We start from the raw sequence: 71,721 nt of genomic DNA, 5'->3' as shown, positions 1-71,721 counted from the left end.
AACATCTGCGCAACGGTTTTTGCTCATCGCGCTAATTCTGTTTTTTTGTTGGTCTACGATCGGCTAGCGCACCCATTTTGTTGTAGTAGTGCCATTGCTTGTTGGACAGGACACTCGGCACTCTTCATTCTTCATTCTTCATTCGAAACTAATGAATGTCCAGTCGAGGATTTCTACCTTGTTATCAAAAAGAGAATTGGGTAAAGCAAACTCCCTCCATGTACAAGCAAGCTATGAGCTCAGTCAAGAAGAACCGGGTTGCGCTGCTTGATGCTCCAATCAAAAACAAATCAATGAACCCATGCCGGTACAACAGAATATGCATTAGAAAGATCAATCCCTCCCCTACGACAAAACTTCCATGCACTTGGATAGGCCTTCCATAGCAACGGAGAACAATAGTGGAGAAATAGGGCACCCTAGCCTAATTTCCACCATAGACTCAAAAAAACCTGTAAAAGCCTTGCACTTGTGAAGTTAAAGGTAACCTGTATCTCCCTTCCTCTTGTTTGATTATTTTTTGAATGGCCGCCCCAATCAATAGGACGATCCGAACCGTTCCCGCCTTTCAATTACTTCTAGGTTTCTCAACAAAGCGTCCAAGATTCCTCTTTCTATGGTGTTGTTACAAGATACAAAAGGCTGGACGTGTTAGGCATGAAGCCTCTGCAGCTCGTTCCATGTGATGTGAATGCACCGCCAGTCCCCATTCGAGATAAGAATTGGTTACTTTGTATTTGTCTCACCCGTTCCCACTCACTGCCCAGTCCCTGCCTCCCTTTCCTTCCCTTCCCTTCCCTTCCCTTCTTATCTGTTCCATTTTACACTTCTCAATCAATTCCTTTCCATAGTTTCATTCTAACATACAAGACAAAAATGTCTCACCCTTTTCCTCAGAAGAAAAGGGTGGAGAGCATTATCATGGATCAAAGAATCTTGCAAATGTCATCATCATTAGCCACACCCCATACAGATTCATTTAGAAACTAAGCCAAACAGAGTAGTTGCCAAGAAATGGTGCTGTTCTATTTCCTTCTTCTAACAACTACTATTCAGAAGAAAGAGGAAAGCAAATAACTTCTGCAAAAAACTTCTTCTAAGAAGATATAGAAGAAAGCTGGTAGCCTGATCAAGGGCATCCAGATCCCATATACAAAAGAACTAGGTTGAAACAACTACATGATACATAAAATTTTGAAATTTTATAGGATACTCTATCACAATACAGTTGATACAAGCCAAAAGAAAAATGTTCTACAATGTCAATATTATTTGTTGGATTCATTTACAACAAAGTAAAATATTCCCTGGAGACCATAATAAAGAACTATTAAATTTTGGAATACACAAGAAAACTCTTTGCAAGCATTCATATGATTCTAAAGGTTGTTTCTAAAGATTAGTATATGATAATATAATGGTTGTGGTTTCCTGATACATAGGTCCTGGGAATATTTGTACCAACCTCCTTCAACTGTCAAGATCATGAAAAACAGAGTTAGCTTCAAGCTGATTGCATATTTCTCAAGAGTACCTTTCACAATTCCCCCAAATTCATTTTTATCTATTTTCTTACTGTTTTTTCCTCCTTCTACATCAGCAAACACCTGATCATAAAGAAGCAATACTGAAACCATTAGAAAAGTTCGTTGCTGTTCTCTGCACAGATTGCTTCAATAAGACCTCTCTACCGTGTAAGAGAGAGAGAGAGAGAATGAAGCTCTAAAATTATTTCCTCTGATTGAGAATGGAGGTATGGATGAAGAAGAAGAAGCGAGAGAAGGAACGTAAGAGGAGATCAAAGCACTGAACAAGAATCAACACAACGAAGCACATCAGGCTTCAAACGGAAATGGAACCAAGGATAGATAAGATTGAGAAAAAAGGTGAATCGAACCAAACTCACACCTGAAGGAGAAATAATTTTCAGCAATCCAAAGCTCAGTTCCTGTCGCAGATGCTTGGGACTGTGTCAAGGTAGGAGAGATCAGATTATGTCTAGAGTGAATAGACTCCCATTCTAAGTTTGTTGAGTGCGATGAGAGAAGATCTTACGGAAAAATTCGGTGTAGAATTTACCAAGACATTAGAGTTATCCAACGGAAACAGGTCAGAGATTAATGGCCACCAGAAACGAAACGCCAACTAGGTTATGAAACAGAGTACAATCTACAAAGTAATGAACTACTGACAATGGAACAAAAATGAAAAGAAAGGAGGAATCTGCAGGAGGGATTTCCGGGTATTCAAGGACTGAAATCTGTGAAGTGAGATTGGATTGAAGGAGATGCTTGAGGACCATATTGGATACACAGTCTCTCCTAGAGGAAACCAAAGAGCTCTGACCATTAGGATTTTGGGTTTTCTTGTTTAATATAGTGACAGAAGCCGATGCAACTTGTTAGAATCAGTGAAAGTATCTGGACGAAAAAAAGCTGGATGATAAATACTCACTTCTCCAAATGCTTGAACAAAGTTGCAATAGTGGTAGATGGAGATATAGCCCATGGAAGCTCTGCAGCATCCAATAGATCGAATATGTTAAATGCTTGATTGGAATTGTGCCAATATGGGCTTCTAATATCATCTGTTTCCTTTTTCATCGCCCAATAGGGGATCTTCACGCTCAGTCAAACCTTGAAAATGGAAGGCCACTTGGACCCGAATTCCAGATCCATGTAGGTTCCTTGGGCATCATCATATCAATGTTCACATTGAATATATGGGTCTCAATCTATGATCGGAGAGTTGTCACATGAACGTGGCATCACCCTTCTCCAAATGATCAGAATTGGGATGTTGTTTTCGATCATGTCTTGTCCATGGTGGTTATTGGCATTGTTGAGGAGAAGAGGAGGGCTTTGGTTATCAACCACGCCCAGCCAATGTTGGTCTTTTGGCTCTCCTTATGGGCTTCTACGAAGCCTTCAATATAATCGGACAGATTGAATTTTATTACAAGCAATTCCCTGAACACATGAAAAACAATGTCAATTTGCTTGTCTGATGCGCCATTGTAGGGGCAAATTACCTAAGCAGCTTACTTGTGGTGATTGTGTACCACAAAACCAAAAAACACGGTCATGATTTGTTGGACAACGATATCAATGTTGGGAGGATTGATTACTTTTACTTCCTTATAGCAGCTTTGGGTGTCTTAAATTTAATCTACTTTCTGATATGTGCACATGGATACCATTACATGGGTAGTACTACTACTAGTGTGCAAGTTGCAGGAGAAGATGGGCATGCGGATAGTGAATTAAACTCGACCAAGCACTTGAGTTGCTAGAGTAGATAAGTAGGTTAGATTAATATGTGTAGTGTACTATGCTCCTCCTCTGAGCTTTAATGTATGTAGGAATCAGAGAAGAGAATAATATGTCATAATTGTAACAAATAGGAAGAAAAAAAGAGAACCTTGGAAAGATAGGGCATCTGATGTCTCTTGCACACTAGTAATAGTACTAACCTTGCAATGGTATCCATGTGCGCATAGAACACTCAGAGCTGTCATAAGGAAGTTGACGTAATCAATCCTCACAGCATTGATATTGTTGTCCAACCAATCATGGATGTGCTTTTTGGTTTTTTGGTGCACAATAACCACAAGTAAGCTGCTTAGGTAATTCACCCCCTCCAATGGTGCATGAGAGAAGCGAATTGGCGATGCTTTTAATGTATTCGAGGAATTCCTTGTAATAAAACTCGATCTGTCCAATTATATTGAAGGCCTTGTAGAAGCCCATAAGGAGAACCAAAAACCGACATTGGCTGGGTGTGACTGATGGCCAAAGCCCTGTCCTAAACAATGCCAGGAACCACCACGGACAGGACAGGATCGAGAACAGCATCCCAATTCCGATCCTCTGGAGAAGGGTGATGCCACCTTCATGTTTGGTGATTCTTTGAAGTGATGTGAGGACCATCCAATCATAGATTGGGACCCATACACCCAATGTGAACATTGATATGATGTTCATGGAGCCTATGGGGATCTGGAATTTGGGTCCAAAGTAGCGGTCTATTTTCATGTCTTAACAGAGCATGAAGATCCCCTCTTAGGTGATGGAACGGAAGCAAATGATATTAGAAGCCCATATCGAATGATTCCAATCAAGCATTTAACCTCTTCAATTTGTTGGACGATACATGTTGAGCATTATTTGTTAACAATATCTTCAAACAAACCTTGCAAATATTTCTACCTAAAAAAAAAACCTTGCAAATAGAGGAATACTTAGCATTCGCATATCTAAAATACAATCTAACGAACGCAAAAGGAAGCTGGGGATCCTCACCATTGATTGAAATGAATACCCGAACCCATCAACAAGTTTTAATTTTCTTGAAAACAAATCCAGAAAGGATGTAAAGGATTTAAGAAATAATGATAATTAGCATAAAACTCGTGGGAGAAACAAGGGGAAAGGAGATAAATCAGATAGTTTACATTCAAAGAATGAATATTGCTTCGGAAGAGATAGAGAAACAAGGGGAACGGAGATAAATCGGATAGTTTACATTCAAAGAATGAATATTGCTTCGGAAGAGATAGAGAAACTGGGGGGTAACCGCATCAGCCAATGTACAAAGAATAACACATAAGAATGCAGGGTTTGGGCTGACACAGAGAGCAGAGAGGAGACAACAGATCGTTCGAAGGAAAACCTCATAGATTTTATGGCTCAAAGCGATGTGAAGAACCGGCTTCCCCCCAATGTGAATCTTATAGGAGATAGAACCGGAGTGAGAGAAGGAGAAGAAATTTTATCGGGTGGTCAAAGACATGAGAGAGGGAGTCCGAGGGTTTCAGATCGAGGAAGACGAGAGAGAGAGAGAGGTGTACTTATCTGAGGAAAGATGACGGTGTCACCAGCTACTGCTCTCAAGAAGACTACAGTGACTCTTGCTCCGCTCATTTTAACATTTACTCAAAGGTTTATAGCCCTTCTTATGGTCTCCGCACTGTCATGTCGAGGTGGGTCAAAGAGAGGCATGAGACCAATGAACTGCCATGGACCTCTAGGGCTTTCTTTCCTTCCCTCTGGAACTTCCTGTACATCAAATGAAAACAGAGACCATACAGCCTGAAAAAAAGAACGAGTAGAATACATATAAAATAAACAGTAGGAGAGAGACAATAGAGCAGATTATGACCTGATATGCTAATGCAAGTGATCATAATCGATGCTTAGCTAACATATTGATCACAGCATGAACTCTTCATTCAATATCTGGCTTTTTGTGTACAAGATTCAGAATCTGGGAACCATATCGCTCACAGGAATGAAGATAAACATCCAATAAACTAGGAAAGAACTCGGGAAAGTTGTTACCTGCTCTGGTGCACCTTTGCTGAACCGATGCATTTTACCTTCATTGTCCATATATGTCAACGCTGTTCGCTTATCTGTCAGGTTATATGGAAGGAAATGGACCCCTTGAATGCCAGCCTGTTCCTATGGATGATAAAAACAAAGACATCAATACTAAGCAGAACTGATCAACATTGATATCCAAAGAAAATCCATAATCGATAATTACCTCCTTGAGGTCAGCAAGCATCTATTGCATCCTGGTTTTCAACCCTGGAGCTCAGGCCGCCATCAGAACAACAGTATCTGCATCAATTCCTTTCGTGAAGATCTGCGTAAATGTGATTCAGGTTTAGACCATTGTTCTCAAGGCATCACCTATGTGGCTACTACAATGGACTCCTTGGTGCTCAAGGCCTCTGGTCCCTTGAGTATCAAGGTGCCTAAACACAGGAAAGATGAACTAAATGACTACAAAATATGAAGAACCATAAAATATCTACCTAAATAAATATCAAATATATAACCAACTATCAATATGGTCTGGATGTAAAATACAGTACTCGCCTTGTGGAAGAATTCCAGGTGAAGAACTTGCAGTTGGTCTGGTCCAACCTTGAACCTGTTTTCGGGTTCAGAACCAACCATGTGGTTCAGTTCTGGTTCAAATCATGGGCTGGTGTTTAGAAGTTGATTTCCTTTATTTTATTGTTTAAGTTGTTTGGACAGACTGGAATACCTCTTATAAATTCCAGATTTGTTTTGAAGTCTACCTCTGTTATTATTCAGTTTAGAATTCCACCCTTTTAATTCTGCGATAGGGAGAAGTTTCCTTTTTCATTTGGTCTTTATTTCTTCTATCGAATAAGTCTTTGAGTCAGTTAGAGATTCTCCAAACATAGCCTGCGGCTGGAGAGTCCTGGTTAATCTGTTTGTTCTTTGTCTTTTCCTGTTTTGAGTCTTATTTGAATTCTGATTTAGAGTCTATAAAGGATCTGGGGGATTCCAGATTGGTCTAGGTGGATTCCTGAATATTCTTCTAAATGCAATCGATCAGGTCAGATCAAACTCCAATTTTCTTATCTGAGATCTCTATTCTTGTTAATAACTTTCTGTTTTTAGGTTCAATTGTTAAATTAATCCTTAGCAAATCTCCGCAGGAACTTGATGTCAATTTAATTTGTCTGCTGAATTCAGATTCTGTTTTGCTCTCAATTTTTCAATTGAATTTCAGTATCCGACCTGTAGTAAAACACTTCTAAAATCTGGGTTTCAGTCTTGATATTTCAAATCTATTTCAGATTGCTGTTAATGAGTTTTCACTATTGTTTATGATTCAACCAGTTCAATATTTGCTTGCTGTTTTGACCCTCAAGTTCCCTGCTATCAAATTTTCTCCGCTTTTCTGGATTTCAAAATCCAATTCTCAATCTTGTTGACAGTCCTTGGAACTGTTAATAGGTTTTCAATATTGTTTATGATTCAACCAGTTCAATATTTTCTGTTTTGACCCTCAAGTTCCCTGCTATCAATTTTTCTCCGTTTTTCTGGATTTCAAAATCCAACTCTCAATCTTGTTGACAGTCCTTGGAACAAAGTGCAATGAGACAGTAGAAAAATACTGGCAGAGCTACTTTGCATCTTGCAAGATATTTGCAGCTGAGATAGGGGACGGCTATGAATCCAACTCTCTATATGACTCTTCAGTTCCTGAAAATCTGACCGTTGGATCTTTAACAAGTAAGAGTCTAGAATTGATAGATGTTATGAGGAGAAGAAAGATTAACATAGCCTGTATTCAAGAGACTGGATGGAAGGGTAAAAAAGCTAAAGAGTTTGGACGACTTTAAACTTTGGTATACGGGGGATAAAAGTAATAGAAATGGAGGGGGCATAGTAGTGGCTAAAGATTTAAAGAATGATGTAGTGGATGTTAAAAGACTCGAAGATACGATTATATCTAGCTTGTGTTGGAGGAAGAGGTTGTCAATATAATTAGCCCATACGCACCTCAAATAGGGTTGGATGAAAGTAGTAAGTTACAATTTTGGGAACACATGGATGGATTAGTGCAAGGTTTTCGTCAAGGAGAAAAGATTATTATAGGGGGTGATTTAAATGGACATGTTGGGAAAGATCATAGAGGCTGTGAAGGTATAGATTATCAATTCCCAGACGGTACTTCCGGTGCTGAATGGGATACATAACAATAGTCTCCACTATCACTCCAACAGAAATTGAACAAATGCAGAAGTTTCCAATTGCAGTCAAAACCTAACAAATAGACATATTGACTGACAAACCCAGCAATATAGATAGGTATATCGAGTTGGTGGGAACTACATAGAGTCGCATGCTAACATATGTAATTGGTGGGAACTACATAGAGTCGCAAGCTAACATATGCTTACCTTTTGGAAATGGCCAACTTGGTTTGTACTGTGCGCGAGGTGAGCAGCCTTTCCAAAGAAAGTATGCACAGCAGTGGCAATGACCACAGCCTCAATCTCTCCCTGCTTGCACGTCGAACCAGAATAAACACCATCACCTGGGCCTTTACTCACGGGTAGGGATTCCCCTATCAGGGCAGACTGCAAATGAAACAGGACGAGATTTGAAAGGAAGACTGATTTGATCCATTCGTAATGACGCTGAAGACAAGAAAACAATGGTTCTACTTCTAGTCCCGTCAAACCAGAATAAGCACCATCATCTGGGCCTTCACTCACGGGTAGGGATTCCCCTATCAGGGCAGACTGCAAGACTGATTTGACCCACTCGTTAATGACTCTGAAGACAAGAAAACAACGAATCTACTTCTAGTCACCTGACCAATTCTTAATGCATCTCCGTCAAGGAGACGAGTATCTGCTTGACTTATATCCCCAAGCTTAAAACTGATTATGCCGCCTGGGACAAGAACAGAAGCATCCTCCTTGCTCCACTTTCCATCTCGAAGGACCTGTATTTTAGATAAAGAGTAAACCAACTTCGAGACAAGATGTGTGCTCTAGCCCAAAATTGAAATCAGTAAACTGGAAACCCTGCACAACCAACAGCACAAAACAGAACGAGATCAGAGTGGAACTGCTAGCAAAGAAACATGTCACTTCTATTTACTACCTTAGCCTCAGGAGCGAGCCGTGCCATGAGAGCAGCAGCAGCGATGCCAGCATTGTTCTCGATGAAACTGATAGTCAATTATAACAAGCAAAGTGATGATAATGACAAGTCCTGCCAGTCAGGAGGTTTTCCCTGCTTAGCCCCCCAAAAAAAATGCCCTGAATTCCAACAGCCTAACGAAGTGAACTATCAAAGCCCCACCCCCTAAAAACCCCAACCCATAAAGAGCACAGAAAGGGAAAACGAGTGCTAACTCCTCCATTAGCAAGGGCAATAGCCATAATCGCAGCCGCTTCCATAACCCATGACAAAGGGTTCCACATAAACCCTAAGAACTTCAAGAACTAAACTATTATAAAAAAAAAGTTAAAAAAAAAAAAAACATCAAGAACTTACTACTCTCCTGAAAAACAAAACAAAATCACAAATACAGTCCAAGGAAAAAAAAACTTTTGCTAGAAAAAAAAATAGCACAAGAAGGGCATGTGTAAAAAAAGACAGAACGGGACCTTTTCTCCTCAAGCTTGCTGTGAAAATGGCTAATCTCTCCCGAGTCCTGAGCAGCCTCAGTGGTGAGACCATCCCTGCTACATCCCAAATTCTGAAAAATCTCATCTAACGGTGTGTTTTCCTGCACTCAATAAATACAAAGACATCAAGATATCATCCAAACACAATATCCAACCATCAAATCAAAGGAACCAAGAGATAACAGTTCAGAAAAAGTACCAAATCTACAGCCTCCTTCAACACAGCTTCCAAAAGAAACACCGAACTCAGAACCGAAACCGAAAGAAACCATCAAAATTTGCCGCCACTATAACAAGAGAAACAAAAAGAACAAGATCAAATGACTCACCGGTCACCAATGGTCCTATGTCAAGCTCAAAGAGGATTCGTCGGCTAAACCACATCGGAAGAAGAAGAAGCAAAAGTGGATAGGCGGCAACAACAACAACAACAACGTTAGTACAAGTATTTAGTAACAGAGGGTAACGGCATTAACAGTAAGGACCCAAGGCACACTGAATCTCTCTCTCTCTCTGTCTCGTAACTCTGCATTTAATTGGGCCTATCTAATCTTATATTTCCCTTAACTAAATTATGAGATTACCCAAGAATTCCCCCTTTATTACTCAAACTCCCTTACTCACATTTTCTTTTCTGATTCCTCCTGCAAAGAAAAATTCCATCTCTCTTTCTCCCTCCCCTTATACTGGGCATATATCTCCCTCTCTCTCTCCCTTGCCAATCGACTTGAATGTAAGGATTTCTTCTTGCTTTGCATCTGGCTCAACCAAATACCAAGCCAATGTTCTACTACTCTGATGGTGATAACCCGGAACCCAGGAAATCCAAAATTGAGCTTACAACAGATGGCCAACTTGTGCTTACCAACCCCGAAGTCCAAGAGTCATGGAAGGCTGAAATCAATTCTAGTGATGTCGCTTACGCTGCCATGCTCAACAATGGTAACTTCGCGCAAGTAAGGATCTAGATTGAGACCCACTGAGATGTCAGAAGAGAGAACAACTCTGGTTTTCAGGTTTACTGATAAGTTGGATTAGAGCAACAACTCCATTGAATATGGATTTTGGCATTACATAACGCACCTGTTGTTCTGTTGATCTTGTAAGCCTGTCTAGAAGTCATCACGTCCTTCCTCCGCTGCCAACACTAGTGATCGGGGGATCACGATCGGCTCCAGGGAGCCCAGCGCCCAGGGCGTGTTTAGGAGGCATCCAATGGTTGAGCTGTGTCGCACACATCTTGACGCATGCCTAGGGATGTATGCAGCACATCCCAACTGCTGGATGCATCCTGGGCGTGCTGGGCTCCCTGGAGACGAACCAAATTCGATGATCGGTACTGTTTTTGCCACCCACCTAAAAATTGTTGGCATTTTGTATAAGGGCTGATGTTCTCTATGCCTTGTCTACGCCCAGACACATGGGCCTGCCATCCAGGGGGTAGGGTGGTCATTTTGCCTACCCCATGTGTCTGGGCGCAGCCTGCCCCAGGCACAAAGAACATCTGGCCTCTGTATAAATATTCTGAAATTTTACTATCATATTGTTAGTTTCTAACGTTGCAATATTATTGATGAATTACCGTTGCTCTACTTATGTATCTGTGGTGGTCAACACTCCATCTCCGTCATTCTATAAATCAAATAGCTAATGATCTTCAAGTTTTTTGAAGATTCAACAAGTTCTAGGGAATTAGGAAATGAGAATCATGATACTACAACAATTGAGAGAATCGTATTTGCATGTGGATAAATGTCTGGTTATGGATATGAAAGGATAGTCGAAAATCCGAATTTGATTCACATCCATATATGTTTTGGCGTTTAGGAGTATCCATATTCGGTCATGAAATATTTGAATTCGATCACATCCAATCCGTTTGTATCTATATTCTCTAATCCAAATTTTCTCAATGTGATTTTATATTTTTCATTCTTAATTATTTTGAAAATTAAAGATGAAGGAAAAAGAACACTACTCGACCATGTAGCGTATGCTAATGTCACCTATGTCTATCTCTCTCCTACCATAGTGGGGGGAAAATATGTCATTTCAAAGGAGGGAAGAGAGAGATAGACATGGGGGCTTTAGCATAAGCTATGTAACCTAACAACATTCTTTCTCCCAATTGAATGTTGCCATGAATTTGGTTACACATTTTTGCCATGTCACCATCATATACATCCATGAAGCTTGCACATTCTCACAACATTTTTTATGGAACACAAATGAGATAATGAACATTAACTAAGACTCTAGAATCTAAAGTGCCATACCCACTTTATAGTTCAACGAGAATAAGCTTATTTTAGTGTCCAACTAATTCCATCACATAGCAAAATGACTTGATAATTGTGATCCTTGCATGGACTGTGGACAGTTTGGATAGGCCACTTGTTAAGTTTCGTACTCACATTACTCAAATTCTACCAACCATATACTACCCCATGTATTTAGCATGCATCTCCATACGAGTCCATACACGAATAATTATTACCTCCAATTTGCGGGCATGTCCAATTCCTCTAATAGGGGGGAGTGGACCCCATCTCTGGACAGTGTTTTTGGGCAGGGGTAGGGTGGTTATTTATTCCCCCATGTGACGAATTGAAAGAATTGGAGGAAGCAGTGAATTTGAGGGGATAACGATTCGTCAATACACGCCTAGCCGCCTACAGTCCTTTGATCACTATTATGCATTCACCAACTATCGTTGATTTTCAATGCTCTATTTTGCAATTGGACCAACTCTTTGCAGGTTAAAAATCTAAAACTTCTCCTGTTAGTAGCATATTTAAGGGTCTAATTGTCTACAAAATTCAGTCCTGATCTAACGCGGCACATGATATATTTTTAGACAAACCAATTAAGTCTATTTAGGCAGTTGGACCAGAAATACTTTCCCCAATATTTAGTTATAGTATTACTAGTTTTAATAATGGAAATTTTTTCTTCCAACTTATTATTATAGACTATTTTTCTCACAAATCTCTTTCTCTCTCTTCTAAAAATGAATAAAAAAAAATTAGGTCAAATGTTCTCTATGTCGGGGTGCTGGATGCTCCCAGCCACATGGGGGTGGGCGAAATGACCGCCCCAACCCCTAAATGACTAAAATGACCACCCCATGTGTCTACACGCAACCTGCATTCCCAAATAAAGAACAATCACCCAAAAATTTATGATCTAATAGCATAGGATAGGCAGACTCTCTCACTCTTTCTCCTATCTAATTCTATTGAACTAAGGGTGCCCATTAGTCGATTCAGTTTGGTTTGAGCTGGGCTAAATCGATTTTCAATCTTTTACTTTTCGTCATAAATAATATAAGGGAGAAAGAATACTATCAGCTTGTGCGCAGCATGCGCCCCTTGTGCCTAGACACAGAGTTGTGCAGAATGACTGTCACACCCCCATAGAAAGGCATAAATTCCTAAAGGCCCAGTGGTCATTTTGTATGACCCTGTGTCTGGGCATAGGGGTCGTGCACTATTCAAGAAGTAGCGCTCTCTTTTCCATAATACAATTAATTTTGAAGATGTTAATTTATGTCGTCAGTGGGTTGATATATTGAGTCATATATGATAGTTTTGGATTTCTGCCGGATGGTCCCATTTCTAATCCTTTTTTGTTTTTGTAACAGTTTTAATTGTGCTACTAACGGGTTTGGTTGGACATGTACACATAAGAAAAGCAATGGGAAGCTTTTTTTTGGGATATTTTATTGGGTTTCCATTGGTTTGATCTCGGTGTTTTTTTAATTGGGTTTCGTTTGTTTTTTCGATTTTCGATTGGTGCATCCGATCGGTTTGATTTGGTTTTGATTTTTATCGATTTTGCTTAAGCCTCAATCCGAAATCAAATCGTAAGGGTTTGATTTGATCTGGACTAGACTTCGGGTTGAACTTTGACACCCCTAAATGAATTGCCTTGGAATAAAATCCTCTGCAGTGCGGCTCTGAGAGCTCGACATATTGAAGAAGCTTCATCCAATGATGCAAGCTCGATGTAAGGTAGTTCTTTTTTTTCCTTTCTTTGTGAGCTCGACACTGTTGAATGTCACAACTTTCACGTGTCAAGTTCTCAGGTCCGCATTGCATTGCAATATTAGGGCATTGCAGAGGATATATATTTTTCAATTGCCTTTGCTCTCCCCATTGGCTGATTCCTGACCCTGCTAGCTCAAAAAACACTGTCGTATCGAAAAACAAAAAAGGAAAAGATTATATGAACTGATGACCTCATTGCCCTCGATGTATAGTGCTTTTTGGTGTGCTTCCCTATATCGTTGCTTGTTAAGAGAATTGTCCCCCAACCCCAAAGGCCAAAGGCCCAAGGCCCCCTCAGTCCCTCCCTGTCCCTCAAAAAAAGGGAGAATGAATACCATCCGGTTGTGTGCTTTGACGTGTATGTGCGCCCAAACACAATTGAATACGAAATGACAGGCACACCCCTAACTTTACATGGGGGCAAGACAGTCTGGGCACAGGTAGAGCATGACTGTGTGGCGTTCCTTTTCCCAAAAAAATATAAATAAAAGTTGGGAAGCAGTTTCTGTACAGGAGTGTGGCCTACGCCAGCACTCCCATGAGTCTCTCTCTGCTCACTATGTGAAAAGACATCTCTGCCAAACAACGAGGAGAGAGACACATGGGAGTGCTGGCGTAGGCCACACTCCCGGACAGAGAACTTTTTCCCATAAAAGTTTCTTGCGGGGAGTGTATTGCCCAAGGCCAGACGGGGCAAAATGACCACTTGACCCCAATGAAAGGTGGAAATCCCACAAAAAAAAAAAGGATTTTTGTCAAATACCCCCTAAAAAATGCCCATTTGTCCAAATGCCCCCTAGAACTTTTCTAATTGTAAACTTCCCCTTATTTTCAACAAATTATCGCATTTTGATTCAATCCATTAGTTTGAGATGTCAGAAGTTAGTTTTAAGGGATTTAATGACTAAAATGCCCTTGTGATAAAATCAATAAAACAAAACGAATAAAGTGACCAAATTGCCCTCGTCTTCCTCAAATATTTAGGTTTGAAATTGAAAATTGAAAATTGAAAAAATCCTAAGGACGCGTTTGGTTGAAGGATTCTTAGGAATCGGATTCGACAGAATCCGGATTCCGTAATTTTTCATGTGTTTAGTTTCTCGGAATCCGATTCTGTGTTGGATTCTTAGAATCCATGAAAACCCACTTTTTAGTGTAAATTTGGGAATCCACAAGGGGCGAATTCCAAATCGAGTCCAGGATTCTTGGCCTTCATATATAAGGCATGGATTCTTGTGGATTCAAAACATGGGGATTGAAACGATTGGTAGGGTCTGGTCTTCAGCCGTCATCTTCTCCGAAGAACCGAAGACGAAGACAGTGAGAAACGAATCACGACTGAAAATAAGGTTTTCTGCAACTCTCTTTCTCTCTGTAATCTGCAACGAAGGTTATGCACGACTGAAACTCCATTTTCTGCAACTCTCTTTCTCTCTCTGGTCTGCAACGAAGGATCTGCACGACTGAAACTCGTTTTCTCGTTTTCTGCAACTCCAAGAAGGAAGAGAAGGTTCTTCTTCACAACACACACTCTCTCTCTCTCTCTCATTGTTTCTCTGTTTCTCTGGCTGAACATTATTTCTCTCTTTCTCTGTCTTCAGCCATCTCGAAACGAAGACGAATCTTCAATAGAGGGTCATTTTGAAAATCCTGTTGAGAAAGAAAGAGGTAATTGTGCCTGAACTCTCTCTCTCTCTCTCATATTACAGTTCTACCCATTTGATCCCGATTTCTCAAACCTTGTTTTGGATAATTGTGCCTGCACAATCTGATGCCCTATTTGTTTTAGGGAACATTATTTATTTATTTTTGAAATGAGAAAAAATGTTGTTGAGGCTTCCTTGTACTTTGTTCACTATATACATTGAAATTTGGTCCTCTTGTGACTGGTCTAAGTTATTTTGTTTCTTACTCTTTTGATTATCTGGATCCCTCTTCTACCGAGGTGGAGAACCTTGAGTATGTGGAAATGCTTGTATATTGTTGTGAAATGGTGCTTAAGGAATGTTGCAGCTTTTGAAAATGTCACTAGGGGTGGTGGCATGCTTTATAAAATGAATGGGAAATTCTAAAGAAGTTTCTTTGTTTGAAATCAGTCTGGTGAAAAACATGAAGGCCAGAAAATAAGGTTTATATCTTCGCTTCATTCTTCTTGCATGTTCTGCTCATTAATCTTCTTCTGCTTGGCTGGTCCTTGAAATTGATGATTAGATATGAGTTTTCTAATCCTTCCAAAGTTCTTCCATCTTGGAGCTAATTGTGATACACTCTTGGGAATCAATATTTTGATCTTCATCTTTGTTTCTTTGTTATTATAATTTGAGCCATATTTTGTTATGTACATCTGGTGTTTGGTTAATCAATCTGGATTTGAGGAATTGGGATCGATTTTGTGGGAGAAGAGAGGTTGTGACTTGTGAGTGATGATGATGATGATGAAGGATATAATTTCCCATTTCAATGTTTTGGGTGAAGTAAATTGGTGGTTAGTTGTTAAGTGAAGACAGGGCTCTTAAATTACAATTACAGTGCAGGAGAGTAAGTGCATATTAGCTGTTTTCCTTCCTTGGGAAATATACCAATTCATGTTAAGGACTACGGATGCTGTTGTGTTGCTTTCAAGCATATGGTTCATGGTTGACAGCTAAAGATAACATTGTAATGTCTTCTGTTTGAATCATTTCCCAATAACTCATAGCTCAGGGAAGTAGGTGAGCTTAGCAAGATAGTTTGTTTCATTGTTAAGAATTGAAAATGCTATAGCTGCAGCACATGCAAGTATGGTCAGATCGTAATAAACAGTTCAATACCTTGAAGGATATTTTACACCCAGTTATAAGGTCAACATGGAGTTCTAATCGACTATTATGTCTTAGAAGTCTTTTGCTTCACTGGAACTTGAAAGCATAAGAAGCTCAAACCATGCTTTCCCTCTACTTTTTCAGAGATCTCCTGGCAAGCATCAATTACCACACACTCCCTCCTTAAAGGTTGAGGTTCAGGTGGGGTGGATACCCTCCCTCTAATTTTTGAACAACTCCTAAAAGAGGAACTCAATGAGAATTGATCAGACCGGCTGATCTGGTTTTAATTCAGTATTCCTATTCTGCCCTTACACATTACTTACTATTCTGTGTATCTGAATACTGAGTCAATTTACTTGTTCTAACAATCTATTTTTGCTGATTTTTATGACCACTGATCAGAATTGATTGCTCGTATTGTTTCTGTACTCTGATTTCTATTTTGAGTAGTGAATTTACTGTTTTTTACCCCTCTCCTAGCTCCACTAGGAGTAGCTCTTAATTTCTGATCTGACCCTTGGACTGAGTTGAGATTTTCAGCATGTATTCTGTCTCCAAATTACTGAACTTGATTTTAGTTTCAGCTTGATCTATCAATCTGATTTTGTTCTATTTGATTTCTACTAAATCTTGATTTTATTCTGTGTCTCCAAATTACTGCTTTCACTCTGCACTCTACTACTGTCTCATTCCCCTATTATCACATCTATTGTCTTCTTCTAATTCACTGGGGAAGCTGAAAGTCAGAAACTCCACCTTACCAGTAAGTTTTTAGCCTTTTCTTTTCATGCTAAAGAGTATAAGATGGGTCTTTAACCAATATAATTTGCTGGTTCTCCATGAACCTCCAAGTTGACTTCTTGTGTGACAAAAATCCATTTGTTACTACATCCCCATAAACTCACTCACTGTTTTGAACCAAGAAAATAAATGAGTTTGCTAATAAGATTTGGTGATCCTGCCCCTCCAGCCTTCTCATCTCTTTCTGCTGGCAGCCTTTGTTGTTGTGTGAAAGAAAATGAAGACGTCCTACCTTGCACTGCGTGTCCTGCTGGTGCTGCTTCTAGCTGAAGCCCAGGTCTCAATGGCTATCACTTGCAAGCCAACAGAGCTGGCATCGTGTGCTTCTACAATCATGTCTGCAACTCCTCCCTCTAAGCTATGTTGCAGTAAAATTAAGGAGCAGAAGCCATGTCTGTGCAAGTATCTCAAGGACCCTAACCTCAAAAAATTCGTCAGCTCCCCCAATGCTAGGAAGGTTGCCAACACATGTGGCACCCCATTCCCCAAATGCTAGAGCTAAATGGTTGGTTTGGCTCCAACCTTCATCCTCCTCCATATCTATCTCAGGTTGAGCTATTAAAGGATTAGCTAGCTACTATCATAACAGGGGTGATTATCTCAAATCCCTGATGTATAGTTCTATAAATTAGTACTTAATTTTAAAGACTACCCAGTGGTGGCAATCAATTCAAGATCAGGGTAATAAGAAGTGTTTTGTTACTTTATTTGAGTATTGTATTTTGCTGTAGTGAAGGTGGGTCTGTCATTTAAGTATATAAAAAACTGAAGAGTGTGATTGATTGAATCAGTTCTCCATTATGACTTGTGTTAATGAGTCAGGAACTAAATGATACCTGATCATTGTAAGGAATTAATGCTTGGACTGGCATGGCCTAGACAACAAAAGTGTGATTGGAATAGGAAACTATATTATGTCTTAAAGTCCAATTAAGTTTGCATTTATAATTGATTTTGTGTTTCGTGTAAGCTGTATTAAGAGAAAACAGCCCAAAAATGCATATTTGTTCATTTATTATAATTTTTTGTAATCTCATACGTGGATTTGGGACTATGATTTGTGATACTGCTCAATTGTTTTTCCCTTTTAATGTGAATGGCTGCTCTCTCTTCATTTCTGGACTTACTAGACCAATGGTTCTTGTGATCTGGGGGCTTCAATTCAGAATTGGAGAATTAACTTGCCAAGGCTTTGAATGAGTATGGTGGAAGCATAGGATTTGTTTTTGGTTAGTCTTTTTTTTTGTTTTAGTTATTTGTAAATTTCAAGCTCCACTTGATGGGTTTTTAGCTCAAATTGGTAGAGCACTTGGAACATGTGCATGTTCCAGGGATGGTGGTTCGAATCCACCAAAGCCCTTTTTATTCAACTGTTCATAGCATAGTCAGTTATGACACTAATCTACACAAGAATCCAAATTTAATGACATCTTTGAAATTTCATAAATAATTTATATATACGTACTTAAATTAAATGGATATAGATTTTTTTACCATAGGTAGAGATCTTTGTTGTTTGAAAATGCCCGTATTATAAGTTTTGCTTTGTTGAAGTAACATAACACTAATTAGTGTTAATTTTGTAATTTTTAGATTTATCCGGATTCCACCCGATAGAACTAGGGCAACCAAACAGTTTTTCAGTTGAATTCCACCTGATAGATTTTGGGTAACCAAACAAGTTTTTTATTAGAATCCAAATTCGCATGAACCAGATTTTTAAAAACCCAATCCAATTTAAGAATCCGACTCCTACAACACCTTCAACCAAACGCGTCCTAAACGATTCCAAACCTCTCTGAAAATGTCCATTTGTCCAAAGGAATTACTTTTCGATAATTTTTTAGGGTTTTGTAGACGAGTTAGAATCTTTCACTCTCTGGACCTCAGCAGGCTGATCGCTAGAGGCCCCTGACCTCCTCCTTTAGTCACACAGTAACTTCTGGGCTCCTGCAATTCCCTGCAAAAATATCTTGCTATTGCCTGTAACTTATCACGCATAAAGTGCAGAGGTTAACAAGCATTCAGACAACCCGAATCAGCTGCCCGTTGCCCTTACAATATCCAGAATCCAAAACCCTTGATCCTAGCCAACCACTGAACATTATTAGTGACCATCTGAACCCCTGAATTTCTCTTCCAGAATCCAAACCTTGCAAATCCAAATTCTAGATAATCCAAGACAGCTGTTTTCTTCCCTCTGCCAAACCCCTAATCCCACCTCAAGTGCAGTTGTTGAAAATCCAAACCCTGTTAGTGCAATAACACCAAGAAGACTCGCATTCACTCTCCAATTCCAGAAATTGGATTGAAAAATAAAAAAGAAGATAAATCAATGGGAAAGAAGGGACGGGAACAGAGAAAGAAAGAGAAGTTCGGATACCAAATTCAAGAATCTCAGAATCCGAGTACCCAATATGGAATCTCCAAAAGCCCAGATCCTCAAATCAGACGAAATTGATTAAAGGGGAAAACATACTTAAAAGAAATCAAATTTTCCGAACAAGAAACTCCTCCAAGTAAAAGAGGGAAAAAGAGCGGAAGCAGAGGTGGGAAAGAAAAATACCCCAACCTAAGAGCGTCGCGTATCAGGCTAGAATCCAGAAGTAAGCAAAGGAAACGAACAAAATCCAAACCTTCGAAGCAGGAATTCTGGCCAAGACGAACTTCCAACGGCGTGTCGAGATCAAGAACCTTTGATTCTTTTGTGTTCTCAATTGGCTAAAGCCATTAAAGGAGCTATATTCTATTTTCTGGAAAATCGAGATGGAAAGGAGAGACAAAGAGAGGAGAAATACCAGAAATAACAAAGAAAAAAATTTATCGAAAAATAATTCCTTTCTGTTTTGGAGGTTTGATTTTCAGTCTGAAAGGGTCATGTCGATCAATACGCCCTCCACTGCAACTTCAACTTTGGAGGCTGCAACTTCAATGTTGGAGGTTTGATTTTAGGGTTCATCTTCTCCAAATGATTTAGGGTTTGATTTTCGGTTTCACACCGTAAACCATTTGGAGAAGATGAAGGTATTTTGGTCATTTTATTTTTAAATTCTGGTATTTTTTATTAGAAAGGCATTTTGGTCATTAGATATCTTGAAATTAACACTTAACTTTTTAAATTAACGGCAAAAGACCAAAGTGCTACGAAGTTTTGAAAATAGCGGAAATTTGAAACTATAAAAGTTTTAAGGGGACATTTGGATAAATTGGCATTTTCAAGGGGCATTTGACAAAAACCCAAAAAAACAAGTTGCCATTAAAGTTTTTTTTTTTTTTTGGGGTGAATTGCCATTAAAGTTGCCCTTTCAATTAAGAGTGTTCCGTAACTTGGTCCGTCTCGACTCACTTTCTCCCCCCAAAATCTCAGTCCCCCGCCGCTTCATCACTCCGCCACTTCCATCGCCATTTCCTAATCTCCATGGCTGTGTAAATGTGAGAGTTCCAACTCCCAATCTTGCTGAGGCCCTAACACATACTCTCTTTCCTTTCCCGCGCTGTCACTACTAAAGGGAAGAGCCGAAGATATCCAGGAAAAACGAGGAAGGGAGAAGCGTTGGTACCAGCAACAATGGCGGCCACGGCGGCCTCAGAAGTGTCAGAAGGTCCAGTTCTTAGTCTCATGAGCAAGCGTCTTCGTAACCTTAAAAAGAAATACAACCGAATCCTTCAAATGGAAGAGAGTATCGCTCAGGGCAAAGCCCTCAACAAGGAGCAAGAGGAAGTCCTCCGCTCTAAGCCTGCCGTCACCGTTCTCATCGAGGAGTACGAGAAGCTTAGGCAGCCTCTCTCCACCGCTCTTCAAGAGGAGCTCAATCTCGCACTCCAACACCTTCAGGTATCTGCTGCTCCCCCCGTCTTTGACGATACATCTAAGGATATTAAAGACAGCAAGGACGAGAGCGAAGAACCCCATAAATCAAGCGAAGACCGCGATGATGCCGACGTAGAGGATCTGTTGAAGCTTCTCTACTTCGGTTGCTTGTTTGATGTGAAGCCACAGAGTGATTTCACGTCAACAATGCTTACCAGGACTCACGAGCGTGGCTGCTGCTTGACCTACGATTACGTGACCGACGATGCCACTGATCTTCTTGGGGAAAGGGACTTGGATTTGATTTCTATGCTTGGTAGTCTCGTGATTTCCCGGCCTCTTCATTCCAGCCTCTCTCACAAGAACGCTCTACGTAGCTGCGTCGAGCATGCCAAGCATTGGCTCGCCAATTCGGACCAGCCCATTGAATCGGGAGCGACAGTTACCTGTATCTATCATTTCTTTTAAGCTTCTGTGATTTTTTTTTCTTCTTTTGGGTCACTAATTTCTCAGCTTACTGAATTGCTGTATGAGAGATATATGGCTAATCGAAAATGTAATTTGTAGATGATGGATTGAGGGAGCGGCTAAACAAGATTCTGGCATCGGATTATTTCACGACGACTCCTGAGATGAAGGCTGCGGTTGAAGTGGTTGCTGCTGCGGGAAAGTATGCGCCCTGCCAGGTGCAGTTGCATGACTCCTCGGTGTCGCTGGTTCCTGTCCAGGTGGAAAATGCATACGCACATTACGAGCAGAAGGTGAAACTCTTTCCCTTCTCCCTTGCATATTAGGGTTTTTAAGATATTTTCCCTTCCCAAGGCTGATTCTTTTATGTTTTTGGACTTGCTGTAATCTTTGATTAGTCAATCTAGTTCCTTGTAATGGCAAAAGTTAAAACATTAAACTCTATGAATTGACTTGGTCTTTGCTATCTGATTGTCCTCTTATTCATGGACCTGTTTTGTTATCTGTGGGCCTCATCCAAAATCCTGTTTGCATGCTTTTCCTTTCTGCTTTCAATGCCCTTCTTCTCTTTTTTGTCAAGCCGAAACCTAAGTGCATGCTTCCCTTTGCATGCCATGTCAAAATTCTACCACCGTGCTCTCTCCTTGATTATGATTTCAATAACATGAAATGACATTAGTCAATTATTGTTGAATCTGATGATCTTCTGAATAGCTGATTGTTTTGGGTGTTGTTATGCTGAATGGCTTCTCATTTGAGTAGGCTAGTCAAAGGCATAGATTTGACAAATCTGCTGAAGTTCTTTGAATAGGCATCTGCTGATAAACTCCACTTCTCATCTGTGTGGAAAACAATCAAGCCCTATATTTGCTATGCTGAACTGTTGATCTTGTTGATTAGAAACACTGGACTCTGTTACCAATGCTGTTTGTTACTCAGAGTTCCAGTCTTCTGGTCAATCAATCTCCTATTCCCTGTATGTTTTTCAAGGATCTGGATAGAGTTGTGTCTAACTTGTCAATCATACTAGTTGTTAGTTTAGCAGTTGTTCTTCACTGTGCAGTTTCGCTATCCCATTCATGTACCTTATTTTGCCTGTGTCTGTTATTTCCTGTTAATTGGCCTACCTGCAGAACTTTTTCACACCAGAAGTGATAATCATATCATGAATCATCGCATCAGAGATGATATCCTTGTTACTTTCAATGGCCATAATATTTATTTAGAACTCAATATTTATTGTTACGGTTGGTATCATGTAGTTAATAAGTTCATACTCTGATTTTATCTCCTCGGGAGAGGATCTTAATTGTTCTGATGGGTGTACTTCTGTAGTTTCTTGGTTCCTTATTCCGTTTCTATGCTCTCACCCTATTCATGCTTGACACGTTGCTTTACTCTTATTCCATAAGATATCATAGTGGACTGTGTATTCTTTTTCAAGCTGTTTTGTTGCTTTATCTTGGAGCAATGATACTGTTGATCTAGAGAATATGTCTACTTTGCATTGGGGATTACCTCTTTCAATATTATAAAGAAATCAGGGGGTTGTGCACATTATTCAAGTTTACATGAGATTGTGCAAAGATTCCAAGCTTTGATTTTGCTCACTATCTTAGTTGGGTAGGGGGTAGGTTAGTAGTTTTAGGAAATCTACTACCTTGGGTTAAATTCCAGTTTAGAATGATTTGATCCATGTAATCTGGGGCACTGATATGGTTATCACAAGTTTGTTTGGGAAAAAATAAAAATAAAAATGTTATATGGTAGGTTGGAACCAAAATTTGCAGCATCTATCTCAATTTTTAATAGCTGTTCTTACTAATTTTTCTCAGATTGCCTATCAACTGTAGCTTTGTTTAGAAGCTTGTGTTGTTTAGATAGTGCAGAGAATCTTCTACTTAGGGATCATGCTAGTACATTATTTGTGGGCAGTGGGATTTAGCTTATTGAAAGATACCTTTTTTTTTTGGTGTGCAATATGGTCTGTTAAAAAAAAAGGTTGGGATGCAGTTGTGCCTGTGAAAAGCGATGAGCTGAGGAGATTTCTATTTTTGGTGTAGAAATTATCAAGAAACCTGTTAATAGAAAAAAAATTGTTGTAGTCTAATAGTGTTATCGGAAGTAAGTGCAAGGTGATGTGTTGCCTGACTATGGAGGTAGAACTTGGAATGTGACATTTTGTCTGGGGTCTGATTTGGTAAGCTGAAAGATGGATGCAGTCATTTGTTCCAAATGTATTTGCTGTGAAATTATTAGATATCTGTTGATTCCTATCATGCAAATGCAAAAGAAAAGGATACATTTTTTATTTTTTTATTTATATTTGTTGGCTATTTTGCATGGGTTTGTGTGGACAAGTGCCTAAGATTCTGATACCGAGTACTGTTAAATCTTAGAACGTGGGAACTTGGATCATATGGATCCACCAACTACGTATAGCCGTATAGGTTCGGGGACATTTCCCAGGTGACAATTATAAACAATTTCCAAGGAAGCTAGTTGGTTAATAATCTAAATACATTTATTATTTCTATAAAAAAGGGAACTTGCCACAATCATAGCATGCAAGTAATACGTACACAACCTGTAACAAGTCAGAACAACAATAACCAGTACCTGCGCAAGTCAATGGAAGAAAGAGAAGAGAAAGGGAGGAAGAAAGAATAAGGGAGAACCGCTGATTTTAGAATCAGTGTAACCCTAATTGACAGCCTCAATTAATATATTTATAATGGGAAAAAGAATGTTAACTGGTCGCGTGGTTCCTGCGCCTAAACACATGACCGTGCGAAATTACCGCTCAGCCCCCAGTGAATTAAAACATCCCATTCAATCAAATGCAGCTTCTTTTACTAGCTGATGAGACTTCTATTCAGCTATGGTTGATCCATCTAGACTCTTGGTGATCTCAATCCTGACTGTTCCCTATCAAGCTACTCTTAAACTATTCCCATGACATGGCCCTCCCTTTTAGTGGACCGTCATATGTAGCCTATTTGAGGTGGGAGGGTGGGTGGGTTTCTCCAATAGTATTCATCATCATCAACAACAACATAGCCTTATCCCAACTAAATGGGGTTGGCCACATGGATCCTCGCTCTCCAATTCTTTCTATTCAATGTCATACTTGGTACGAGGCCTAAGCTATGCATATCTTTCCTCATCACTTCTCCAATGGTTAATTTAGGCCTGCCCCTGGCTCTTTTGGTACCTTCAATCTGAATTAGATCACTCCTTCAAACTGGAGCATCCCAAGGCCTTTGTTGATCATGGCCGTGCCACCGCAAACAACTCTCACTTAATTTATCATGAATTGGGGCTACTCCCAATTATCCTTCCTAGTCTTGCCACACATCCATCTCAATATCCTTGTCTCCGCTACACTTAGTTTGTCTATATTGCTCTTCTTAACTGCCCAACATTCCACACCATATATCATAGTCCGTCGAATGATAGTCCTATAAATTTTCCTTTAAGCTTTAAAGGGATTCACTGATCACACAACACCTCGGATGCACCTCTCCACTTTATCCATCCTATTTTATTCCCTTGGGTAACATCATCCTTTATATCCCTTTCTTTGCTTACGATTGAGCCCACATATCTAAAATAGTCATTCACTTGGTGGAATCCCCCTCTCATCCAAATTCACCACTTCATTTACTGTCCTAGTGTGGCTAAACATACACACTGAATATTCCGTCTTTGTTCTACTTAATTGAAGACCTTTTGATTCCAATGTTGATATCCATAACTCCAACTTGGCGTTAATCCCTGCTCTTGTCTCATCCACTAAAATAATATCATCAGCAAAAAGCTATCCCAAGGAACTTCATCTTGTATGCCTCTCATTAAATCATCTATGATTAGTGCAAACAAAAGGGCTTAAGTAGATTGTTGATGTAACCCCATTGGAATTGGGAATTCGCTACCTTGACCCTCCCACAATACTAATGCTAGTCACCACACCATCATACATATCTCTAATAATGTCCACTTATTTACGTGACACCCTTCTCTTCTCTAGGATAGGCCAGATTAATTCTCTAGGGACTCTGTCGTAAGCTTTTTCTAGATCAACAAAGACTAAACAGACATCCTTCCTGCTCTCTAAAAATCTTTCCATGAGTCTCCTAAGGAAGAAAATAGCTTTCATCGTGGATTTTCGTTGCATAAAACCAAATTGGTTCTCTGAAATAGTAATTTCCTTTCTCAGCTGGGTTTTAATAACCCTCTCCCATAACTTCATTGTATGACCCATTAGTTCTATTGCAGCACTTAATATCCCCCTTAACTTTGTAGATCGGCACCACAATGCTTCTCTTCCATTCATTTGACATTTTCTTTGTGCTCATAATCTTCTTAAACAGCTTGGTGACCCAAGATAAACCACAAATTCCTTGGGGCCTTGCCGACTATCATCTTTCTTAGTGCTTCTTTTTCTTCAGACACCCTAATTTTTGCGTATATATCTACGCCATGTGGTGTCAAGATGAGTTGTGCCTTTCGGATTCCTATTACTTGAGGGATCTTCATTAAGTAGGTTGTAGAAATACATACGTTTTTCATCTCTCCTTAATCCTCATCCCTTGTTAGTACTTTACCATCATCATCTTTAATATGTCTAGGTCTATCATTTTAGCTATCTTATAGATAGTTTTTTCCCTTATCCTTTTATGTTCAGATTATTATAAAGATCCTCATATTTCTTTGCTTTGCTTTGCTTTCCCAACAATCCTCTTGCTTCGTTTCTGGAAAATTTATGCCTCTTTAATCTTCTACCTTTTTAGTCATTTACCAAGACTTATAATTAGCTTTCTTAGGTTTAATGGCCGACTGAACCTCGTCACCTCACCACCACGTTTCCCTAGGGGCATTACCTTTTGATTCCCCTAGTACCTCCTTAGCAACTTTCTTAGTGCAGGCTGTCATCTCGTTCCGCATCGTATTAGTGTCTCCCTCGGAGTCCCACTTTCCTACAGTATTCATCCAGAACATAAATTCCAAAGAGATTTTCAGAACTTTCAGGGTTTTGTTCCATTCTCTTGGGTAGCCAGAATGGAAGCAACACAGAATAAGATGCAAACGTAAATTCTTACAAAATAGGAAATAGTAGAGAAGAAATAGAAGATGTAGGAAATGGTGTAGAAATAGGAATAATAGAGAAGTGGTAGAGATGAAGCGGAACAGGAGAAAAGTAAGCATATTGTTTTTTCAAGATAGTTCCAACAGAGTTGGCTTTTTCAGACAATTTTCAGCAATATATTGCCCACATGGAAGATCAGATTGGTATGAAAATGAAACCAAGACTACGTGTTGACTTGAACAGCATGTCTACCGAATTTGAGCCTTATCAGAATCAGAGTTTTCAGTTTCATCTTGTTCTTGTGGCAGAGTGGTCATAGGAGGGTCATGGCTGGCTAAGGTGTGGAGATATGAAGTGAGAACATTTGCATTCTCAATGGCACCAATGGAGGAGGTTGAGCTAGAGGTAGAGGGGAGAGTGGTTGGAGGAATGTAAGGTTGTAAGGGAGGTGGCCTAGTGGAGTGTTATGGATGATATGGGTGATGCTGAGGTGGCTGAGTCTTGCGAGTTGCAAGGTTCCGCTTACCACATGGATGTTGTGCCAGAGTGGCTTCTGGCCTTTAACGTACTGGAAACTTTTATTTTTTAATAAAAAAGATGTCTGAAACTTCAATTCTGAGCCAGCTCAAAGTCCTCAGCTTGAAGCCATTATATAAAGCCTTAGTCTTAATCGGTTCCTCTCCACTATTGTTCAGGTTATTCCTCCTATGGCCTCAGGACTTCACATATTTTATTTTTTTAATGAATAATAATTTTATTCATTCAAAGAATGGTCGCCAGTGCAGAAATGAACAAGGATCTGACTACTGAATAAATACTGAATTAAAAAAAAGACTAAAAAGTGAAAAAAAAGAACATGCAAAATGGACTTCCTACTTGTTCATTCTCCTTTGTTGAGGCTCAACATAAGGATCATCTCTTGTAGCTCCATCTCTTGCTGAGTTATTGCATGTGGTGGTAGCTGATCTACGACATTACTGTAACGAAATTGTCCTGTGGTTGTACAAGTATCTACCCCTCCTTGTCAAATGTCAAGTAAGCCCTTGGTTCTGAGAAGGCATCCGTCCAATCATTGTAACTAAATCTCCCTCAATAGTCAAGTGGTGACCTTGTACAGATGAAGACTACATGGCCCTCTGTTCTGTATGGTTTTTTGTTGTGATTGTTTTCGTCCTTCTAGTGTTAGTTTATCAAAGTATGGTGAATGAGTGCTGATTGGAAATTTGGAATGATCCTACTGCTCCTGTAAGTTTTAAGGTACCACTCCTTGCAGTGAGCGGCCACTTCTGGTTAAGCACACATTCAATGGGATCCATTAATTTTGGCATTTCCTCTCTCAACAATGTCTCGACCCTTCAGTTGAATTATTTTTTTATTCATTTACGTTAGGCGTGGTACTTGTTATTGGCTAACTATTACTGGTACAGGTGTATGATTTTTTTATATTGAAGCATAAATCTAATTGCCATACATTCAAATTCATTAATGGTTTTCTTGTTCTTAATACATGGAATGATTACCCAACTTGCAAGACATTCAAATTCTTTAAGGGTTTCCTAGTTCTAAATGCATAGAATGATTTACCCTTTGAAAGTTGGTCATTATATGACCCAATAACCATAACTAGTAGTTCACATACATAATAAGCCCTTGCTTAATCATTGATTTCTTAATGGAATGATTACCCAACTTGCAAGACATTCAAATTCTTTAATGGTTTCCTAGTTCTAAATGCATAGAATGATTTACCCCGTGAAAGTTGGTCATTTTATGACCCAATAACCATAACTAGTAGTTCACATACATGTGAGCCCTTGCTTAATCATTGATTTCTAGTCTTGAGTCTCAACCCTTTATTTTTCCCTTTTTTTTGGGATGGGGGTTGTTGTTTGTTACTTGATAAGGAATTTGTAGATGCTATTAACCAAAGAGCGGAAAAGTTCTATAACTGACAAACCAGATACAGAGCACTGGAGGACTGGAAAATTAGAATCCTGACCAGGCTGTGATTTCTCATGCAGCAATGTGCTCTATTTGGTAGCATTCTAGAGAATACTGGTCTAGTAACTTTGATAGAGAGTTATCTGATGTTGGCCTACTTTGGATCAAAATGTTAAAACTGGAGGCTGGCATTTAGCCTGTTTTAAGTAGTTTAAAATATCTCGAGGTGCCTCCATACTGTGGCAAAACTGTCCGGACCCTTACATGTGGCACATCTAGAATGCTGTTTCAGAACCCCAGTCTTTGCTCCAATCGAGTTCGCCCATGTCTCTTGGATTTTTGAATCTACTTGGATCCAATTTGCTTTCCTTAACATGACCAATTTGGTATATACTGAACTAATGGAACCATGATGTTTCCTTTCATTTAATTCCACCATCTACTTCAGATTATGAATTATAAATGAACTGCACCCATGTTCAACTGATGCATGGTACATGCATGCTTGTGTGTCTTCTGTCAATTGTTGCTTGAATGGTTGGACAATGATTTAGTCTAGCCTAACCGAGTTAGGACAACCAGTTGATCTCAACAGCTTCTTTTCATCATAATCCTTTTGGCTTCCTTTCCTGCTGTAGTAATCCTTTTACCTTCTTTCCATTGTTCTTTATTCATCCAACAGAGATAAACATCTCATGTCATTGACAATGGATGAGGTGATGCTACAAATCAACACATAGGAAACCTTAATTATAGTTGTTATTTTTCTTGCTGTACTTCCTAGTTGCAGGAAGATTTGACAACAATTATGACTGTAAGTAGATTTTAATGGTGAAATGGGATTTTAATAGCTAACTGGCCAAGGCTTAGTTGCATGTATCTGAACTGTCTTAGACAACTCACTGAGCTTGTGTCAGCTGTTGTTACTACTCTTATGTTGCTCAAATGTATTCATTTTTATTCTATCTTACGTACTGTGCTACTATCCATATCTACCTTCTTATTTCAGTGTATAAAATTTGCCTCTAGTTTTATGATATGCTTCAATCACACAATACCCCAGAAGTTCCTTCCTAATCAATCCACCTACTCTAGTTTAATGAGCAGTGACTTTTTCAATTCCTTCTCCTCATGAGTGAATCATGAAACAGAAATGGTCAAGATATCTGTTCTTCATTAAATATTACTATTCTTATAAAAGATAATTACATAAAGGGTTTTTCTCATTGACACCTCGAGAGGTGTTAAATGCATCTTAGCCTCTTTTATTTGGCCCTAGATTTTAATGAAAGCCTAACCTTAAAAGAGGGGTAAGCCAGAATAATCAAATTTGCCAGATCTCTGTTATGGAGATCTGCAACTCTGGCATCAGAGGCCCGAACCATGGCGATGAGACTGCAGAAGATCAACAAGAATGGTTTGAGGCCATACCAACGTCATCGTCCTTGACGACAAGGGAATGCAAAGCCCCAGTGAACTGGTTCTTTTAAAGTCTTAAATCGTATAGAATTTTGAGCTGGTTGAAGTTGGGAGGTACAGTTCCTTCAACCCCAAGTTGACGAATAATCAGACCAGTGGACATGGGCCATGGTCTTGTCGCTGATGCAGTGGATGAAGGTTAGTGACAATAGAGTTGCGTGGGGTCATTGAGTTGAAGTCCAGGAATCAAGGCCTTTCAAGGCTCTATCAATCATTGCTGAAAGGAATGGCAGACCTAAGAACTGAGATGCAGTGGATGAAGGTTAGTGACAATAGAGATGCGTGGGGTCATTGAGTTGAAGTCTAGGAATCAAGGCATTTCAAGGCTCCTATCCATCATTGCTGAAAGGAATGGCGGACCTAAGAACTGAGATGCAATGTTGGACTCAGATGATCAGAGGAAGGAAAGATTCTTTAGGTCCTTGTTTCTGGGCAAAAATGGGAGTAGCCTCAATTGAGAGAATGAAGTTGTGTTTCAGCTCAGCACTGGTTGCAAATGAAAAAGAATCTTTGATTCGTTGCAGCAGAAAAGAGTGAGGACCGATTTGGGATCGAAAGGGATGTAGGTTACATGTTATCTTTTGTTTCTTACTTGTTCTGTATTTCTATGTGGCATTTGCTTTCTCCCACCCTGTGTTTGTTTAATGGTTTCCGTGAAGTGGAAAGACACTTTTCAAATTGTCTAAATTAGAAGAAAATGGAACCAATACCACTGAAATGTGTAGATCCTTTTTTCTCTCATTCACGATGTTGGTTCTTGTTTCTTTGATGTTTTCCTTCAACCTGGTTAATTGCATTTTAAAGGTCACACATACAAAATAATGATAAACCCAACTAGGATGGTGGAGGTGATAAGGAGATCCTGGCCTGAGATGGGAGGCATCGTCATGTCGCTGATGTAGTGAATGGAGAGGTCCAGGTGGGTGAGAAACATGCAGAGCGCCTTGAGCATCAGACTCTCGCTATCCACACCGTGTATGAACTCGTATCCCTTTCAGGCAGCAACTCCTTTGATCCTTTCCACACCGTGTATCTGATGGGATCTTTTCAGTTTTGCCAAATGACCGATTTACCTCTAATGTTTTGATTATTCATTGAATAACTAAAGGTTAAAAAAGTTGGGTTACATTAGTCAAAGTTCACCTATAGAGGTGTAAATCATACAGGCCCTTACATAAATTCTTGTTTTCCTGGCTGAGAAAACAGTAAATTTCTGAAAAATATATGCCCAAACTATAAAATATGAAAGGCTAATAATATTGTCTGTTTCTAAAAGCAAAGATGTGCAAGAGCAAATGTTGTTCATCAAGGACTTCCATCAGTTATTTGTGATTGATTCTGTCTTTCCATGTTTCTATCGGGGCAAAAACTTTTTCCATTAAGATCCTTACTATGTTTAAATCTTTGTCGGCCTTTAATTATTTTCTTTCTGAAGAAAGGGAAAACTGACTTCCATATTAATCTATATTCAACCTTTTCTGGCAGGATGAAGAGCTGGCAAACTTTCGAGGACAGGAACCTGATGCTGATCAATCGAGTCCTGTTGAGGAACTTTCTGAGGTGGTACTTTAATTGCTAAATGGAGGATCTTTATCACTTGGGAGGATGGGATACAGTACCATATTTCTGATGGAAATTTGGAAATTTTTTTGCTTAACAGGATGTAGCCGAGGTGCCAAATACTGCAGAAGTGACATCAGCTCAACAGGAGCAAAAGGCACAGGCAGAATGGGATGATCAGAGCGAGAGAAATATGGAATCAAAGGAGCAACAGTACATCCCTCGAAGGGCATATCAGAATCAGCGAGGTGGCCGTGGTGGTGGTGGTGGTGGTGGTGGCAGTGGCAGTGGCCGCAGGGGTTATGCTAATGGCCGTGGGGGTCGAAGTGGCAGAGGTGGTGGGGGATACCAGAATGGTCGGAACCAATTCTACGAACAGCCGGGGAATTATAATTCTAAAAACTATAACAGCAGGGGAAGGGGTTCTGGTGGGCACAATTACAACAATTATGGATCGGCAACTCATGGCAGTTACACCCAGGCTGATGTTGAGCTGGGTTCATGATTTAGCTTTTAGGTCATTTTAGCTTGTCCTGCTTTCTGGCTTTGTAGGGATTGACAGGTTTTTCATCTGAAAGAAACCGAGGATTATATTGATGGGGTACTGTGGATGAATGCTCCCTCTTGTAGTTCAGTCAAGGAGGTTTAATGTGTTTTACCAAAAAAAAAAAGGAGGTTTAATGTGGAGAAGACTTGGCAAGACCCTTTCATTAACAAACTAGAACTGACATCGATTTGATTGTCTACAAGGTAACTAACCTGAAGATCCGAAGTTGGAACTGAAAATTCATGAAATTTGATGCATTTCTGAGCTATTCTGCATGTGTTTGTTTAGCCTTTATGTAGTCCGACTTAAATTTCTACCCAAAAATTGAAAATGAGTACTCCGACTTAAATTGGTTCTTGATGTTTGAAGCTCATTTAAGGTGTAGCCAACCATAAGAACTTGGTGATGCTTGCCACCAGCTCTTTCTCCTGCCAATTTGTTTTACCAATTGGAATTACGTGACAGATTATGGCTCATGGTATCCACTTGAGTCTGGCTTCTGTACATTCTTTTGTCCAAGTAACTCTTTTATTTTTGGTAAAAACTTTTGTCCTAGTAACTGACAACAATAAAAAACGCTTTGGAGAAAATTTTTCTTCAATGAGCTTCAAGTCTATAAATCTCTTTACCCCGTATTTTTGTTTAATTAAAGATATATTTTATCGAATTTTATCCTTTCCTGTTGTGCTGGAAAGCATTGTATGGCGTTGCAGAGGTCATGTGAAATAACAGGTCCACGTGATGCACATGGCCTCTGCAGCTATGATGCATTACAGCATAACGATTCTACTTTATCAGCATGTGTGTGTGTGAACGAGCCCATGCCCAAGGTACTCGTTTATTTCACTTGGCCAACCCCTTTGTCAAATAAAGGGTTGTGCTTTGTGACTAGTGGAGAAACAGACATGGGCAGATGGATCCAAATTATTCAAATAGTGGGGGAGGATAGAGAATTTGGATTAGCCACCTGTGCATTTCCTTTGCAAACCCTTACGTCAAAAACTGCTCCATGGGCCCACATAAAAAGTCCACCCACCCCTTTCCCTTTTGAGATTTGAAATTCGCCACCGTCACCACCTTTCCCACATCACACTAATGTGCGGGCATCCATCGGCCGGGATTCAAACTAGTTGTGCTTTTGCGTATTCAGATTCGTATTGGATTTCGGTGCACAAGGGTTGTTGCTCCTCCATTTGCAGATGAGATCTTGGAAACAGTGAGCGAAATCAGGGTTTTGGGTGAAGAAGAAAATCGAAATATGCTCTATCCTCCATTTGGATCAAACGGACCATTTTGCACACTCTATTGGACTTCTTCTGAGAGATTCTACGGCCAAGACAGGGAAGCCTCGTACACCTCCTTCCCTGTTCACACCTTCCCCTCCCCTCGCCTCCCCTTCCCACATCTCTCTGTTAACTCACTCGGTAACCATATTAAATTAGAACCAACTAATGGCATTCGAACAAACACAAGAAAAAGTAAATTGAAGGAAGAGGGATTCTCCTTAAAGGTGGCAGATCAATTTGCAGATTTTCTCAAAAGATTCAAATCAAAGGTAATTTACTATAGAAACTCACAGAAAGTAAAAGGAAGAACAAGATATGCCCATGCAATTTGGTTAACTTCTTCTTGAGCGAGTTAGAAGAGATGCGGGGCTGGAGAGGATGGTGTGAACAGGAAAGGAGGTGTACGGCGGTTATGCCATCAAGGAAGCGATAGAAGTGGAGTCGAAGGGGAAATTATCACCTCAATTTGCCTGCCTGTCAATTTCCCCAATTCCTCTAATATCTAATAGCGGGGAGGTGGATCCCACCTTGGCAATTCCCATTTCCAACCCCTATTAGATGGAATTGAGGAAACTAAGGAGCAGACAAATTGAGGGGATAAAAATCTGCAGTACTTGTAAGCATAAGATCGATACTTAACACATTAGATTCATTCCAAACTATATAATACATGATCTACACAAAATAGTGTAAAAGTGAAAGTAATACATGCACAGAAATATTTGAAATCAGAAACTACTGCATGCGGCAAAATGAAACCCTATCTATCCATAATATCCATTTCAAGTTGAATGAAGAAAGTTGTTTAACCAAACTAACTAATATAATATATAGTGAGTGTTTGGGAGGGAGGAGTACTAGTAGTACTACTTACTGCTATTAATTAATTAATTAAATTAAATTAAATTAAATTAAAGGTGATTTTAACGAAAGGAATTCATGAATTCATTCAATTCATTTCCATTCTCTACTACTAATAACCCTGGCACCAACCCGATCAAGTTTCTGAATTGTTGCAGAAGCCTTCAAACCTCCTCCTCCTCCTTCATGGTTGTGGTTGTGGAAAGCTTCCACCATTCGATATTTAATCTCTTGACCCTTCTCCATATCATCAGTGACTGCAACAATAACATTAGGCCCAACCAACTTACACCCGAATGCTCCTTCTTCCAATGCTACTTTCATCACCTTTGCAAGACCAGGAATTTTTGATTTACTCATCTCCTCCATCTCCTCCATAGACTTCTCCAGATAATCATCAACATCACTGACCCTCTTGTTTTTAATTATTCTACACCCCATTCCCATTGCTTCCCCCTCCTCGGCCGCCGCTGCTGCTGCTGCGTGCATCACTTCAAAACCAGGAAGTAGTGGCGCACGCGGCCTCCGGTACTCAAACGATCTTGCCCACTCAGCACCACGCAAAATAGTAGGACCAAAACCAACATATGAAGTTAGCTTCTTCTTAGATGTCGGCTTCTTCATAGATGTTGTCATCTCTAGTCTTGTTGTACATGACGAGTTCCCTTCAATTTCGATTTCTGGGTTCACAAATATGAAAAACAATTCCTTCTCAGCCGGAAATTCAAGAAGACTTACTTCAAGAGGTAGGTATTTGTGGATCATCACAAAACCTCCCATGATCGATGTCATTAAATTACCGACGATGAGTTGACAATCGGAGACCTGCTCTTCAAGAAAAGGCCGTCCATAGACACCCGCCTGAATTAATTCTGAGACCGACAATTTCCCGCCAAACATCTCATTAACAGCAACAAAAACTGCAGCAGCAGTAGCAGCTGTCGATCCAATATTCCATAACGGTGGTAATCCCTTCTCGATAGAGAGGGACAGACCGACGGAGTCAATTCCCAGACTTTCCATGACTTGTTCAGTGGTGAATTTAATTCTATGATCTTTGGGTGCAACGCCATTAATGGTAGAGATTGATGCCGTTCCAGGATTAACTTCTGGATCAATGCGAACTGAAACATAATCGCCGATGCCATCGATGGCGCAATTGATCTGTTTAGAGTCCGGGCCCACGTCTGCAATTATGGCTGGTGCAAAGGATTTCACATAGGAGAATATTGGTTCCGGCTCAACTTTGAAGGCTCTCGTCAATGGCCGCTGCCGATCATAATTATAAGAATTTTGAAGGCTGTCGTCACTTTTGAAGGCTCTCGTCAATGGCCGCCGATGATGGGCTTTTGTTGTTGTTGTTGGAGAAGAGATAGGAGGGATGATGATGGACTTCAAACTCATGAACGCCATTAATTAATACAACCTTCCAGACTTTCTTCAAATTGAAGTTACCGTACGTCGTATTGCAGAGTCGGCGGTGATTTGGGTGTTTAGGGTTTTTTTTTTTTGCCCTTTTAAGTGGAAAACTAAACAATAAGGGGGGAGGGAGGGAGGGGAAGTTTAGGGTTTTTTTAATTTTTCGCAAGAAGTGGAAAACTAACAATACGGCGGAAGATGAGAGATTTGCTCCCTCGAATCTCTCGGAGATAATTTTCTCACTCTCTCACACACACAACCTCCTTGTCTTTTCCTTTACCGTTTCCATCTTAAAAAATCGGCTTATCTTCCTAATGACTCCACTTTCCTTAACAAAATTACTTGGACCAATGGATACATAAGGAAAAAGGAAGGGAACATAAATACGGGGTCGTTGGCCGATTAATTCTTCTCGGGCTCGTGCATAAACCTATAACACATAGGAATTGGAAGGTATTGGGGCCCCATGTTTGTCAGCGAGTTTCCTTTCAGGCGGGTGGCCTTGGGGAAGAGGCATAGTCGAACTTAGGACCTTCAGATTCCTTAGGTCTCGTTCCTTGCCAATTGTACTGCCCCTTGGGGTTAATACAGGACTGTTTTCATTTTCCAAATCAACAAAATTCCATTCCCTAGGCTCCGTTTGTTTCGACTTAAAAATTTTTACTTAAAAAAATTTAGACTTTTAAAATTTTACATGTTGACAAGTTTTCAATGTTTGTTTTTTTATGAAAAGTGGAAACAAACATTGGAAAACTTTTCAACATGTAAAATTTAACATTTACCAAGATAAATTTTACGTTGAAACAAACGGAGCCTGAATGCCAGACAAACAAGAGTTACAAACCATTATTGCAGCCCGATAGCAATAGTGGAATTTTTAAAGTCTTAACTGCATATTTATGCAAAGAAGACGCACGGGAGAGAAATAAAGGCCCACATGATAAAACTTAAGGTTCTTTGTCATGTTTCAATTTTAAAAATATCTTTTTTATATTTATGTACTAGACCAAATTTTTAGACAAAAAAATGTGTTTGGTAACCCATTTCTATTCTTTTTTTGTACTCAAGAATTAAAAATAAAAATAGAGAAATAGAAAAGTATTATCATACAAGGCCAACTAATGAAATCATTAAAGAGAATGCAAACACACTAGGTCCTATCTTTGAGGTGTTAAGAAGAAGGGGTTTTGCCATTTTCAAAGATCTCAAAAGAACAAAGGAATAAAGTTACTAAACCACTTGCTATGTGATTCCAAAGTTCACTTTGAGTTTTGTATTTTTGTTTTTTATTTTTTTATTTTTAAAAGGACACGATATTCATAGGAATAAATAGGAAAGTAGCCATGCATGATAGTGTTCCAATTATAGTCCATCGTTTCTCAAGTTTTCTAAGCCAAACAAAAACATTATAACATGGTTGATGTCTACCGACAGGACTGACAACAAATTGGATACTCGTTGTATGATATAAATGCATGAATGGGGGGTGTTCCTCAACATGGTTTCACCTTGATAGGTTGAACATCCAGATATGTGAGTAATTGGATGATGATCAATCGGAATCCAAGGCCTCGGTAATATTATTCTTTGAAAGAAGTTTCAAATAATTTTGAATAGTTATTGGTCTTAATATTCAGGGTTAATTATGCAGTTTACTTACAATTTTGGTGGATGTTTGTTTCCATAATTGTGAGGGTGCATTGTAGATATTGAAATGTGGGGAGAAAGTGTAAATGAAAATTTCTACCATGTAGGGTTTTTTTTTTTTTTGGTAAATTCCATATGGGGTTTTCACGTTACGCTTTTTGTAGAGATGTTCTTTTATATAATTAAGGAAAATTTAAAGTGTAAATATTTCTTTTTGTAATATTGATAACTTAAAGGGTTATCCTGTTAGGCCTCATTCACCCCTTTTTGACTCATTTCAGTTCCACAAGTTTTACACCAAACCCTAGCTCCTCCAGCTAGGGCTTGTTTAGCCACCCCTTTCGAAAGGACTAACCTTGTAAACCGTACATTTTGTAGAGCAAAGGGACTATCCTTTTATACTTGTACATTTTGCAGAGTGAATTGTTTAAGGGTGTGTAGTCCTGTTTCAATCTTTAGGGAAAGCTACACCGACATATTTTCAAGTGAAGGGGACCTTATGGATGATATAGAATGTTTGATTAGTACACAATTCTCCATATAGGACCAGTATTCAAATATTAATTTAACTCTAATTATAATATTAGGGAAAAGGCTCGGCATGCTAGCGATGTGCCCAACCTTGTATTTCTCTCTCTCTCTCCCCACCCTTGTAGTGAAAAGACACCCCTGCCCACCCTTGTCTCCCCACCTCCCTCCCATGTGACAGCCGTCCACTGGCTTACCTACTCCAGGCAGTGTGTCTATCCTTCTCCTAGCCTTCTCCTAGCTTACCTGGTGCAGGAGGCACGCCTATCCCTTCCCCATAGTATTAATCAAGTTTAAAGTATCGATATCAAGTATCGTAACGAAAATGAGATTTTAAGACGTTCGTATCATATCAGAGAGATGCAAGATACACTAAAGATACGCATAGAAATGTTTAAGATTCATGCAAAATATAGTTTTAAAGCATAAATAAGTAATATGTAGCTTATATCATGTATATAGAGGAGAACAAAGTACGACGAGACAAGTGCACTCAATTAATATGCATGTATAAAGGATGAAGTTTCTTACTTTTACTAATACAAAATAAAAATGGTCATTTTTTCAATTTGGGGAAGATTTAGGGTTTAGACACACACCTCCTTTAAAAAAAAAGGCATTAAAAATCAATAGTAGAACAAAAATTCAAAGTTTTGATAGAAAATTGTTCTTGCGCAAATCTAGTTTAGTTCCTTGATACCAAATGGTGATGAAACCAACACTACTAAAGTTGTTTTTGCTAATAGAAAAGAAGAATCAAATTGATTTGCCAAAACAAAATTGATTACAATACCTTACAGGAGCTTTGGTAAGTCATTGATCAACTTATATAGATTGTAAGAAATGCATCAAGTGAATTGATAAGTATCAATCGTATCGGGTCATGTATTGACCTTTGACCCTATTCTACGGTACTTTTTTATACCCTAAAAATAAGATATGTATTGATTAGCATCGGTGGATAAATTAAGATACATACAAGCTTGGGATTAATACATTATACAATCCCATGGGCAATACCCTTATAAGCTTTGATAATGAACGCATTATATTTTAGATTCATTCCAAACTATATGATCTACACGAAAGAAGGTGAAAGAAAGTAAAAGAAATGCATGCATGATCGATGATAATGATATTCAAAATAAAAAATACACCATTACAAATTAAAATCTCATAATTAAAATTAAGGATGATATACTACTAATTAAGAACCACCAAAAGAAGAATAATCATCATATGACCTAATTAATTAATTAACTTAATACGTACGGGGCTGTGAAGAAATAACCCTGGCACCAACCCGATCAAGACTGTGAACAACTGCAGACGCTTTCACACCTCCATGTTTGAGGAAAGCTTCCACCATTTGATTTCCAATCTCCTTACATTCCTCCTCCTCCTCATCAGTGACTGCAATAACCCTATTTCCAATCCACTTACAACCGAATACTCCTTTCTTAAATGCCACCACCTTCGCCGCTGTAATACCAGGAATTAATGTTAATGGCATACTCTTCTTCTCATCCTCATCCTCATTCTTCTTCTCATCCTCATCCTCATCCTCATCCTCATCCTCCTTCTCCTTCTCCTTCTCCTTCTCATTCTCATTCTCATTCTCATTCTCATTCTCATTCTCATTCTCATATATAAATTCCATATAAATACTACAGCGATTTTCCATATTACCCATAAATATTTTACACCCGAATTCTCCCGCAGCTTTCTTCATCACTACAAGATCATGAATCAATGGCTGACGCTTCTCCCTCTCCTTACTATGTATTCCAGGTGGTCTATTCATCTGAGATGCCACACTACTACATAAATAGTAATCATCCCTTTTCAAAACAGTAGTTGTCCATTTCTGAGTTTCGATTTCTGGTTTTACTAGAATGAAAAACAATTTCTTCTCAGAAGGAAATTCAAGAGGAACTATTTCAAGACGTTCATAGCTGTTGATCAGAACAAATCCTCCCATGAATGCTGTCGTTAAATTTTCGATGTGACAATCTTTATACCATTCAGATACAGTGAATCGACATTCTCGGATTAAATCTACGATGGACAATTTCCTGCCAAAAATCTCATTAACAGCAACAGCAGCAGCAGCAGCATTAGCAGCGCTACATCCAATTTGCCCTAACGGTGATAATCCCTTTTCGAGAGTGAGCGAAATACCGACGGATGCGATTCCCAGTCTTTTCATGACGGTTATTGCTGCTATTCCGGCGGAATTTAGGGAAGGGTCGAGCGTGTCGTAATTCCATAGCGAGTCGACCTCGCTTTCAACGGATTTGATTTTTACGTGAGAAGGAGGAACGTCGTCATCGATTTCCACGGTAACATAATTGCCAATGCCATCGACCGCGCAATTGATAATATCACAAATGATAATACCTTCCCACGTCGCCGGGGGACCCACGTCAGCTATCGTCGCCGGTGCAAAGGTTTTCACAGAGGAGAAAATTGGTTCCGGCTCAATTTTCAAAATTTTCTTTGATGATGATGATGATGGCCGACAAGAATTGCATCTGAATGTCGATAGCAGAGAAGAAGAAGAAGAAGAATTGGATCTAAAAAAACTAAGGGACGGTAAAGAAGTAGAAGAATAAGAGTTGTATTTAAAACTAAGGTTACGACGAGTTTTGGGTAGTAAGTACTGATGGGCTTTTGTTGTTGTTAGAGAAGGGGAAGGGATAGGGATCTCGATCAACTTCTTCGAACTCAGCGCCATTAATTTCTACCGCCCCTTCTTCAAATCGAGGTATCGTGTTGCAGAGTCGGCGCGATTTGGTGTTTAGGGTTTTTTTTTGGGAGGGAGGGAGATTGGGAAAACATATAAAAATCTTTTGGGCCTTTTTTTTTAATTTGTACTAAATCATAATAGAATCTGGGTTCACGTTCTCAAACTCCCTCTCCATCTCCACGAAGCAGCAATTCAAATTGGGAATAAAATGGGTATATTCCAATCGGTGAAACTACCTACAAAGCTCAGAGATCTCAACCGTTCCTTTGCAATCAGGGTTTCTCTTAGACTGCTTCACCTAGGGGTGCAAGTTTAGCCCTGTCGGCCCGAACCCGCCCTGAGCCCGAACAGGGTTTGGGCTGAAATATTTGGCCCTGAGGGCGGGTCAGGGCTGAAAATTTCTGGCCCTGAGTTAGGGTCGGGTTGGGTTAGGGTTGAGGTCTTGAGCTAAGCTTGGCCCGGCCCGGCCCGACCCTGATTTAAGCTATACTATAAAATATATATTGATATAATTTATACATTATAGACTTTAAATTTCACCCACATTTTTTTATATAATATATTATATATGAAGACAATAAGTGTTATATATAATTTATTATATTGTTATTTTATGTAAAATTAATAAGTTCTTCCCAGCCCATTCCAACCCATGCATTTCTTTCCCCCTCCCCATGATCAGGGCCAATCAGGGTCGGCCCGGCCCAACCCTGAGGGGGGGTCAGGGTTGGATTTTTCTGGCCCTGAGTCAGGGTCGGGTCGAGCCTGGGCCCAGCTAAGGGGACTTAGGGTTGGGCTAGGGTTCTATAAAGCCCGGCCCAACCCGACCCTGTTGCAGCCCTAGCTTCACCCTATCAAGATAGGGCTCTGTTTAAAAACTCTGAGAGGAGGCCCCGTCTGGGCTGAATTAGCTTACTCAAAACTCCCTGTATTCTATTTTTTCCGCTGGATTATCGGGCATGACTATCAGGCATGTCAGTCAAGGGTCCTTTTTGAAGAATCTGGGGTTCTATCAATCCCCAATATCCCAGCGGAATCAGCCCAGATTTGCTTTGAGTCTCTCTTTGGCTACTGGCTGAAGTTGGAGGGTTCATCGTCGAGATCTCACCCGGAAGTCCAAATGTGACTTCTGGCAAAAGCAATACTCATCGAGCATGGGCTCTTCTTTCTGACAACAATTTCTCCTACACTAGTATTAGTCAATACCCCTCAGCATCCCCATCTAACCCGCTTGGTCATGGATCTAATCCATGCTGACGCCATTTCAGGTATCGGCAATCCTAAACCCTTGCCTTTCTATGCTCCATTTTGGATTTCAGGCCCCCCCCCAGTTGGACAAATCAAACAACCCCTCCGTCAAACTACCCCTGCTCCAACAGGGGCTTCATTTCCCCCTCCTAGGGCACCGAGTTACCCACTTGTGGACCCCATAGACTACTCAACCAAGGTTTTACGAATCTCGTCTCAAGTTGAATCCAGGCCCACTGTCCACCTCAATAGCCCACGAACCCACCCACCAGAAGATACCTCCCAGGCCCATATGATTCAGTCTTCCCTTCCTAGAAGCCCAGTAACACTGGATCATCCAAACCTTGACTCCACCTCCACAGCCATCAGTAAACCTTCCCCGATAATCATCCTGACATCTAGCCGTGGACCGACCCATATAGGCCCATCAAACTCGGTGGTGATTGAGGAATTGAATACTGAGGAGGAAACCCTACATGAATCGAGCACACATGGCAAGCAGAAGGCAGATCAGCCATAGTTGCTTGTGCAAGATTTCAAACGTCTACGCATCTCACAGCCCCCCAGTGGGACCTCAAGCTCCAACTCTACATTACTGCTGGGATAGCAAGCTTCAAGGAGTCGTCTCAAATCACAGGCCCGAGAGCTTCACCAAATCGATTCTCAAAATCGGGGGTTTGTTTCAATTGAGAGTGAAAAACAAAGGGTCTGGGAGGCTGCCCAAAACCAGCCCCCATGGGAGCCATGAGTATTCTTTTCTGTTTCTACTTCTTTTCTTCTAATTCTTCTCCGTTTACACACAACAACCGCATATAAACAACTACATATTGAACGAGCTCAGGGCCGCCTTCGACAAGAAATTGCTCTTTCTCAAGAGAAACTTCTTTTGCGTTCCGTCTCCAACCTCCCCTGCTAATTAGAAAATATGTATCACAGAGCAAAAATTGTTAGAATTTTAGTTCTAATAAAATTCCATGTGGACATAATTAAATCCCTAAACCAGGCTAATTAGGGTTTTGGTCTAATAAAGTGGGGTCATTAAGTTATATTAGAAGTCTAATGTGGACTGGCTTAGTGTGGGCCAGATAGATTCCTATTGGGACTGTGATGAGTCAGACCCTATAGGGATTACTATATAAGGAGAGTTAGGTCCCCCCTCTACCCATGACAACTTATTTATTCTCAATTGCTATTGAGGAGTGCATTCTTGAAAGAGAGGGAGATATTCAATGTTCGTGGTCCCTGCGCATTCGATATTCTCATCAAGCCAGTTACTTTGGGAATAGAGGGGAAGCACCTAGATATTTGTTCTTTATTTTTTGCTGCAATCATCATCACTATGGATGCGAAACAAGGTTGATGGTTCTATCCCTGTTTTTTATTATTTATTTGATTGTGTTCTTGAACGCCTTATGGAGATCCTGGCTTTTGGGATTTTGTCCCTATTCGGATCAATTTAATCTAACAAGTGGTATCAGAGCCTCCATAGATCCGTTCTTGAACTTATATGGATTCAAAATAATAGATTTGGCTAAGGGAATCGAAAATTTTTCGTTTAAATAAGGTTTTTTAGGGTTTTTTGAAAAATTCGTACGGACATAGGCTTACTACCAGAATTTTTCTCCGGCGAAAGTTGAAACAAAGTATATGGTTGGATAGATCTCGAAAATCAGAGATTTTGGTTGGTGGATCGACATAGGCCGCCGCTGGACGCGCCGCAGGAAGCGGCTAGTGATATCACTCACCGTTCAGATTTAAAAAAAAAAAAAACTGAGAGGTGGTTTTTGCTATCGTGCGCCGTGTATTGCTTTTGGGCTTTGCTAACGTGCATCGACGGGTCGGGTCAAACCATTTTCAGACCCGACAACCCAGATTTCTGATCCGATTGGGTTGACCCGAACCCGATGGGTGAACCATTGGGTTGACCATTGGTGAACCGGATCGAATCGATTTCGGGTGGCTTATATATGATTGGACCGGGTCTTCTCACCCATAAAGAACTGGGCCAGAACCAGACCTAACCGTGGCCCGGCCAGTCCAGAACCAGGCCTAGCCCTGGCCCAGCCAGACCTAACCCTGTATTTCAGTACTTGATTGAACCGGACTAGACCAAGCAAATGCATTTGAACCAGAATCTTTTGGTTAAACCAAACCGAACCAGTCAACTATTGATCGCCTATTTGGCTGTAACTTTGATCGGGCTTTCTGGGAGCTACGAGACTCCGTTTGGGGTCCCATTTTTTGCGTTGGTTTTGTTTTTCTGTGCTCTACACAGTGGTGCCTTCTGTTTTGATCAGATATGCATTTTTTAAATAATTTTGGTATTCTATTGATGCATACCCTTTTATGTAATTTTATATAATTTATCGGTTCGTTCTATTAGGAACTGAACCAATTTCTAACTTGCTGGAATACCTACCTTGATGAACAAAATCGTTGGATTTTGTGTTAGTTTTAAGATATTAAAAACATATATGCATATTTTAAATATTCTTGGTATTCTTTTGATGCATGCCCTATTCTGGAATTTGTCGATTCGTTCCATTGGGAACCGAACTAATTTTCTGACTTGCTGGAATACCTACTTTGATGAAAAATATTGTTGGCATATTTGTGTTAATTTTGAGACAGTTAAGCCCCTTGTCATAAATTATAAAATAACACAATTTGTTTACGGATGTAAGTAATTTTGGAAAATCCCAAGAGAGGGTTCCATGGGTTCGACAGGATGCAGCCGCCAAAGCGACCTTCCTTATTAGATTTGTGAAACATCGGTTTCATATAGTTGAGGGATGTCCTTCAACTCTGATGTGTGGTCATACACCCAAAGGTGGTGATCATGTATTGGTATTTGAAGGGGATACATATGCAGTATGCATGAGAATAGGCTAACCCTAGAATTCTACACACCCTAAGGTGGTGGATTTTAAAAGTTGAGTTGTATTCCCATGGCCACTGGTATGTAGGGATTTTTACAATTGCATGTTGGAAATTCAGCCCAAAAGTGTTTTCACAATGATGTGTGTAAAATTCTCATTAGCTTATAAGGTTTCAAGCTGTACTTGCATCATGCTGATTATTGTACTGTTCATTGTTTAAATTTTCAGTCACCTTTTCTGTCAATAATAACATGGTCACTATTGAGATTCTTACTGGGTCAAATTTTAAGAAGTGGAAAGAGGACTTTATGTTTGCCATGGAGATGACAAATGTGCATACGTCCCTTGTTATAGATAAACCAATGGACCTAACAGCTGATAGTACTGAGGATGAAAAATTTATGCATTCTGCATGGGAAAAGAGTAATCGCTTAGCTGCACTATCTATAAAGAGGTCGATACCAGAACACCTTAAGAGTGGTCTACCTGATAAATGTACTGTCAGGGAATTACTGGATGCAATTTCCAAGAGATACCAAGTTTCATCGAATGCTGAGATTGGGAGACTTCTGCAACGGCTATTTAATATGGAATATCGTGGTTTTGGGGGTGTTAGGGAGTATATTGTTTGGATGATTGACTATCAAACCAAAATCAAAACCTTGAATATTAGTCTTCCTGATGCCTTGATTGTTCATCAAGTTCTTAATACCCTACCTTCTGATTTTGACATCATCAAAACTAACTACCTTTCTCATGATGGTGTCTGGAATATCGATGACCTTATTTCTAGGGTTGTATCTGAGGAAGAGAAACTACTTGTTATTTCCAAATCCCATGAGAGTGAAAAGTCTAAAAACCATACTCATAAGTCTGCCAATAAAGAGTGCGATCGGATTAACAATTTGGGACCCAAGACAGACTCTTTCAAGAAAGAGAGTGATCGCTGCTTCTTTTGCAAGAAGAAGGGTCACATAAAGAAGGACTGCAACAAATACAAGACTTGGTTATCAAAACCCAGGCCATCAGGTAACGATTATTTGGCTTTTGTTTGTGAATCCAATCTATCATAAGCCTCATCCAGTACTTGGAGGCTAGACGGCGGGGCAACTAACTAAGTTGCTTTTACCATATATGGATTCATAAATCGGAAGAGGCCAAATCAAGATGAATCAAGGCTTGTCATAGGGAATGATGGATATGATTGACGTAAAGTTCGTGGGAGATATCATTTTATTACTAGTTTCTAGTTTTAATTTGACTGTAAAGAATATTTTTATGTACCATCCTTCAGGTGGAATTTAATTTCGATTTCAGTGTTGGACATTGGTAGTTACCATTTTGAAATAAAGAATAGTATGATAAATTTGTTTCAAATAAAGTTAGTTTCTGCATTACGTCCAATGGATTGAACAGACTGTGTTTATCTCCCAATGATATCTACGCCTTCTATAATGTTGAAAACATTGTTTCCAAAAGACCCTTACCTAAAGAACGGTCTTTCACATTGTGGCATAAGATGTTAGGTCATATTTCTAAGGCAAGAGTGGAAAGGCTGATAAAGTCTAACATCCTACCAACTCTCGAAAGTGATCTAGAAACTTATGTAGACTGATGTAAGGGAAAGATGACCAAGATAAAGAAAAAAACTGTAGTCTATAGTTCTGACCTGTTGGAGGTCATTCAGCCACATTGTGTAGAAATTTTTTATTTCATCACTTTTAACAGACGACTACTCCCGATATGGCTATCTGTTCTTAATTAAAGAAAAGTCTGAATCTCTTGACAAGTTCAAGATTTTTTGGACTGAAGTTGAGAAACAGTTGGGGAAAGTTATTAAAATTGCTAAATCCGATCGTGGGGGTGAGTATTATGGCAGACATGGCGATGCTGGATAGCTTAAGGACCAGTTTGCCAAATACTAAGAGGACTCTAGGATAGTTCGTCAGTTTACGATGCCAGAAAATCCTGAGAAAAATGGTGTCGCCGAAAGGCATAACTGCACTGGTGAGGAGTATGGTTAGTAAGACAAATTCACATAAGTTCTTATGGGAGAAGTTTTTGAAAACTACTCCTTGTATCCTTAACCATGTAGTTACTAAACCCAGAAACCATCTTAGAGTTTGGGGGTGTCTTGCAGAAGTAAAACTATATTATCCGACTTTGAACAAGTTGGATCCTAGGACTACTCGTTACTATTTTGTAAGTTACCCAGATCATTCGAAAGGATATTGTAGACACTGGATTTTGTCAACCCCCGGCGATGATGACAACAGGGCACGGACAGACATCGGTATCTCTCTCAAGAAGGACTCTTGTCCCTACATCTAAACCAAATCACCCTAACATCCCTAAAATGACTTATAAGATCCTTTTACCAAATGCTGAAGGAGGTACTGCTCACCCTCCCCCACCACGGCGGTCCCAACAGAAAATTTCCTGAAGAGTCAGAAGGGAGCCAAAAACCCAAAAAATAAGAAAAAATGGCACTGCGCCCCCACGGCGCCGTGGACTCCTTCCACGACACCGTAGGCTCCTTCCCACGACACTGTGGGGATGTGTACCGGATTTCCACGGCCCCACGAGGGGGTGTGACATCAGCTTACTGACGTCACCCACGGCGCCATGGAAAAGTCCCCCACGGTGCCATGGACATCTCCACGGCGCCGTGGAGGACTTATCTGGCCAGGAGAGAGAGGGGACCCCTCCCTATAAATAGGAGGGTCTCCCCCCCTCATTTCACAAGCTTTTCTCGGGTAAGGAGACCCTCCAGGGCTTGTTTTGCCCCCTTTTCACCCTCTTTCCCTCCGTCTTTCCCTCTTGAGTATGTGAGTGAGTGGAGTTCTTCGACTTGGATAAATCCTTCGGTTACCCATTCAAGCATAGAGCGATTCTGCTCTTGGGTATTGTTATCCCGTCAGTGTACGGGTAAAGAAAAATCCCCTTCACAGCCGTTATTCTGTCTGTGTACAGATAACGAGAATCTCTTATATAGCCGTTAATCTGCCCGAAGTCTGAGTGACAAAACTCATCTCGTATAGCCTCATTCTGTCTGACAAAAGAGAGACAAGCCGATCGTCCGTCTCCACCTGAGCCATGGGACATCACATATTTTGCCCTCGGTGCGCTTTTATTTATTTCTTGCATTTCTAGACAGGTATCTGTCTCTTTCCCTCTCATTATTTTTGGCATAATGTAGACAATTAAAGTAACTCATTTTAGTATACATAGTAAATGATTTTTCTTTCTTTGTCATGATTAGTGCATCATACTTAGCCTTACATGTTAGTATAAGACATATTATTAAGGAAGAATATTCAAAAACCAACATCTAGTAGAAAGATCGATTTATCGGGGCGAGGTGGGTGCCTAACACCTTCCCACCCTCGTAACCTGACTACTTACCCTGAATCTCTGACCAGACCATATGGAATCACGTAGCCTTTTCCGCTAACCCCGGATGGGGCTACACCCATTGGGTCCTAGGCCCTAACCCTAGGTGGCGACTCCATTTCTTTATAAAGCATGATCCCAATCCCCATGATGATACATCAGAACGATACGCCGTTATTCATCGAAGCCAATCTTTGTCGCCATAAGGCTGAGGAACCCTCGTCCCGAGGACCACGGTACTTACAGATATAAATTTTATAATCCCTGCGGAGGAACTAGGATTATGGACTCATAGACAGCGAAGTTTCTGGAATTTGATGTGGTCGAAAAGAATGATTCTTCTTAAACTGTTCAAGATAGTGACATGGTTGGTACATTAGTACCTATTTTTCTACCTATTCAGAAGGATGTGGGGCATACTACGCCATTGGTTACACCTGCTGGAGTTTAGGAGCCTGATATTGATACAGTCCTTAACATTCATGTAGCACCTGATGGGATTCCTCTTAATCAGGATGCGGTTGAGGATCCTATCATTGATGCAGTTCCAGCTGAGATTCCTCAGATTCAGGGTGAGGCAGTGGTAGCACCATTACGGAAATCGATCAGGGAGAGAAATTCAGCTATACCATCTATCTATGAGGTCTATCTGGGAGAACATGACTACGACATAGGTTGTGTGGTTGATCCAGATACTTATTCGGGCGTTGTTTCTAGTCTTCAGTTAGATTTGTGGTTTGATTTAATGAGAGAAGGTGGAATCGATGAAACATAATGATGCTTGAGAGCTTGTTGAATTAAACATGAGGGTCTTACAGTGGATGGTTCAGACCATCTTGCATGGACTCAAGAAGTCTATTTACGGTCTCAAACAAGCTTTTAGGCAGTGGTATTTGAAGTTCAACAGTGTCGTGACTTCATTCGGTTTTGTGGAAAACAAAGTGGATCAGTGTATATATCACTAGGTCAGTGGGAGCAAATTTTGTTTTTGTATTTTATATGGATGACATCCTGCTTGCTAGTAGTGACCTAGGGATGTTGCATAAATGAAAGCAATTATTATCTAGGGAATTTGACATGAAGGACCTTGGTAAGGTTTCTTTTGTCCTTGGCATTGAGATCCATAGGGATCGTTCTCGCCGTTTACTAAGTTTTTCTTAGAGGGCTTATGTTGATCGTATTCAGGAGAGGTTCAGTATGCTGGATTGCAAACCTGGGAATGTTCCTGTTCTCAAACTAAGCTCGACACAGTGCCCAAAAATGAAGCTGAGAAGGATGACATAATGAGGTGCCTTATGCTAGCGCACTAGGTAGTATCATGTATGCTCAGGTCTGTATCAGACCGGATATGACCTTTGTGACGGGTCTTCTTGACAGATATCAGTCAGATCCTGGTCTTAGCCACTGGGTTGCTGACAAAAAAGTATTACGGTACTTGAAGGGGACAAAAGATTATATGTAACATAAAGATACATTCCTGAACTCAAGCTAGTGGGTCATACAGATTCCGATCTTGCTAGCTGTGAGAATGATAGGAGATCCACATTTGGTTATGTTTTCCTGATGGCAGGAAGGGTAGTATTATGGAACAGTACAAAACAGACATTGGTAACCACATTGACTATATAGGTAAAGTTTGTAGCATGCCATGGGGCTGCTACTCAGGTTATTTGACTCAGGAATCTTATAAAGTAGTTGACCATTTTAGATTTTGTGGATAGACCCATCCAGATATATAGTAATAACAGTTTTGCTGTGTTGTTTATAAACAACAATAAAGAACTTAGAGGGTCTAAGGACATGAAGGTCAAATGTTTGACCATAACGGAGACAGTAAAGAAAAGTAGCATTGCAATGGAGCATATTGGTACAGATGATATGGTTATAGATCCCCTAACCTAAGGTCTTCGCCCTTGTATTTTGAAAGACATGTCATAAGCATGGGTTTAGGTACATCATGGGATGCGGTTGGTTAGTGGGAGTTGTTTTGCTCCATTGTAAAATGAAGTTTATTTTCATCTGTAATTTTTATCGTGTGGTAAATCTTGGCTTATATGTATCAGTTGTCATTGCATGCAAAATTCTTTTGAACACTTGGGTGTTTCATTTATTGACATGATGTATATATATCTAGTTTTAAAGACTTAAGGAATGTGTTAACCTTAAGCAAGGCTGGGGCATTAAGTTATTAGCCTAAAGGTATATCTTGTAACACATAAAGTAAAACTCGAGTTATTCAAGATGAGACATACAGATCGTTAGAATCATAAAGATTATTTCTCTAGTGAGCCTGTGCCACTTAAAGAAGATAAATTTTGGACTGACAAATTGATAACACATAAGGAATCACTATGTGAGTATTGCCACACTACCACATTACATCCATGTTAGTAGAGTTGAGGGCTCTCGTGACCATGGAAGGCTCTGTGTCGCTTGATCATAGATGCAGTTACCGCCATGATTCGGTGTCTAAAACTTTATGGGATAGGATTGACTTTCTAATATGACCTCTAGACCAATTTATTTTAAAAATTGTGCACATAAAGTTTTCTTAAAGAGTTGTTAGCCTGTCATTTGTTTTGGTCAAAATTGTTTTTAAATCCTTTTAAAAATAAGGAATTTAATGTAAGTCTAAGTGGGAGAATGTTAGAATTTTAGTTCTAACAAAATTTCATGTGGACATAATTAAATCCCTAAACCAGGCTAATTAGGGTTTTGGTCTAATAAAGTGGGGTCATTAAGTTATATTAGAAGTCTAATGTGGACTGGCTTAGTGAGGGCCAGATAGATTCCTATTGGGACTGTGATGAGTCAGACTCTATAGGGATTACTATATAAGGAGAGCTAGGTCCCCCCTCTACCCATGACAACTTATTTATTCTCAATTGCTATTGAGGAGTGCATTCTTGAAAGAGAGGGAGATATTCAGTGTTCGTGGTCCCTGCGCATTCGGTATTCTCATCAAGCCAGTTACTTTGGGCTTTATTTTTCGCTGCAATCATCATCACTATGGAGGCGAAACAAGGTTGGTGGTTCTATCCCTGTTTTCTATTATTTATTTGATTGTGTTCTTGAACGCCCTATGGAGATCCTGGCTTTTGGGATTTTGTCCCTATTCGGATGGATTTAATCTAACAAAAATCACTTCTTTGGGCCTCACTCCAATCTCTACTAGGATCTCTGTGTGGTTGTTCTTCACGGGTAAGAGATACTTCACATGCACACTCCTCCATTGGTTTGTCTTCATCTTTGTTCTCTCCAAACTCACAGACTGATCAGAACTTATAGGGATGTTTATAGATTCTAAGGCCAAGTCCTGCGGTTAATTTGCTTCACTCACAGTAGATGATTGAAGACCTCTTATACTACTATTTGTTGTTGGTGAAGCATGAATTTGGTCCAGAAAGTGCGGTTGAGATCTTCGGAGGGCCAACCTACTATGTCCATAGTAGCGAAATAATCATGCTATGGTCATAGCAGCGAAATTTTATCCATTTTGGATTGGAATCAATATATTGTTTTGCCACTTGGCATACTCAGATCAAGCTTAAACTTGACATATGTACAGCACCTTAGAATTCACTTACTTACAAAATTTCAACTCCACCACAATTTTGGATGAAATATTGTTCAACTTCTTGGTAAAAATATGTTGCTCATTCATTTTATATATTTTAAGGCCAAATGTTTTCTGTGCCGGGGGTGCAGGCTGCGCCCAAACACGTGGTGGTGGGTGAAATGACCACCCTGCCCCCTGAATGGCAGGCCCATGTGTCTTGGCACAGGCTGCGCTGCAGCACAAAGAACATCAGCTCGTATTTTAAATGGGCAAGAGAATGCTACCCGGGCCTCTAGAGCCTGCACATGAACACTGGACTATGGGAGAACACGCACAAGCATATATTGATTTGGGTGAGATTATCGTCTTTCCATGTGGGCAGGGTGTTATTTTCCTTTGGAGCAGGGTGGTATTGTTTCTAGTCATAGGAGCCACGCTTGCCATGCGACCAGGTTGTGTTCTGTTTTTTTAAGGGGAAAAGAACGCTACCTAATCATGCGACCAGGTTGTGTGCTTTTTTCTTTTAATGATGGTAAAATCTTGTTATGTTACATATGTACTCTAGAAACTGTGTAAATTGTTATTGAAAATGACACAATGATTTATCACTTCCCAATAATTTTGAAAACTCTATTTTACTTGAGACTTAAAAGTATTCTTTGAAATTAGACAAGTGACAAGTAAAAGCAAGTAACATGTTCTAAATACACCTAAAGACATGGTTTTAGGTAGTGGTCTCGGATCAGTCATCTATGATACGAACAAAGGGTATAATTGTCAAAATATAGAATGGTATTAACATCTCTGAGGGAAAAATCTTTTGATACAACAAATACAGATTGATATTGATACCAAGACGATACAACACCAATATCAATATCGTTAATTAAAACCATGCCTTAAGAGGTGTCATTCAGACAGTTCTTCAATTTACGTTTAAGAAAAAAGGTTTTCTAAGCCATTGGTGGAAGATATAATAGTTCCCCTCTCCTCTCTCTTTCTCTCTCACAAGAAATTATTTTTTTATCCCCTTATTTATCAGAAATCGTTCGACCACCCCTTATCGTTGTGCTCTCCTCTATGCCACTTGCTCAGAGAACCCTACCTTGAACCTTTGTCAAATAAAGGTTTGTGCTGTGTGACTAGTGGAGAAATAGCTAGACATGGACAGATCCAAATTATTGAAATAATGGGGAGGAGAGAGAATTTGGAATAGCCACCTGTGTATTTGCATGCCCTTTACGTCAAAAACTGCTCCATGGGCCCACGTAAAAGCCCACCCCTTTCCCGTTTGAGATTTGAAATTCGCCACCACCATCTTTCCCACGTCTACTAATGTGCGGGCATCCATCGGCCGGGATTCTGACTAGTTGTGCTATTGCGTGCAAATGGAGTCAGAAACTCAGAATCTTGGCCGTGACAACATAGAACGCCTCATTGAAAGAAAGGACACGAGCAATTTAAATGTCGGACGTGGATTTTTAAAAACAATGTTTAATTTAAACTTTTGAGCTCATGTTCTCTGTGCTGCAGTGCAGGCTGCGCTCAGACTCATGGGCCTGCCACTTAGGGAGATAGGGTGATCATTTCGTCCATCCCCATGTGTATTGGTGGAGTGTGTGCCTCTGGCACAGAGAACATTCTCTTTACATTTTTTTAGTCAAAATCAAGAGAGAGAAAGGGATCCGGCTCCTCTCGTATGGCCCAACGCCCAGGGAGTGTCCAAAGCATACAACAGTTATTCAGCAACAGTTGGGCTTAATTGGGCTCTTAGGCGGTCAATCCTGATCAGACCAACCGGACTTGAGCTCGACGCATTTAATAATTTTCCGATTGGGCTAACCAATGCAGGTTTAAATTTGACACCACTACTACGAAGTTCGTATAGGTATATCCAAACAAAGATTAACATTCAATCTCCATCGGCTTGAATGTTAATCTTTTTTTTTATTGTTAATCAAAAAAAAAAAAAAAGGAAAAAGTTTTCATACACTACTGTGTAAACCGCTCTCACAAAGAGTTGGAAAAGTCATAAATCCCCACCCATTAATTAATGCCTTGAAACTCCCACCCTCTCACATACACGGTTAACACGGCCATGTATGAAACCTTTTCCCCAAAAAATATTAACATTTTAGCCGATGGAGATTGAAGAGATTTATTAGGACTATGGGGATTGGGGAATCGTTGTCCCCTCCAATTCATTGTCCCCTACAATTCCTTCAATTCCTCACATGGGGGCAAAAATGACCCCTACCCCTGTCCAAAAACACTGCCCAAGATGGAGTCTACTCCTCCTATTAGAGGAATTGGAAGGTTTGGAAGTGCCCGAGAATTGGAGGTGATAATTATTGAGTTCAGATCCTCTCCAGTGTCATTGAAGAGGATTTTTCTCCAATAACGCTCTCCTAAGGCCACGTTTCATATCCATTCACGTTGATTAACTCCGTTTTTCTCATTCTTCTATTTTTCTTTTTCCTCTCTCCCTCTTTTATAGGAATTCATAAAACGTGATTGAAAAGAAAATAGGTAATTAAATCTAGAATCTAATCTCAAATCTCTCTCTCTCTCATACCTTACGTGAAACAATCCTGAAACTCAGTTCATGGGCTGAGGTATTATTGCATAGTGAGGTATTCGTATCATATCACTCGTATCGGGGCAATATGAAACGGTTTTGGTTGTGGCCGATCTTGATATTGTGTCAATATTGTATTGGTGATACATTACGACCAAGGGGTAAAACAGTCAAATATAATTTTTTAGAGAGAAATCAGGGGTAATTTTGTCAGATACGGCCGATCCTTATCAAGATCATAGCGGTATCATATTGGTTTTGCAAGTAACCGATACCTGATCCAATACCATGCAATAAAACCATGGGTTCTAGTGATTGATAACGGTCTCTATCGATCCAGATCGATTAGGTTCACCCCTGTTTCCTTCAAAAAAATTATATTTTTTAATTTAATTTAAAATTTTACCATTGTCTGTACTGATCCATCGAGACTAGATTGGTAAGGAATCGGTATCGGTCTCAACCAATACTGATGCGAAATTGACCGATCCGATATTGATTCTTCAAACTATGATCTTGATATTGTGTCGATACTGTATTAGTGAAATTGTATAGACAAGGGGTATAGTAGTAACAAACCAATTTATTTAAAAGAAAATCAGGGGGTAAACTTATCTGATACACCCGATCAATGTCAATACCATATCGATATCGTATCGATTTCTATTGATCGATACCCAATCCAATTCAAATGTCCAATACCCGATCCGGCATTAGTAACGATTCCGACGATATAATTTCCTCACCATCCTTATGCAAGATCAAATCAGTAGTTGTTCATCAGAATCAATGTGAGTTGCAGGATTGTTTCGCATAAGGAGAGAGAGAGAGAGATTGGAATTTGGATTTAATTACCTACTTCCTGTTCAATCACGTGTTATGGATTTCTTAAAAAGAGAGAGAAAAAAAAGAGTGAAGTTTTCGTGAATGGCTATGAAACGTGGCCGAGCATTATTAGGGACGAATCCTCTTCAATGACGCTGGAGAGTATCTAGGCTCATAATTATTCGGGGATTGGTGGCCCTTAAAAAAAGAATCTTTTTCCTATTTTGTGTGCGTGTGATTTTGTGTGTGTGTGGGGGGATTCTTTAATTTTATATTAACACTAGGTGCGCGCGTAAATTAACGCACGTAGGTAAGGAATCCAACCACAGGATTTAGGACTTAGGAGTTCGTTAGGATCCAATTACTATTATATTTTTGGAATCTAGATGCTAATGCCTTAATTTTATATTTTTTCTTTTTCCTATTTTCCCTACTATAAAATGGGTGGGTTGGCATTTAGAAGAGTAGAACCAAAGCCAACGATATTCAGTAATCAGAGTTGAGGCCAAGATAATAAGAGAAGAGAAGAGAAGATGGGAACAAATTTCTCCATGGCGTACAACACCACTTCGACCGTCGATGGCTCGTTGAAGTCATCTCGCATTCTCGCATTTCACTCCTCAGCCCGATGGAAGGCTTACTTTGACGCCTGCAAAGCTTCCTCTAAGCTGGTACCCATTTGTCATTACCATTTTCCCTCCCTTTTCTCTCTCTCTCTCTCTCTCGTTGGTCCATTAGGGTTTCGAAATTTCCTTTTCTTTTTCTAAATTAAGAGCCTTAGTTTGGCTGTTTGGGCTTTGAATTCTCGGAAGAATCAAAATTGCTTTATGCTTTTTCTTTTTTCTCTCTAGTTTCTTTAATTTTATTCTCTTGCAATTGACTTACTGATGGTGATGGTGGTGGTGATGGTGAAGCTGGTGATCGATTTCACAGCATCATGGTGTGGTCCATGTAAAGCCATAGAGCCAGCCGTCATTGAAATGGCTAACAAATACACCGATGTTGATTTCGTCAAGCTCGATGTTGATGAGTTGATGGTATAGTATCCTTCTCCAGATCTTCTACGTGCGGGCTGCCCGTCTTGCTGTGCTGCACCAGCAGGGTTACGGTGGTCATTGCGTGCTGTCTGTGCAGCACAAGCATGACAAGACAGCGCACCGTAGAAAATCTGTGTTGTACTTCTTCCTTTCCCAAATTAAGAAATTTAATTTCCATTTCTTAATCATCTACTATTACTACTGTTGGTACAAACAGGATGTGGCACAGGAATATGGAGTACAGGCGATGCCAACGTTCATTCTGATCAAAGAAGGGAAGGAAGTGGACAAGGTTTTGGGTGCCAAGAAAGAAGAACTCGAGAAGAAGATCCTCAAGCACCGCTCTTCTTCTCCCACCCACACTTTCTGATCATCATCTCTCTCCCTCTCGCTCATTAATTAAATAAAACTCTCTATATTATGTATAATGGATGGTAGACTAGTTTCTTTAGGTAATTAATTATAACTAATCATCTGATAATACTGGTCATGGAGACTTGAGAAATTCCAGTTTAATGTTTGGGTTGTTATAGTTCTTCCTTTTTCCTGTTATCTTCTGTACTCAATCTGGGTCTACTTTACTAATATATTTAGTTTCTTTCTTTTTCTTGTATAATGGCATGACTCTGTGTAACACTTACATGTGGTATCATTTGTTATATAACCAAGGTTAGTTATACGTATCGGTATCTGTGTATATCGGTTGCGATTGTTATTGATACGATACCAATGCGGATCAACTAGAATGGCCTGTATTGGATCTGTATATCAGTCGTAATTTCAAAATTGAACCAATTTTTTACCAATTCACCCGATTCGTAACTGTATGATATCTATATCGGACTCTCGCAATATCTTTGCCTATATATAAAATTAAAAATTCTATTCTCACACAGTAGCATGGAAAGGTAATGTGATAATTTTAACCGTTGGATAGATAATATATAATGAAATACTTATTGGATACTTCGACCGCATAGCAGTGGACTGTGACGAACTCTGTTAAAATTAAAATTTTAGAGGAAAGATTTTTTTTTTTTTTTTTTTTTTTTTGGGGTGGGGGGTTGTAAAATAGAGAGGGAAGATTTCAAGAGTATTTGGGTCACTTTGATGAGATGATTGAGATAGGCCCATTTTGAGAAGTTTTACACTTTTATAACTGCACGACATACATTTGCTATATGTATGTGATTGGTCACTTTCGTATCAGGTCTCATGAGCAAATCTAAAATGTTAATCTAGATTCTAGAAGCTGATTATTCCAAATAAAAATTTAATAAAGAGTAGAACTGAAAAAGTTATCTGTCGTGGATTTGGAATCTCGTCTTCATGACGTATTTCTAAAACTGAGGTCGTAAAGCACAACTTGGCTATGATTATGACACAATAGAGACTCCCACCTCCAAGATGAGAGGGAGAGCATATACTCCATATCTGAAATAACTATGGATTTGGATCTTCTGTGTCTTTAGGTTAAGCTTGTCTATCAACCATTGGATTGGCATGAAATTCAACATAACACCCCTGAAAATTGAATCCAGCATGATGATCACTCAACCCAAGCCAAAAGGATCCAAATCTAAAAATCAATTTCTATCTCTTGCATGTCAAAAAGGTTTATTTAAAGAACGAAAAAATTTATATTAATTAAGAGTAAAGTAAGATTTAAAGTTTCATGGTGGAGCATAAGCACATATGCTTGAGAGACTAAACCTCTTAATTAAGAATGACGATGGTCCTCGTCATCGATCCCCATTCCCCACTGTAAAAACAAAGTTGTCCATAATTGGTTTATCATCTTTGAATTTTGATCATCACTTTTTTTGTCTCTCTCTCTCTCTCTCTTTTTTTTGTCCCTTTCTAATAAGTCTCCATATTATTACTACATAATGTGTCATTAACGTTTATTCTCAAATATTGTCTTTTACTGTTCTCAGGCATATTACTTTGTAGAGAAGATTTCCCAAACAAAGATTGAAATTCAAAATTCGATAGAGACTGGAGTGGAGAGAGCTCTATGGACTATGGGGAATTGGGGACCCTTCAAAAAGAATATTATCTCTTGTTTTTTTTTTTTTTGGTTTTTGTCAAATGCCCCCCTCAAAATGCCCATTTGTTTAAATATATCTTTACAATTTTGTAATTTACACATGCCCCTTTACTTTCAAAACATTGTAACATTTTATTCCAATCCATTACTTTGGGACATTAGACATTAGTTTTAGGAAATTCAATAACCAAAATACCCTTATGACAAAAATCCACCAAAATTAAAGAGTAAAGTGATCAAATTGCCCTCATCTTTCCCAAATGGTTTAGGGTTTGAAATTGAAAATCAAACCCTAAACCATTTGGGGAAGATGAATCCTAAAAGCAATGAATCTATCCTGGCACTTGTCATGTTTATCTTCTGAAGGTCACATCAAAGATCCAAGGGGTTCTGTACTGGAGATGAAATGTTAAGGAATTCATTGCCACCAGAAACCCCTTTTGAATTTGCTTTCTAGCAACACGTTTGCTCTCAAATGCTTCAATAAGCTCTCATAGATCATAAATTGAATAAATGGATTGCATATCATGATAAGTGCAGGTACAATTCCTTTCTAGAATCCCTTAATCCCTGCTTCAGAATAAACCTCTCACATATCTTGAGCAGTCCCATATGGTCTAGGTTTCATTGAATCAAGTTTAGAAACATCCACCAAATTAGTTGGAGCAGAGGCGGTAGATTCCCTCAGAATAGGTTCCGGTTTTTTGCTTCTATAATTCTCATCCCAGCTTGGGTATGAGTTTGCATACGAGTCACAAGAACCCAAATAGGAATGGTCATCAAGACATTCAATAAACCAGCAATGGCAGCGATAAGAATCCAAGAGAAAATATCGACAGTGCCATCATCGGGACTTTTCTTTTTCCAGGCAACCACAAGAGCTAGGATAGATTTTTTGATTTTAGGGTTCAACTTCCCCAAATGGTTTTGGTTTTGATTTTCAGTTTCAAACTTTAAACGATTTGAGGAAGATGAGGGCAATTTGGTGATTTTACTCTTTAATTTTGATGGGTTTTTGTCACAAAGGCATTTTGGTCATTAGATTTTCCAAAACTAACGTCTACGGATTGGACTAAAATGTTACAATGTTTTAAATGTAAGGAGTACATGTAATTTGTAAAATTGTAAAGGTGCATACAAATGGGCATTTTGAGGGAAGACTTTGACAAAAACCTTTTTTTCCCCTAAATTTATTCTGTGATTCTATTTGCATATTTTATTCTTAATTTTTTTTTGACCTTTGCCATTTACCCTATTTTAAAGGGTAGGAGTTGGGTTGGTTGGCATACATTGCAGCAGAGTTATTCAGAATTTCAGAGTCCGAGACTCGAGGCTCGAAAGCTCGAAAGCTCGAAAGCTCGAGGGAGAGAGATGGGAACAAAATTTTCCAAGGCGTGCAACACCACTTCGACCGTCGATGGCTCGTCGAATCCTTCTCGCGTTATCGCATTCCACTCTTCGGCCGAATGGAAGGCTCACTTTGACGCCTGCAAAGTTTCTTCTAAGTTGGTAAACCCTACCGCTCTACGCCATTAGCCATTGCTTCCCCTCCCCCTTTTCTCTCTCTCCATTAGGGTTCGGATTCCTCTTACTCCCTTACTCATGGTTTCTTGATTTGACTTACTGGCGGTGGTGGTGAAGCTGGTGATTGATTTCTCGGCATCATGGTGTGGTCCCTGCAAATTCATTGAACCAGTTTTCATCCAGATGGCCAACAAATATACCGACGTCGAGTTTGTCAAGATCGATGTCGATGAGTTGAAGGTATTTAGGGTTTCGATCACTTCTTCTCCTCTTTTTCTTTCTTTCTTTCTTTATTTTACCAAATTATTAAATTAAAAAGTAATTTAATTTCCATTTCCTAATCTGCTATCTATTTGTACAAACAGGATGTGGCAAAGGAATTTGGGGTGCAGGCGATGCCAACCTTCATTCTGATGAAACAAGGGAAGGAAGTGGATAAGGTTGTGGGTGCCGATAAGGATGAGCTCCAGAAGAAGATCCTCAAGCACCGCCCTTCTGCTCCCACCTCCACTGTCTGATCATATGGAGACTATTTACCCAACAAAACGATCATATGGAGACTTAAGAAATTACAGTTTAGTTCTACCCAAAAAATGAAATTACAGTTTGATGTTTGGGTGGTTCTTCTGGGCCTACTTTACTAATTAAGTTTTTCTTTAATTAGGACCGATTTTACATGATATGATATGTAACACTTTTGTGGTATCATTTGTCATATAACCAAGGTTATGTAGGTATATCCTTATCGGTGTCTATATCGATATCGATACGATATCAATAATCGGGTTGGATCGGCCGGTATAAGGCGTAACTTCAGTTTTCATATTAATATCATATCGGTAGTAGACTTTGGCAGTGATATCCATACCGATACCTAGAACCATGCATATAACTTGCAACTGAACAAGAAGCAATATACAATCCTCAGCATGGTTCGTAATCTTGATCAGATTGGTGTCTCGGATCGGTATTAATCTTGGTTGATACCTATCCAATCTGGCCAATATCGGCTGATTCGATTTGAGATTATGAACCACGATCCTCAGATAGCCCATGAAGGGTTTCCTCTCATGGTGTCAAATAATTTGTAATCTTTTATTTATTTTTATTTTTTTTGTAAAACCTTTTTAGTATTACATACAATTTTTTTTTGTACTCCAAATATATGTTATATTTTTTAATAGAAAAATGTCTTATTCATTGTCAACATGTAAAACTCATGGAAAGAGAAGAACACATCTCCCACATCCATGGAATGGAATTAGGCAAAACCATCGTACATATCACCGACAGAACTCTCCTTGCGAGGGAGTCAACAATGCTATTAATCTCCCTTGGAACATACTGGAAAAAACAAGAAACAAAAGAAGAAGATAAAAACATGATATCCTACAAAATAAGTCTAATCTTTGGGGTGCAGACGAGTAGTAATTGGATGGTTGCTCTTGGTATTGTGGAATGATCGATACGTGTGGGATCAACAAAACTCACATTGCAACCGTTGTAACCAACTTCTTCACCAGCCACAACACCATGCTCTGATCGTCGTTCAACTAATTTTGCAGTTGCTCCTAATAGTCGGCGGCAGATTCAAGTTGTCTCGAAGTAGGAGTAAAACACCAGAAAGAAGGTCCAAACCAAAGCACTGGTCCTGAAGGACATTCTTCCACTTCATATCAACCATGTTTAGTGCAATGAGCAACTATTGCTTCAAAGAACAAGATGTAATTTTTTTTATTTGTATCCAATAACACCATAAAAATATTAAAAGATGGGTAAACGTTGATAAACAACATGCATTTCACAGTGAAAATCTTTACAATGTTTAATAGTAGTGACTAAAAGGAGAGCACACCGAATATCCAAGTTCACTCGACACCAATAGAACACAATTCCTTCCCCATTAATAAATTGTTAAGCCTCCATGATTTGCAGTGTTGGACCAATCTTAGAGGCAAGGTTTGTAATAAGTCTTCGCCTCACTCCAAATATATGTATGATAATGACAAAGTTATCACTTTCAAATTATATTTGAAACTTTTTTATATCCTTAATTTAAAGAAGTTTTAAAAATAAGACAAGGGCAATTAAAAGAAGGTGTTAAATTCTAAATACGTCTATAAAGGTGTCATTCAGAACAGTGCCTTCTTTGATTTGGTTAGTAGGCCTTTTATGTTTAGATTCATAATTGGGCCTCGGTTGCAATGTCCATATCAATGGGCCCCTCTATTTTATTTATGTGAAAGAGAATGCTACCTGGTCGCGTGTAGCACGCAACTCTTGCGCCTAGACACAGGACCACATGAAATGACCACTATGCCCTCATAAAAATGCAAAAATCCCCAAAGGCACAATAATCATTTAGCATAGCCCTGTATGTAGGTGCAAGAACCACACAACTAGGTAGCATTCTTTTGCACTTTATTTAATTTTGTGGAGGTTTGGTGCAATAATGTTTTCATCAAAATTGAAAAACCCGTCCATGGCTGAGCCAATCTAAGAAAAACTATGCCCATTATGAACGTTAAATGGTTTTGCTTGGATTGGACAATCTCGACCCAGAGGTTCCATTGGTTCAACTTGGGCTTACCCTCTGAGACGCTGGGTTGGTCTTACGCCTCCCCTCCCTCCAACACTCCCAAATCTTAACTCACCCTAAACCCCTAACCCCTAGAGTCTATGGTTTTCTAGTCTTTTTGCTTGTCACAAGAAGTTGTACGTGACAGAAAAAGGTGTCGCTCATCATTTACCAAGCGTGGGTAGGTCTATGTTTGAAGACCCCAAACTAGCGGTGCAAGTTTGGCCCTATCGGCCTGACCCGCCCAAAGCCTGAATAGGGTCTGGGCAGAGATACTTTGGTCCTAAGGGTGAGTTCGGGCTGAGAATTTCTGTCCATAAGTCAGGCCGGGCCTAGAAATGAATCCTTGGATCTAGCATGTTCCTTTCTTCTTCTTTCTTCTCCTAGGCCTGGCACAGCCCAACCCCTGCATCTCCCTTCCCTCTCCCCATGGTCAGGGCCAATATGGGTCAGCTCGGCTCCAGCCCGACTCCAAAGCTGGGTCAAGGTTGAATTTTTGAGACCCTTTGTTAGGGCCAGGATGGGCCTGAGCCTAGGCTCAACTAAGGGGACTCAGAATTTTGGCTATAGTTTTAAAAAACTCTTGCCCAACCTGACCTTCTTTGCAACCCTACCTCAAACCGACCTCATCAGTGACACGTTTCAACCCCAAACAAATAGGGAAAGTGCTTAAAAGTTTAATGCCATTTTGTAATTTTTGAACTCTAAACAAATTTTGACCAATTTTTTTGCTTGGTTAAAATTGAAAATTTGACATCTGGAATAAATAAAAGCATGTGCTCATATGCTAGTGGTGACAAAATCCTGTTAGTTTAATCACATGCTAAACTCGGTAGAGCATTGTAGAAAATATTATAAAATAAAGAGCAAATTAGACGCACCCTGGTGTTTGAAACAATAACAAACCATCCCCTAGTTTCACAAGCTTACAAATAAGCCTTTACTGTTACGTTTACCGTTAGCTGTAATTAAACTTTTAAAAATGGCTATATTATCTTTCTATTTTGGTCATAGACTATTATACCCTTGTAGAACATAACCATAGCACAAATCCATCGCCCCCAAAACCAATCAAACCCATCTCCCCCTATCCCTGTCTTCTCCGACGAACTACGAAGTATCTTTATCATCGTCGCTGCTGCTGCTGCTGCTATAAATCCGCAGGTGCAGAGCTATTGAAGAGAGGAAATTGATGCTGCTGCAGTATTAAGTCTCCAATAGATTTGATGTGAATTTTATTTAAAATGGACCAATTTGGGGATTGTGTGGCTTGCAACCATCTGAAGTCCTCCACATTCGCCCAATGACTGGTGTCTCCATCTAAGACCTGAATCCTTAAGTTCCTTATCGAACCCTTCATAAGACAAATGGTATGGCTCAAATCTCACACTGCTACTATCCTCAATTATCGTCCTACTACAGACACGAAGATAATAATCCGTATTCCTGGCATGGTGAATCCTTAACTGATGAGAGGCCAACATAAACAAGCAATCCTCAAGTTCTTCAATGTGAATTGAATCCAAAACAGGTCCAACAAAAACGCGACAACTCCTCAGTCGATGAATGAAGAGCGCTCTCAAAGTTGCCCGTCAGACGAACTTCACAAGAAATAAGATTAGAAAGAGTGAAATCTCCATTCTTTCAAACTCCTAAAATCCTTAACCAAAACCGCACCTTCTCTGTACCTAAAACCAGGAGAATCCCAGATTTCAATATCAATTTTTTCGGGTAAAATCGTCTCAGAAGCCGTAGTGTCAGTTGAAATCGAATCAAAAGCCCTAATTAAAGTTGTGGAAGTGCCATTATTATGATCTTTCTTTGCTGTCTTAAACTTGAACGAAAATTTCTTTTTGGGCAAAAACTCAGAATTTGCATTTGCTAGGGTTTCTTTCAGCTCCGAAATGGCTTTGAGAGACGAACGGATTTCGTAAGGCAAGAAATAGGAATTCTCAGAGACAAATTTCTCAAGCTCGGCAATGGACATGGATACCTTCTCCAGATCCGGTTTCAGACGAGCCATGGATTCCGGGTCTGAAACGAGACGATAACCATCCAGCTTGTCTTGGATCGATCGTTAAGCTTCTGAGAACCGATCTAACAAACATTTCGTGGATTCAAGAGGTGAAGAGTTATCGGTCTAACGAGAAATGGAATGTTACCTGGATCAGGATCGCTCCCGGGGCATGTAATTTAACTACAACTAACGGTTTAAACGATGTTGTTAACGGTTGGATGTTATCCTTAGGGATGTGTGTGGTAAAGTCCAACGGTTGGATGCACCCTAGACGTGCTGAATACCCTGGAGAAAAGCTAAACTGCTATTGAAGATAGATTGGAGAAGATAAATAAGGGTAAAACTGACTCTAAATTAAGTAACTACCGTACAAAGGGTAAAACAGTTTTTTTATTTTCAAAACTAACTGTTTACTAATATCGAAAACCATTAGGGGTTAATTATAAATAGTAAAACTATGGAAAGTGCTCTGTTATTGTTTCAAACAACAGGGGGCATGTAATTTGCCATAAAATAAATATGACCAACACATCAACTAAAGTTACACTGTAACGGAAAATAAACCCACATCTAAGCTGGTTGCAGTTCCACAACACACCCAAAACAAATTCTCACCAAAGAATACAAGAACTCTCATCAAATTATAAGAAAGGTCGACTTTTTCTTTACCAACGATGAAACAATTACCACCAATGGCACTTGCTCCTTATAAAAAAGGTAAAGTACACGCTCCCATGTAATGCACCATATTCCTCGTACCTCTAAGCTTTTGATAAGTTCACATACCATCCCTCAATATTCCACGTACCACCCCTGTTGTACCACCCCTCAATATTTACGTATCACCCCCTGTTTTACCCCTAATTCCAAACAAGTCCAAACCGTTAAGTGTTAAAAACTTGATTATCTTACCTTTTCTTTTATTTTTATAAATTTGAAAAGACCTAATTACCCTGACCTATTTGTTCACAATATTAAAAGACTTTTCTACCCTAACCTAATTTCAAAAGACCCTTCACAAGAAAGATCTCTACTTGGTCACATGGTCTCTACACAAGCATCTAGGGCAATGGGGGAGGACGACAGAGGCATCATTTCATCATGCCATGTAAGAGGGCATAGGAAACACCACAAAGTAGAAATCTTTTTCCCTTAAAAATATAATCAAACTCTTCCCCCAACAAAAAATAATAATAATAAAAAAAAAAAAAAAAAGAATAAATTGCTTTAGAGAGAAATCAGACGTAACTGAAAGGCCTTTTTGGGGGAGGAGGGGAGACGTCGTTCTTACAATCCTACCCCTGTTGAGATAATTGGAAGATTATAATTATAGAAGTCTGAATGCAAGATGGACTGAATTGCGGTGAACCTCACAGATTGCAGCTGGTGGCATTATGGTCTCCCTGATGGCTGTTGCCTGCTATCACCACACTCCTCCCCTGACGACAAGGCTTAACAAGCAAAGAAAGGTAAGTGGACGGTCATCTGTTCATCAAATGGAAATCCAGTAGGGGGGAGAAAAAGACGAGCATCTCGATTGCCTATCCCCATTGGGCTTTGGAGTTTAAATGATCCATTAATATAGCATAGCACAAATCCCATTTCAAGAGAAAAAAAATAAAAGAGATAAAATAAATGCAAGATCTGATCTGCTCCTTACTTCCATCAGATGAAGCTTATTATTACAAGAAATTCTTCATCCAGTTGTCTGTATATCCATATATGTACGGCCATGATCTGTACAGCTAGTTGCTGATCCAACTGTACCTATGTTTACAATTATATGCTGCAGAAACATATGACACTTAACAAACCTATTACTCAGAGCAAGGCTCTAAAATTACCTCCAAATGATTCTGTTACACCAAAGGGAGGGGAAAATAAAAGAGCAACTAATGGAAGGAACACTGAAGAGCTTAGTTATAACAAGATCTAAAGAAACTCAAAATTGACGATGGAAGCTCCATTACCACAATTCTGTACATGGTACACGTGAAATTTCAACCCTTTCTTTTGTGGAGTTGGGGGAGGGGGGGAACAATGAAAAGAATGAATAGCCGAAATCCGTTTCCGTATCCGTTTAGCACTATATCCGAAAGCTAAACGGATGCGAATACAGATAGGCTATAGCTATCCGGAAAACTATATTTACATATAAATGGATAAAATATCCGATCCGTATCCGTGTCCGTTTAGCACTATCCGAATCCGTCCACTGTTATGAACTGACTGATATGCTCCATGAAGCCTCAGATCGGCAGGAGACTTATGAGTAAGGAAACTGCGAAAAATATTTGGGACAGTTGTATGGTCTCTACGTCTGCATCAATACACCTTCTATCCACTCTATCAGCCAAACGTTTTTCTCTAATCAGTGTATTCATCTGAAAATTTAGTTGACAAACATGATAACAAATATAGAACAATTGCAAAACATGGCATATACTAGCGACTTAAAGAAAATGAGAAAGAGTGCTTTTGTGCATGGAATTAACAAAAATTTAAATAAATTAATTACAGTCTGGCCGAACCCATCTGGTTTCCACCCCTATTTGATATCATAATCAGACAGAGAAGAAATGGCTGAATCATGAAACTGACTCTATGATACATGATCCCAAACAGCAACCATGCAAACAAAGCACGTAAGTAAAATAAGTGTCTTACAGAGTTTCATTAAAAGAAAGGGGTAAAATGAGTGAGTTTTGTTGAGGGGAGAGAGAGAGAGAGAGAATCACCACCTTGTTGCAACAACCTAAGTAAGATTTTGAGAAAAAAAAACACAATTAACACAGAAAACGGGTTTGAAAATTCTGTTTTGTTTCACTTGTTTTTTATAAAAAAAAATTGAAATTTATACCAATTTATGAACTTAAAAACGTTTTTGTAATAACAACAATTTATTGTTTTTACATTTGTTGGACCAATTACTCAAAACTGTTACCCGATATCTCTTTGCTATCTCCTTCTCTCGCTCACTCCAACCTACCTCTCTTTTCGCTCATCTCTCTCTTTGGCACATGATCAACAAACCCTAAAAATCCCCAAGCTCCAACTCTCTCTCTCTCTCTCTTGCTCATCTCTCTTTTTGGCACACGATGAAGCTCCACTGCTCGAGTTGGCACCTGAAGTCATCATCGTCCTCACCTCTACTGTTGTCCCTCCCTACTTCAAGGTAAATCTCTCTCTCTCTCATGGTGGAACGAATAGGTTTTCTCTACAAGAAAGAGAAAACCTGCTGCTATGAAACCCTAGATGTCAACAACAGGAATTTAAAACCTTGTACCAATTACAGCAACCCAAGACAGAGACTCAACTGCTGCTATGAACCCTCGTTTGGGAGAACAATGGGTTAAAACATCTGTCTCTGCTATGAACCCTTGTTTGGGAGAACGATGGGTTAAACCCCTATCTATTCATCTCTGTCTCTGTTTCTCGCCTCTCTCTCTTCCTCTGTATGGATAGTCATATTTTTTTTGCATATTTCTGTCTCTGTTTCTCGCCTCTCTCTCTTGCTCTGTTTATCTTGTGCATTTTTTAAACTGTTTGAAAATCCTGCTTTGTTCTAGATACTTCACGTAGTACAGATGGGTTAAAACATTCAACAAATCCTGCTTTGTTCACCTCTAAACCCAGATGGGTTCAATAGTGAATGGGTATTAAATCTCTCATCTTGTTAATGGATCTCAATTTGCCTTAAAGACGGCAACGCATGCTGTTCGGATCAAAATCTCTAAACAAATCCTTAAATGAGTGGAGAAAGCTAGTGCTGTCTCTTGTCATTAAAGTTTGGAAGATGACCCTGTGTCATAACCTATTCATACAAAAATAGATAGTATCAGTGATCTTGTTGGCCTTGGACTGGATTGGAACATAGAATGCTCAAGTGTCACTCATGCTAAAACTTGAGAAACATCCCATTAGTAGTAATCCCTTGCCTTGCTGGATTACCATGAATTCTGGTTTACTACGATTATTTCATCAAAAGAAATACTTTATTTTTGGTACAGATTCTGAATTTATTAAGTAATTTGTTGCAATTATGATCTTTCATTATTAGGGGAAGAAGAACCAAGTGAAAGACCATGGTTTTTAGTCTAGAAGTGAGTAAATAGGTCTTGGTGATTGCAGGGTTTTAAGAGTTAGATGGTGAAGGCCAAGTGAGGAAAAGAGAGACGATGTGAGAGACAGAGAGAGAGTGAAGTGGGGCAAGAGGGGTGGCCAGCTGGCCTGGTAAACCCCCTGTGCATTTGTGTATGGTCCTAATGGGGGCTGCAATTTCAGACATGCTAGGTGAATTGATTTTTAGGGAAGGTGCTCATGGTGAATAGAGAATCTGAGACTGATCTTTCTAAATTACAAAATTCAATGTAAGCTTCTTCATGGCAAAAGTGGTTCATACCATGTTCATAAACATGTTTGGCGTCTGTGTCTGGTGTTCTATTTCTGCTTGGAAATAGAGAGATTTTCTCTTTTTCTCTTCAAGATGCTACATAAAGAATGCATTCCTTGATCAATCTCTTGCCTGGTTACATGGGATTTAGCTAGTTAAGTAGTCAAATTTGTTGATTCTCTTCTATGTTGATAGGAATGCTGCTTAATTCTATTTCAGTTCATTAACTGAAGAGGCAGCTGCCCTCCCTTTAAACATTTATGCTTTTACTCTTACTTGATTTCGGATCTTGAAAGGTCATATAAATGTCTATAATCTGTAGAGTCAATTGAAAGTACTAGAGAATCTTACTTTACTGCAACTCAATCTTGTAATCCCATTTGTGCTCTGTTTTCTAATTAAAATCTGCATTATATGTTAAAGGTGGAAAATTTTAAGTTACTGGTTCAGAGAGGGTTCACTGGTGAGGATAAAAGCTTTGACTCTATGGAGTTGGGTTTGATATTATACTTTCCTTGGTGGTTTGTTTCATTTACCCATATATAGCCACAAGCTCTGAACTTCACTCTAGATGAGCTGATTTCTAAATTTCAGAAGATGCCAGCAAATAAATGAGCTAGGCACAAATCACACTGGCCTCTGTCTACCCTTCACATTAAACTTTACTGCATTTTGTCCAATCAACAATACACCAGCCTATTCACAATCCTAGTGGCAAAGACAACTTGAACCACACCATATCTGCAGTAGGGCATGTAACAGGTAGAAGGTGATAGACAGAAACTGCAGTCTATAAAAAATGAAGGATTTTAGGAGTTTCAATGGTGTTTTTGTTTCTGCCATTACAGTAACCAGAGGCAGAGGCAGAGAGAGAGACATAGAGAGTGGGAAAAAAAAAGTAATAGATGGATTAAAAAGGAAAGGAATGAGAGAAGGTGTGAAATGAGTGATTGTTCTGTATGGAATACGAAGTGGGAGAAGGAACTGCAGGAATGATGCTGAAAGAAAACAGGTGACAAAGGGTTATATATAGTTGTGAAAGTAGAGATGCTGGTCAAAACTAGAACAAATAAATAAGGGGGGTGGGAGGAGGGGGAAATTAAGAAAAAGATTAATAATTAAAAAGGAACGAACTTGGAGTTTTTTTTAAGTCCAATGCGGATGAGGGTTACTGGGTTAGGAAAGGGAAGCACAGAGGGAGTTAACACGAAAGGCACATAGTGGAGCTGGGAAAGCACAAGTGGGGCTATCTGTTTCAAAAGTCCATTTTGGGGTAGTGAGAGAGAGAGAGAAGGGTGGTGGGTGTTGTTTGTCAAGAATCATGAAACAAACCAAAACAATAACGAGATCTTTTGCAAAAGAAACAAACACAGATCTTCTTTTCAGTTCACTTCTTAGATAACTGTTCACCCTCTTTGTATTGAAAGATTTCTTTCTTATTCTTCTCTGATGAAGATTCTAATAAAGCACCAACATGTGTAGCTTTCCATGGTTTCCTTACTTGGAATCAGTGGGAATTGGGTTGTACTATGAGTTTTAATGCAAATGATTTTCTTGTATATTTTGAGTAATTAATGGAAGGATCTCGACCAAATCAACTAATTTTAAACTAGTGAAGTATAAAGATTGCCTGCATCAGTACAGACAATACTATACAAAACTCTCTCTCTCTCTCATATCAAAAGAAAGAATGAAAAAGAAACAGAGATCTTCAAGGATTAGGGTATCTTTCCTGGTAGTATAAAGATTGCCTGCATCAGTACAGCTGTACAGATGACCTCACAGCTAGGTCTTAATTACCATAAATAGGAAATAAAGATAGAATTATCATCAGTCTACTCTTCTGGGTATCTTTCTTGGTAGTGGTATTGGATTGAATACATTGGAGTTGGAGCATTAAGGTAACTGTTATAAATTTTCTGGGGTTATTGAACTGGATAATGGTTTACATAATGATGAGGAAGTCGCGTGGAAGATATGCTATGGGATTTCAGTGGATGGTAGAGAAGGAGAGTTGGTACATCTTTGGCTCACTTCTGGAAGATATTGGTTATTGAGGACTAAAACCATTGGTTCATTGGGGGTGATTTTGGCTCAGTTGTTGAAGATATTAGTTATTCAGGACTCCAGTAATTGAATCATGGTGGTGATGACTAGGTTTGCTTGGATTGGTGAATTCAGGAGCTGTGTGATGTTCAAAGAACTCATTCAAAAGCACTTGGGATCAAATTGAAAATATGTAAAATGCAGGAAAAGGTGTGGATCACAGGTTATTTTAGGCCTAGACAGGTCAATTAGAATTTTGGAAAAAGTACTAGTAGTAGCAGCTCATATAACTCCTATGAGTATTACAATACTTCATGTTTATCAAGTAGTACTTGACCAACTAGATAAGGTGCTAGACAGGGTTAGATTAGCTGAGTTTTGGATGGTGTACTTGTTGCTCATCAGTGACTTGTTATCTAATGAAGAAACAATTGATTTTGATCTTCCTCTTCAATAATTTTTTTTTTGTTTTGTTACATGATCTCTTGTTTTGTTCAATACATATGAGAACATTAGGAAGGGTTGTGGCAAGGGCCCCATTGGGTATTATCATTGAAGCATGGTTTGTGGCATGGTCTCATGGTTACTTGTAAATTTCAAACTTTACTTGTTGGGTTTTTAGCTCAAATTGGTAGAGCACTTGGAACATGAGGATGTCTCAAGCATGTTCCAAGGGGATGGTGGTTCGAATCCACCAACACCCTTTTGAACACTATTTTTTATTAAAAATAATTTTTTATGTCCTACCATCCATGACTTTATATGTATTTTAGTAAAAATGAAAATTTTGTAATTTATATTAATCAATACAAAACTGTTATAGAAATAAGTTTTATCAAACACCTTTCAGTATTAATAGTGTTTTGGATATGTTTCTGGAATAGGTTTATCAAACACCTTTCAGGAAGCCAATAACGTTATTCTGGTAACAATAACACTAAAATACATTTTTGGTCAAAAACGGCATAGAAACACTAGTAACATTGTCAAACGGTACCAAAGAATAGGTGGTAGTGGAGGAGCTGGTGCTAGTGGTAGTGGAGGAGCAGGTGGGTTGTCTAATCCCTTTAGGAGATCACAGAGTACGAGGGCAGCTCCGCCTCCACCATCTCCAGTAGTACCACTACAAGATGACCCAGTACTTCACCAAGCACCTGGTGTTTATAGAAAGAAAGGCAACAAGCAACCAAAAATCAAGAGAGCATGGAAAAATCTGAAGGAGATGGTGAAGGAATCTATAGCTAAGTGGATGTTACACAATACCATCCCAACAAACACAGCACAAGGCCCCTTTTATCAGTCTATGATAGATTCCATTGTTGAGGCTGGCCCAGGGTATAAAGGGCCCACCCCCACATGAGATTATGAATGTGTATTTGCCCCAGCAAAAGAGAGAGCTTGAAGACTATATCAATGAAATGCGGGGGATGTGGGAGAGCTTTGGGGTGACCATAATGTGTGATGGTTGGACTGGTCCTACAAGAAAGTCCATCATCAACTTTATGGTGTATTGTGATGGGAGAACAATCTTTCTAAAGTCTGTTGATGCATCCAAGGAGAAAAAGGATGCACGGCATATCTACA

At 39.5% G+C, this 71,721-nt stretch overlaps 5 protein-coding genes and 1 pseudogene across 6 annotated transcripts in view; 2 read left to right on the top strand and 4 right to left on the bottom strand.

Moving 5' to 3' along the window:
- Positions 1–5,598: 5,598 nt before the first annotated feature.
- Positions 5,599–8,787, bottom strand: LOC122654231 (plasma membrane ATPase 1-like). The gene is made up of 6 exons (XM_043848219.1): positions 8,696–8,787; positions 8,442–8,573; positions 8,146–8,280; positions 7,730–7,909; positions 7,443–7,592; positions 5,599–5,649 (listed from the first exon to the last, which is right to left on the bottom strand). The coding sequence occupies exons 2-6, from the start codon at positions 8,466–8,468 to the stop codon at positions 5,599–5,601; spliced, it is 543 nt and encodes a 180-aa protein (XP_043704154.1). The 5' UTR covers positions 8,469–8,573; positions 8,696–8,787.
- Positions 8,788–19,996: 11,209 nt separating this feature from the next.
- On the top strand, positions 19,997–31,620 carry LOC122657075 (keratin, type I cytoskeletal 10-like). 2 transcript variants are annotated; one of them, XM_043851837.1, is made up of 4 exons: positions 19,997–20,884; positions 21,004–21,197; positions 30,899–30,973; positions 31,074–31,620. In XM_043851837.1, the coding sequence occupies exons 1-4, from the start codon at positions 20,194–20,196 to the stop codon at positions 31,476–31,478; spliced, it is 1,365 nt and encodes a 454-aa protein (XP_043707772.1). In that variant the 5' UTR covers positions 19,997–20,193; the 3' UTR covers positions 31,479–31,620. The 2 variants fall into 2 exon arrangements, with proteins under 2 accessions (XP_043707772.1, XP_043707771.1); XM_043851836.1 differs by having other exon boundaries at positions 30,899–30,976.
- A 2,140-nt stretch (positions 31,621–33,760) lies between these two features.
- Positions 33,761–35,080, bottom strand: LOC122654229 (homoserine kinase-like). Its single transcript, XM_043848215.1, has one exon. The coding sequence runs from the start codon at positions 35,078–35,080 to the stop codon at positions 33,761–33,763; it is 1,320 nt and encodes a 439-aa protein (XP_043704150.1).
- A 3,442-nt stretch (positions 35,081–38,522) lies between these two features.
- On the bottom strand, positions 38,523–39,998 carry LOC122654225 (homoserine kinase-like). Its single transcript, XM_043848211.1, has 2 exons — positions 38,933–39,998; positions 38,523–38,743 (listed from the first exon to the last, which is right to left on the bottom strand). Exons 1-2 carry the CDS (start codon positions 39,996–39,998, stop codon positions 38,523–38,525), a joined length of 1,287 nt encoding a protein of 428 aa, XP_043704146.1.
- Positions 39,999–54,982: 14,984 nt separating this feature from the next.
- LOC122654224 (thioredoxin-2-like) overlaps positions 54,983–71,721 on the top strand; it is a 23,446-nt gene continuing 6,707 nt past the window's right edge. The window contains exons 1-7 of the mRNA XM_043848210.1: positions 54,983–55,163; positions 55,407–55,529; positions 55,747–55,896; positions 58,843–59,088; positions 59,221–59,343; positions 59,469–59,625; positions 65,466–65,469. Coding sequence (XP_043704145.1) covers positions 55,026–55,163; positions 55,407–55,529; positions 55,747–55,896; positions 58,843–59,088; positions 59,221–59,343; positions 59,469–59,621 — 933 coding nt within the window. The 5' untranslated portion in view covers positions 54,983–55,025 and the 3' untranslated portion in view covers positions 59,622–59,625; positions 65,466–65,469. The remainder of the gene's footprint in view (positions 55,164–55,406; positions 55,530–55,746; positions 55,897–58,842; positions 59,089–59,220; positions 59,344–59,468; positions 59,626–65,465; positions 65,470–71,721) is intronic.
- Positions 62,832–63,830, bottom strand: LOC122654222 (annotated as a pseudogene).

The sequence above is a fragment of the Telopea speciosissima genome, chromosome 3 (genome assembly GCF_018873765.1).
Source record: "Telopea speciosissima isolate NSW1024214 ecotype Mountain lineage chromosome 3, Tspe_v1, whole genome shotgun sequence".
Classification (NCBI taxonomy): Eukaryota; Viridiplantae; Streptophyta; class Magnoliopsida; order Proteales; family Proteaceae; genus Telopea; species Telopea speciosissima.
This window is presented reverse-complemented; position numbering and strand designations above follow the sequence as displayed.

Bases quoted from the DNA above. Each gene is read 5' to 3' on its own strand.
- LOC122654231 (XM_043848219.1), bottom strand. From the start codon at position 8,468: ATGGCACGGCTCGCTCCTGAGGCTAAG. The intron at 7,593-7,729 runs GTAAGCATATGT...TCTATTTGTTAG, and splicing joins AAGTTGGCCATTTCCAAAAG to GTTTTGACTGCAATTGGAAA. The intron at 5,650-7,442 runs GTCCATTTAAAT...ACATTTACGCAG, and splicing joins TCTATGATCTTTCCCAACAT to ATCTTCACGAAAGGAATTGA.
- LOC122657075 (XM_043851836.1), top strand. From the start codon at position 20,194: ATGGCGGCCACGGCGGCCTCAGAAGTGTCAGAAGGTCCAGTTCTTAGT. The intron at 20,885-21,003 runs GTATCTATCATT...TGTAATTTGTAG, and splicing joins ATCGGGAGCGACAGTTACCT to ATGATGGATTGAGGGAGCGG. The intron at 21,198-30,898 runs GTGAAACTCTTT...CTTTTCTGGCAG, and splicing joins ACGCACATTACGAGCAGAAG to GATGAAGAGCTGGCAAACTT.
- LOC122654229 (XM_043848215.1), bottom strand. From the start codon at position 35,080: ATGGCGTTCATGAGTTTGAAGTCCATCATCATCCCTCCTATCTCTTCT.
- LOC122654225 (XM_043848211.1), bottom strand. From the start codon at position 39,998: ATGGCGCTGAGTTCGAAGAAGTTGATCGAGATCCCTATCCCTTCCCCT. The intron at 38,744-38,932 runs GTAGTATTTATA...CTGGTATTACAG, and splicing joins GGGTAATATGGAAAATCGCT to CGGCGAAGGTGGTGGCATTT.